The following is a 72,089-nucleotide window of genomic DNA, read 5'->3' on the forward strand; positions in this document are numbered from 1 at the left end:
GGTGAGGGTGATGTTGACTGATTCTCGCAGTCCTGAAACTCTCCGTTTGCTCACGGACAGCCCAAAAAGTCTCCTCTCATACAGTACCGCTGAGTCGTTGTCAAATGTCTACAAGTTAAAAAGAAATGAATCGTTTGTCTCAGCATGTCCATTAAAAACTTAAATCAAATTTATTTGATGATGCAATCATTTATTTAGGTATTTTACCGTTTATTTTTTAATCATTGGATTAAAATCATTTGAAGTGTCAGTAGTTCATTCAGGCTATGACATTTGTAACCAACTTAACTTGATAAAACAAACTTTCATGATTTCTGCAACACACAGATGTTTTTTCTAAATGAACAGCATGTTAGTGTTTTCCTAACCTTGTTTGGAACCTGAAGAGTCAGAAAGACGAATGTGTCACTACTAGTGAGAGCCAGTTCTTTGGGCAGCCAAAAGCTCATTTTGGAATGGTTGTGATGGCCATCTATTGATATCTGCAACAAAGATCAATTTATTATCCAATGTGAGATCCACCACTGCCTTGAAGACCCACTCTGATGAAAACTGTGTTCTTGCAGCATTTTTTCATGATTGAGTACATATATTGAAAAAGTAGGCACAAAATAGAATTTCTGAATATTTCTTTATTCAAGAGCAGATGAAATTTTGCTGTGAAAAAAAGGCAAAAATCGCCTGTCCGTCCTGGGGGAGGATAACCCTTCATGTGGACGTCCCCTGAGTTTTCTTTGTTTGTTATGGAATCCGTTTTCTTTTTTTTTGGAGTTTTTCCTTACCGCGAAGGAGGATCTAAGGGCAGGGATGTCCAGTTTAGCTTAGTCAGTTTGTTAGTTCAATTTAGTATTTTCCTATTGAATTCTATGTATTCATGATCCTTTTGATTTTATGTCTTATTTTTTCAATTACAGAAACAAAGCCCATCGAGACAACTGTTGTTACTTTGGGCTGTAGAAATAAAATTGAAGTGAACTGAATTTATGTGATATAGGATGCACAACGGCAAGTCACAAGCGCCCTGTCCCGCTCCAATTCTGATGCAGACAAATAGATCCATCAACGTCTTTGTTTTTCCTCGTCTGAGCTAGAATCTGGATCTAAACTTTACGGCTGGATAGCTCCAATATTCCTCGTCATTTTGTTGCATCGCTATAGTGTTCTGTTGGGGGTGAGCTAGTGGGAGGGCGTGTAAACAAAGGGATGATGGGAAATGGGAAATTCCCCTCTCAGTCCTGCTAACAACTCAGATGTGATTTTCTGATGACCTATTGCCGCTCTGCAGACACTATGTCCATAAAGACAACAAGTTTTTTTATTTGGGCTAAAAATGGCCTAATAATTAAAAGAGCACAGGAACGCTTTGACAAAAGCTCAAAAGATTATTGGTGTGGGACTTCTAATATTTGTCCCCCATCATCAGAAAAATGCAAATGTTGAAAACACCTTTTTCGTTGGAGTGGGTCTTTGAGAAATAGATATTTATGTTATAAAATCTAACCCAAAAGCTTGTCATTTTCGGTTAATTTTTCATTAATTTAAAAAATTACTTGAATTTTTTTTACCTTTTTTGCCCCACCTTTTGATTTTAATCGTTCAGACATTTAAATCTACAACATTCTAGTTTATCAAGATTTCTGCCCTAAATATTACACTATATCCAAATATGATATCTAAACAGATATACTCAACTCAACCCTTTTATCATAAATTGATTTACATTCCCTGAGGCAGCTCAAAGCGCCGTACATAAAAAAAAAATAGAGACAAAAATAGAGACGTATAATACAATGAATATAATATTTAAAAAAAATAATTAAATATAAATATAAAGTTATTTAAATAAACCAGCAATGGTTTCCCGATTTGGCGTTCATTACTCGGAAAGAAGGTCCATTTTATTACACCCTGACCAACCCCCCCCCCCCTCCCCAATACACACACACACACACACACCCACACCCACACCCACACCCACACCCACACCCACACCCACACCCACACCCACACACACACACACACACACACACACACACACACACACACACACACACACCCACACCCACACCCACACACACACACACACACACACACACACACACACACACACACAAAGCAGAACCTTATTCCCAGCCTGCTATCAAACAAAAGTAACTTTACCTGACTTTCATTTGCATGAAACTCCATCCCGCTGAAGTTACCGGTGTGTTTGTACAGCATCGCCATGTAACTGCTTTCATAAATTACCTCCGTCGTCTCCACCTCTATCTGCTGCAGAAGGCTCTCAATGTCATCAAGGTCTCTGAGGGTAAATCCCAAAATAGGGGAATAAACATTTCTTCATCTTCGTCTCAATGACGCTGATGTGCTGATGTAGACAAAAATGTTTACTTTAAAAAATTAGATTTTCCAGTGTACCAACGTTGGATGACACATTCCACCAAACGTGCGATCTCTTGAAGACCTGTGAAGTTTTAGATATATTCTGTAAAATCATTTCAAAACAACCCTGACATGCCAAGTTTCATTTAAAATATTAGCAGGTGTCAGCACCTTTGATAAACGGTCTAGTAAACCAGAAAATGTCAAGAAACGAGTACAAATCAAAAAATAACTTACTCCAATTTTCGTTCACAGACTCACAAATTGCACATGAATTTGTGGCGTTTTTCCCCAGCATTTCATTGTAAAAAGGAAGACAATCAAACAAACCTGCAGAGAGCACAACCACGTGTGAAACATGAAACCAGAATATTATTGACAGATTACATACAGAATCGGTTTGAATGTTCACAGTAAATAAAGAAAAAAATAATCAAACACTGCTTTCAGATATGGGTTAAAACAAAAGCGCAGTGTACCTGAAAGACTTACCAGGTAGAATTTGGAATTCAGTACCATTGACCAAATCGCATAGGTCCTTCGCAGGGTTGTGCGTTGGCTCTGGGTTAGAAATGTTTTCCGATGTGTTTGCAATGCTGACATTACAACAAAGAGACCACGTGTCGCTGCAGCCTTTGTCCGTGAGTTTTCTTAGAATGAAAAAAAAGGGTAAATGTTATCTACAACCTCAGGTCTAAAGCATTGGTTTGCATCCCTTGGACCCATAGTCTAATCAAAAAAATAAAACTCTGGCCATCACAAAAATTAAACTCAGGTCATGGTATTGATGTTTTTGGTCATGATGCAACAGATAAACAACATTTTAAACTTTTCTGAAGATAAATACATCAATATATAGGAAACGCAATGTATACCTGGTTTATACCTACTAAATGGTTGTAATTTTATTCCAAACTACACACAGACTAAGATTAACATCAACTGTTAGACTCCTTAATCTGTGTTTATAAACAGGTCAGACCGCCTGGGCCCGTTGTATATGGGCGGTCAGAGTGGACTGAGAACAGTTGCGCCGGTCCAGGTGGCCCTGCAGATGGGAAAGAGGCGGCATCTCGACCTATCCAATGTGGCGTCCAACTTTACATACACAAGCTGGCAAAGCGACTGTAGCCTATATAACTCATAGGAGGAAATGCTTGGTTTGTGTCCAGCTGTTCGGTTCTAACACGCTCTCCGAGAGTCCTGTTATCCTTTTATCGGTGAATACTAAATTATTTCATATTTGACAAATAAAGGGACATACGGGTCTAAACAATATGTATTTATTGTCAAACAGATTAAATTATATAATGCATCACAAGCATTAATCCGAGACTATTCAGTACATTTTATCCTTCATTTAAAGAATATAGGCACCTCTCTAAATAATCATCTGACATGATGGCTGTCTGCCAGAGCAAAGGTATGATAAAAATCTTTTTATCATGTCTAGTAAAAAAAATATTAAATTTAAAAGAAATGAAAGCAGAATAGCATCATCTAGGACATCCCTTTCTAATTTAGAAATTTTCAGAGCCTAATAAAAGTATCCTAAAAGAGTACATATCTATACTCTGAGAAAAAACTTCAGTAAGAATTTCCAGAAAAAAAGAAAAAAAAATAATTTTAGTTCCGAGGTAAGCATCATGCTGCTGCTGGATGTTTTCTTCCAAAATCCTGACATAGACCTTTCACTTCTCCACACTGAACGATAAAAAAAAAAAAAATCTAAAGGTAACAGGTTGGCAAAGAAAACATGAAATCAGCCATAACGGAACACTGCAAGCAGGAAAGCCACATCATGTACTGGAAAAAGGCCAAAGTCCTCCGTACTGAAGACGACAGACACCGCAGATGGATCATGGAGGTGGTGGAGATCCGAAAGCAAGCCCACTCTTCCATGAACCGGGATAAGGAGGCCTTCATGCTCTCTCATACCTGGAGTATCATCCTCCAGCAGAAAACGGACATCAAGGGGTGGAGTCGCTTGTCACAGTTTGACAGGTGACTCCGCCTCAGTCACAAGTATCTGTTTTTACATACATCACATCACCACCACCTGATGATGACCCTGATGAAGGCGAAAGTGTTTGCGCCGAAACATGTCAGGTATGTGAAACACAACCGTGTCTGACACAAAGTAACCTAAGAAATCATTTGATTGGGTGTGGCTTTGCTGTAAATCTGAAAACTAACGTTTTAAAAACAGGCCTCAAGTAGAGTTTAAATATCCCACCTGTTTTTCAGTAATAATCCCGTTTGTTATTTTTTCAAGTAGAGATGAAAAGATTTACCTCTTTTTTGGTGCAGTGATGGGTTGAGGTAGTGTTACTTGAACGTTCCGCTTCCAAACTGCTGAAAAGTTGTACGAAATGACAATCCTCAGCTTTATGTTACAACATTGTTGGAGAAATAATTAATAAAAAGCCTGGTTAAGGGTCTAGATTTAAAAATAGACCAAACTGTAAATACTTTCAGGTTTTAAAACAATCAGACCACAAACAACAAAATGACTTACTTTTAATAGTAGTGTTCCGAGTTATACACTTATTCACAAATGATTGCTTATCACACTGAGAAGTTGATCCTTTTGCCTTGTCTGGAGTGAAAACAGACAGCATCACTCCTGCAATGATCCAGAACTTCATCCTGATACAAAAAAAGTAAAATTAAAAACAGATCTATTAGGATGCAGGATTTGCTAATCAATCACAAAGACTTGAGGCATATTGAAATTGTAAGAGCTAATGAGGAGAAGGGTATAAGGGCAGGGATGCTAGTTTAGATTAGTCGGCAAAGTTCAATTTAGCCATTACCTTTTGAATTCTATGACTGGTTTCATGTTCTTATACAATTACTGGTATGAAGCCCATTGAGACGACTATTGTAATATTGGGCTATATAAATACAATTGAACTGACTTGAATATATGATAATAACTGACTGGTTTTAAAAAGTGTGTTGAGGACTCCCAAACCCAGAGATGATCTGATTATCTGACCAAGAACTGGAACCAAAGTCAATTATAACTCTGGATGTGTTTCCATCGACTATGAAATTGTGCAAATTGAATTTGCGATAAATATAATTATTAGAAAAACGACAATTTAAAAAACAAATTGCAATTATTGAAAAAAAAGTCTTGCACTTGGAGCAGGTGGTTTTTGAGGCGTATCGAAATTCGACATGGTTCGCAAAATTGTAACGAAAACACTTTAAAAAATTAAAAGAGTTACATGACCAACGACCAGATACCGCGCCACAAGAGGTCCCACAGCATCACACAGCTTATCAAAAGTTGAGCGTGTCATGTGGAACTGTTGGATCCACAGCTCATCTGTATAATCACCAACCACCATTTCCCAAAATGGCTTCATCCGTAGCTCCTCCCATGCGTAAGGAGCTCGCCGCTCCATGGCCTGAAGAAGACACCGACGTCTCCTTTGATAGATGATGATGAGCGCTAGAGCCGTGGCAGAAATTTGAATGTATCTGCTGTAAATCTAAGTATTGTTCATGAAATGAAAACAGTGTTATTGCGAAATTGTGTTTTTTGGACATTTGTAGAATTTTGATAAAGTTTTGTGCATATGTGTGATGAAAACATAGCTTCTGATGGGTCCACAGGGCCTCATGTTGTATTTCTAGTCCTTTTTTCACCTCATGTGTTTATGCAAACACGTGGAACTGTTAGCATTGGAGGGGTGATAATTATGTTGGAAAAGGAGCTGTTGGCATTTACAGAATTCTTTATTTTAATTTATTTTTTACTTTGCAAAAACGTTTTACTCTGGTTGTAACTCTTACTTTCTGTTTTCTCCCCAAATGAGATTCTCAATAGTGATACTTTCACTTTAATATACACTCACCTCATATAAAGTTGAAAATTGTAATAATTAAAATATCAGCTACCAGTATCAAATCCAGCATCTTAACGTGCACATTAGAAAAACCAGCAGCTGATACAAACCAACGTAGGAGCAGAACAACAGCTTAAAATGATCATGTATCACAGTCTGGTTTGTCTAAACTGTTCAACCAAATCCTGAATCTGTTTCTTCACTTCATTTGTTCTCCTGAAATTTTTCTGCAAAACAACACTCTGTGATGAAATAATAGTCAAGAGTAAAGGAACGAGACTTTGACATTCACCAAGTATCAGTGCAGTGAGGGAATTATTCTAGGGTTAAGCCACAAGAATTCTGTTGATCAAATATCTCAAATGTCATCCTAGTGCTCTGCATCTGTTAATCTTTAGTGACATGCCCATGTACTAGGGGGCTGAACCATTTAGGTGCTGTGGGTTTTTTGGTCGTTTGATCCCGTGAAGGGTTGTAGAGAGGAATGGCCACATTTTGAGGTGAACGAAGGTGTGTCATGCGGTTCCCTTGATGCTTGTATGGCCACCTCAAGGGAAGTCATGAGAATGGAATGTACCATTGTTGTTTGTATGGAAAGTGTATCGTGAAGTATTTGTAAGTATAATGTAAGTTAAACCACTTATGGGTACAGGTGATGCAGTCAAATGGTGCCCTTATGTCAGCTGCTAGTAAAAACTAAACTCAGGCTGTGTGATAGTAGTGCACACACATGAACAACACTAATGGGGCAAAGGGTCCTGGATTTAAGGGAGATTCATAAGATGAAAAATCTGCGTGTCATGTAAGTGTTCACTACGACCTGTCACCTTCAGCACGCTTTTAGGAAAAAAATGTACATTCTCTCTACAGGTTTACTGGGCCGTCTTTGACCCTGATGTTTCCTATGGGCCGCCTATGTCCCCGTACAGGTTTGGCCATACATCACCTGCAGACAGCCCGTATCGCAATCCAACTGTTCGTTTTCACTGCCGTTTCTTTCTGATTGATTGTTCTGGTTCTCTGTTGTCATCTATTCTTTGTATGTTTGTATCTTGAGCCTAACGCCGACGCTGCAACAACCCAATTTCCCAAGCTGGGATCAATAAAGTATCTTTATCTTATCTTATCTCTTATCTATCCACTCATGAGAACAGTTGTGACTAGAGCCTTAGACAGGCTGTCGCCTTTGGCGCCATAGTTTGTTTCCTGCATGTTTTTGAATAATCAAATCAAGAGCTAGTCACAAAACTCCCAGATGATGTAGGTGACAAAACACAATCAGGAACAGTTTTCATGTTATATTTTCTGTCTGAATAAAATATATTTTTGGGGCTTTTTTTTTTTTTTACAGTCCTGTAGACCAGCTGTCTTAATGTGACAAAAAAAACAAGAGGTAAATTAAACAACAGGAAAGACAGAAATTAAATGAATCGTCAACCACAAATTGTGAATCGAATTGTTAAAATAAAATGTTACACCCCTAAAAATAAGTTTAACCCGTCCATGATCTGTTCTAGAAGCATACATTTAGATTTGGACCCTATGTTGGGGTGGCTGTGGGGCAAAGGAGTAGTATCAGTACCAGTATACACTATACAAGTGTACACCACTTCACCGTCTCTGTTTCTGCTTTTTTGAGCAAAGACCCAATTAAATATTATCTCTGACCTTAAATAAATCCACAAACAACAGTTAATGTCTATCTAATAAAAAGGAATGGGGATAATATCCTCAACTGATCTTTGGTAAACAAAAATCACAGACATATTTAGCTATTTCAGTGAACAATAACAAAAGATATTGCAGTTGCTATACGGACAAAAAAGTAGAAACAAAACTTACCTTATGCTTTTGTTTTTCTGTTATCCGTTTGTGAAAGAGGAACACAGATGATGCTCCAGCCTCAGGTGGAAATGAACTGAAAACAGGAAAAACATGTAAATGCTTTTTGAGATGAAAGAGAGAGAGAGAGCCAATGGCTGCTGTGTTTGCAAATGCGTTGGCCACCAGAATGGGGCCGCAGGGATATAAAGAAGGGTTCTGCACATTTCTCTTTAAATAAATCATCAGTCAGGCCCCATCTCTTCACTCAGACATATCAATTTTCTAACAAAAGAGGACAACAGAAGAAATTATCTGTTAGAGGTCTGCAAAAACTTTTTTGGTCAGTTTGTGAAGAAAAATTCCTCCCAATCTTACGTAGTACAAAAATATGTCAGAAAAAATAAAGCAAAGGTTTTTTTCTTGTTTCCAGAGTTGATTTCAAAGCCTGGTTCATCGCGTCGGTAAGGCCAGCGGCTGCAAGGTGCACATTAGGATTAAAAAATATTTCTATTTCTATTTTTAATATTCTCTTTGACTTGATGAGAACCAGGAGAGTTCTCCCTGTCAGTGCTCCAGAGATGTGGGCGTGGCTTAGCATTAAAGTTCTTTTAATGAGTGCAATTGAATTAAGATATTTTCCACACATATTTTTTACATTTAACATCGGAGTTTGTAATATACATTTCAGTTACAGAAGTCTTGTTGTCTGACCCTTTAACTCATTGATATTCAGCATTACGGGCTGAAACCAATTAGTGGTTCCTCATTGAATTTGAAATAGACAGCAGCTCTCTGTCTTCAGGTAAAATATGGAAAACACAGCCAGGTGTGTTTTCCATGTTTCCCTAAAAGGAAAATATAAGGTATATTGTAAATCCTAAAAAGAAAGGATTTTCTTTTTTTTTTTCTTTACATTTAAATTTAGATTGTTTTGGTAAGATTTGGTTTATAAAATATGCTTTCAAAGCAAACAACTACTTTTCTAATTCAGATTTAACATTTCAGTGCATAATCTCTGTACAAATGAAGTTATAATTAATGTTTTGATTTGGATTTGCTATTTAACATCTTAAATTGATGTGTATGATTACCATTTATACATATTTTTAACTTTTTGATTTACTATTTTAATGTAGGTTTTAAATTATCAAAATTTAAAATGACTACCTTCTCTGTAATCAGGCTGACATAAATGCAAAGAACAAACAAAAAAAATGCAGCAAATGAGAGAAATTCAGACAAATATTCCATTAAACTTCTTTTTTTCTACATACAAAGGGCTCACTATGGAAGAGATATTCTGAAAAACCTGTTGACGTTATGTAGCAACAGGAACATATACATGTTTCCAAGCAAATTCAGAGACTTTTCTGTTCATAACTGCTGGTGATGTCACTAACTTTAAATCCAGCACATGTAAAATAAAACACATTCATCTTTCATAACTGAAAACCATTTATATTGTCTGAGATTATTACCATGACATTTTTAGCTAAAACAAACCTTCATTCTGATAAGACATTAACAGCATTAGATTTAGAGCTTGTAGCTCCAATTTTGTCATTTCTCAGGTTTTCTTCTGATTTTTAGGATAAAATGATTGCCAAACCAGGATTTTGAACTGTGAACCAACTAATCATCAAATATTTGCTTAACCCACTGACCTGGAATCCCCCTATGAAGAGTCTGCAGGACATAGTCAGTGGATGGATGAAGCAACAAAAGAATCAGAATGTTTCCAAAAATGCAGGAAAACAGCCTGGTGGTGGTGGGGGGTAGGGGGTAACTTTAATGATCTTAAACCGTGATAAACTTACTGACAAAGAAGACAACCACAAACAAAGGGCAACAAAACTGATGATCAGATAATAAATACTGGGAAATGATTGTCTTAACTGAAAACAGCTGTGGATAATTATCAAATGTGACAAAAGGAAACACACACAAAAAGAAAACCAACTGAAAACACAGCATGAATTTAAGAAAATACAGCAGAAATTAAACAAAGTAAACCAAACCAAATAAAGTCATACAATTATAAATCCTGTGACAAAAACAGCTGTAAAATAAATGTAATTTCTGCAGATCTGCACAACTGATGGCTCATCAAACATTGTATTCATACTGGGAATTCTTCATAAACAGAACTTCAAATACTTTGGAAAAAAAAGAACAACCACAAATCTTTTTATTAACTAATGCAGCAACAGGTTATAAACCATCCTCTCAACCTTTTACAGAGGAGAAAATAACCCAGAAAAGTATGGGTTAAACATGAGAGGCACATCTATACTCTCTTGGCCCACAAGGTGTCAGCAGAGTCAAGGATAAAAAACGTTGTTGGCCCACCAAGAACTTAAATTTGATAAATGCATTTTGTGGGATATTTTATTTCATTGATGCAGCTTTATGTAAAGTTTGTTTAATTGATTTCTGTGTTTAGAAAAAAAAAATCTGTGGCACTGCCATTTACCAATATATCCACCTAGGGAAACTCTCTAAAAACAAGACATTTTCTTTTTAATTTCCGCAGGGATGTCAACAAAAGTATTGAAATATTTTTTAATGGTCCATTTTCCTTGAAACTTACTTTTTTGCTCTTGTGACTTCCTAAAAAAATATGTTTAAAGAATCAAATCTTTTTTCCAAGAAGATACATGAATACAATATGATTTGTTTGTCTTTAAATTCTTGTGCTACACAATATTGTCATCATTTTCTTTGTTGAGTTCTTGCTAGTAAAAAAGCCAAAGATGAACTGAACTAAACCTGATGAGAAAAATCATGCAAAAAATGTCAGAACTTCACTGGAAGCTGAAAAAGCTGATGCAAAAGAAAGGAATCATCTGGAAAATAAGAAGAATGTTTCAAAAACTGCAGAATTACCTAAACGTTTTCTCCAAGTTTTATTGCAGGTGAATCTTAATTGTAATTCCACTAAATACGCAACACAAAACTTTTTATTGGGATGATTTTATTTTTAATAAACTTCCACAAAAATAAAGCAAAACAACACAAAAATGGCCCCCGTTGGAGCTCAGCACATAACTGAGGTGTCCAATTTGCATTTATTTTTTAATTTTTGTCCTGTGTTAACCCTAAAAGTATAAATAAATTTAAAGAAAGCCTTCTAAAACGTCTTAATTTTAACTCATGATTTGTATTTTTTTTGTGTAAGATTGTTGGAAAAGCAAGCAAGCAAAATCTTTAATAAATGTTCATTACTTTCTTTTGCCTTTTTCTTCTTTTGCTGTGTTGGTAATTGAAACCTGGTTCAACTGTTACTGGGCTCTGAGTCACCGGTCAATATTCGGAAGCACCTGCAGCTTGTGATGCTCTGCAAGCATGCAGCAGCTGTCTGTGTGGGTGCGCCGCCTTGAATACTTTTTCCATCAGCTGGTGTACTGGCTGAGCATGTGGTGGCCTTTGGGCCATGTGGTCCAAACAGCCAAACCAGGAGCGCCGGTGACGTTAATCAGCTGGTTGGAAGCTGAATCAATTTTAGAAATGAATCATTTCTTTGTCGATTTGTAGAAAAATGGATGCCTGCGCTTGAAACCTCCCATTTTACTTCCCATTAATTAACTAAAATAGCATAATTATTGAATTTATTGATAACAACAGGACAGAAGATTTCCACTTACAGCATTTTCTGCTGGACAGATGATTGTAGATCTTTATCCATCCTTTATCTGATGCTTTGTGGGACAGTTTAACCAAAGTAACTTGGATCATTTCCACAGTGAAGACACCAAGGTGTTCCTTAGCTGGCAACAATTTAATCTCTTCAGAGTATCTGGGTTTAATGACATTTCTTCCAGTGGAGCATGAAACACCTCAGCAGAAGGGCATCCACTGGCATACTTTGCAGATTTCTAAACCTCGTTGATTGGCTGCTCCAGGATTGGTTAATTCTACACCAAACTGGTCCTGGTGTAGAGCCTATCTCTGATAGAGACACCATCTATGTACCCATCAGAAGATGGTTCTTCCAATCACATTAAACCAAAATATAATAGGGTCCTTTCAACTGAAGGCCCTTATAAAATCAGATTTTGGCCACATGGAACATACTGTGAGTATAAATGGGTAAAGGTGAGGCAAGGAGCAAACCAGCCCAACGGTAGAAATGTGAGGTGTTGCCCATAGACAGGCTCACAATAACCATCCAGAAACTTGTTGCTTTTTGCTGCTTCATGGTTTTACACCCCCTTTCTATAATCACCCTCCTATCTCCCCCCCTCTCTCTAACATCCCTCTCTCTTCTTCCCTCCTTTCCTTTTCCGTCCAGTCCAACACAAAAGATTTTCAAACATGATTGAAATTAATAAAGTTTGGCCTCGATAACAGAAGGGGTTTATTCAGACATACCTCGGGTTTGTCAGAAGACTCATAACCGCTGTTGTTAAAATAAAATATGTCCAACATAAGAGGCCTTCAGCTCTTATCTGTTTGCCCAGCTGTTGGACAGGACAAGTCTCTGCAGCTAAATTAATCCATTATAAGGCCATCTGGATTATAAGGGGGCATTTAAGGCTTTTAAGTGCCCCTTTTCGTGCGGATGATATATCTAGCAAATAATCATATTTTAATTTTACTTGTTTTAGAAGACACAGCTCTGCTAAAATATAGTGGAAAAAACAATTTTGTCCCAATCTTAATGTGCTGCAAAAGTGTGCAAGTCTGTATGTTTTTGCTTACATGCTTTTGTCACCGTCTCCATTTTTCCATAAATTATGTCCATTGATCATGATATCCAATGGAATGTGGGACTCAGAAAAGGCCTTTTTTCTAACCTCAGGCAGGAGGCAGATTTATCTTCAAACAGAATTGAATGGAAAATGTATGTAAAACAACAAGGTGGTGTTGAGAGACTGGCGTTAAGCTGGTGGCCATCTTGTCTGATCTGTGCTGTTCAGATGTTTGTTTACATTTGTCTATGCTCACCGAAGGGAACCGGAGTTTAGTTTAAACACCAAAGTTTTGAAAACAGGATCATATTACAGTTAATTGGAAAATCTAACTTAGACTCTCATGCTGACATCTGATCACCTAAAGTTTCCCATTAACCTTTTGAATCATGCTCAGCATTGAGTTTTACTGCACATCCTGTTTTGTTTAATGTTTGATATCTGATCATCCCCGGTTTGCATTGTGGGAGTGAAATATGACTAGGACTTTATGGAGGCATAAAAGGATGAGGGAGGGTGGTTCCATCCAGGGTTGCCAGTTTTAGCAGTGTTGGATGTACCCTCCATTAGCCCATTTGGATAGGTCTGAGATAATTGTGTCCAATGCTAATGGATACGCTGCTAATTATAAAATAAGCGTGACAATTACAGCCACCTGAAGGTTTTAATTTGTTTTGTTTATTATACAGTTTTACACAGAATCATCAAAGTGGTTCACATTAACATAAAACAGACTTTAAGCAAAGATCCAATGTGTGTTTTCCACCAAACAGAATAGGCTTAAATAGAAAAAACAAACATTTTGAATGTAGAAAATAGGTTTTTGGCCAGTATGGCAGACTAGAGAGATTTCAACACACTGCCCTTCTCACTGTTATCACATGTTATAACACATGGATGAAAGAACATGTTTTAAATTTACCAGTCACATTGACAGATGTTCTCTTTTAATCATAAATTGCCTTCTTGCTAGTCAATCTTATTAGTTATCTACCCCAAATATTGTTTTTTGTTAGGTTAGGCACACTTAATTATTTTATTATAGCAAATATTAAACAAATAAAACCACTGTGTTTACAATTTTTTTTAGAAAATTAAATATTATTACATTCAGAAATACTTATTTTTATTTAAAAGTCCAATAACACCAAAGGGATTGCAAAAAAATCAACATTTAGTTGAGTTAGAGTTTTACCAAAAATTGTAATGGTTTACATTCCAATTATTTTATTTTTTTTTTCTGTGAAGAGTAAATTCAATATTGGATGTAGTGAAGTGCTGGAAGCAGCTCCCATCCTGACCCTTATTTTGAAAGTCATGACGTCACTGGCATTGTTTGCCTTGCCGTTGGAGGAGTCACGCTGGTTCCTCGCTGGCAGAGTCCAGCAGCCGGCTCTGGAGGAGCGGAGCCAGTCTCAGGCGGGACTCGGAGCAGCTGTTGCGGTGTCCGCTCAGGCTCAGCTCAGGGCAGGGCAGGGAAAGGGAAAGCTGGACTCCAGGGGCAGCGGGGCTGTTAGTTCACGTGCTCCAGCAGCAGGAGAAGGTCACATGTGGCCAAATTTGGTCTGCCACTTCTGTATTTTGTTTTCAACTTCAGGCATTATTTCAAGACCTTTCCCTTGACTGGATTGGTGGACGCTGTGGGGTAAAGTTGGGAAAAATTTTGCGCCTAAACGCAAATGAGGCTGTGTTTGCAAACAGTCGCGCAAAGACAAACAAGCGAGGCGGCGATTAAGTGTCAGAATTGGAGGGAGGAACGCTGCGCGGACTCGTGATTATGGAGACAACTCACTGAAATGTCATAAAAGCTGTGATGCAACTCTTTCTCAGGACGCAAGTGCACTTTTAAGCTGCTGCACGGCTCCCTCCAGTTTTACGCAGGGCGTAGACCGCACAACCCCGCAACTCAGCGCGGAAAAGCCTCGCGCTGGAAGACGCAGGAACAACAACGGTGGTTTCCCAGACCATGGCCGCCACCTCCCGGGACAGTTGCCTCTGGTTGCCCTGGAGACGGATCCTCATTGCGCTCTGGCTGTGCGCGCTCGGGACGCGTGGAGCCGAGGATGGCAGCCCTTTTAACGCAGAGGTAAAACAGAAAGGAGTCATCATGCAAATCCAACAGTTCCACTTAGAAACTAATTAACTCAGAAGCTAAGTTCTTAGTTAGAAGTCCTTCTGATATATGGATAAATGTAACTCTCTATTTTGTAATCTCAGGGAACTGAATGCCTAAAAGACAGGATAACTGGAAATTGAAACATTTAATCAAAAGTTAAATAAGGTTGAACTTCAGCTTTGCATTATTCTTTTTTATTCTGATGTTGCAATACTTTTAAGGTATAACATTTTCTCATTTTAAAAGTATAGGCACTTTATAAAATACCTATTTTCTGAGAACTCTAACCCTGGAGAACAAAGACATCAATTTTCTTTTGGGCTTCGAAATTTAGTTTGATCATTTATTTTTTCTGTTTTTTCATTTTGGGTAGCAGTTATAAAGTTCTAATAGAAAATGTGAAATTTAAAATAAGGAATGTTTAAAAATAACAGGGATAAATTTGAACCTGCCCTCCAGGGTTAACTTTTGAAATTTGTTGAGATAATTCTCTTTCTCTGTTCTGTGTCTTTGCCTATTTTTTTGTTTTAGTTGCTTCATATTTTTAACTTCACCTCAGGTTCACCTCCGGTAAAATAGTTGGATGCTTGCTCTGGAGTTTTTCTGTGGTTTTCATCAATCAGGGATTCCAAATTGGCCATCAACACAGGCGTGTGTGTGTGTGTGTGTGTGTGTGTGTGTGTGTGTGTGTGTGTGTGTGTGTGTGTGTTCTCCTGAGTCATCACACAAAGTGTTTCCTCACAGTGTGACCAGAAATGAAATGTTGTTTTTTTGACACAGATTAAAAAACAAATGCAATAGGAATTATTCGAGTTCTGGTTAATTTTTTTAACTTAACTAAGTTAGAACTTTCATCTTCCTGCAGATGATTCAAATGTTGTTGCAAAAAGCAGTCCTTCCCATTCTTTTACAAGAGAAAAAGTACATGTATTGACAAAAATACAGACTTTTGACTGGTAAAATAAAGAGCCATCTCTCGACAACCTGCAATTTTAAAGGGGTAATATGTGAGTAGAAAACTGCACAAACAGGAAGTGAAACCTGAACATCCAAACTGATCTTTCATGGAGTTTTTCATTCACCATCTAGATTTGAATCCTGTGTCTTTGTGGGAGTCTTTTCAGCTGGAGAATGCCCCTCTTTCAGCTTTTTAACACAAACTTACATGTTTCAACACGAACACTCCTGGCTCTATGACATAAGACAAACCATGTAAGGAACTTTCCCATCAACACATTGCTGTTAAGTTGCATTAATTATAGATTTTTGTTGTTGTATTAATGTTTTCTTTAAGAATATACTTGTCAGAAAAGAACAAAAATAGTCCTCAAGTGAAAAAGAGAGTTTTGTGTTGTTGCGTGTCTTCATTTCTGACCTTCTTCACAGACTTTGCTTCAGATCTTTGAAAGTTTCAGGGATTTTTATCTTTTTTTTGTTGGCTGTTTCAGTTTTCTGTTGAAAAGTTATTGCCCATGAAGTAATTTAGTGGAACCTGAAAAGTCATCTAGATTTTTTTTTTTTTTCATTTACAAAGGGTTGTTATTGATTTTATGACTGGAGGTTTTTCTGGGCCACAGTTCAAATTATGATCTCTCCACCTCCGTGCCTGACAATTGCAGCTGGGATATGTTGTCAACGTTCTAAATGTTTTTATGGATGGTTGATGTTTTCTACACTAGACCCAACTGCCCGTACGGGTGGATCCGGGCTGTCTGAAGTTAAAAATGGGAAAATTTGTGCGGGGCACTCAGACTGCCTGCATGAAATATCAAGGACATGGAGCTCTGAGATACAAATCTGTTGTTTTCTGATCATTTCTTAAAGCATTACACATGCTAATCTGGGATGAACCTGTTGTGAAAATCTTTATTCCATAGGGGTAGCTTTGTCTGACCCCAGCAAACCTGTAGATTTGGAGCCACAAACAAACAAGGTGCACCTGTTTCTCCTCTTATCCCATTGGAGTTTAAAAATTAGCCACGTACCAACGATCCAGCAAACGGTGGGAAATATTTGTCAAGGCTGAGTGTGAAATCCCCTTCTGACACTGGACAGAGAAGCTGACTGACATCCTCCAGCATGTTTCTTTGGAATGGTGTGAAACTGTTGGGGTAATTTTGGAAAGAGTAACCTCCTTCCCCCCTCTCATCTTCAGGAAGTAAAGGCGAATGATCCTCTGATGTTTAGTGAAAAAGATCTAAACGCTGAGCTTAAAGACCCACTCCGATTATTTTTTTGCTGTTTTGAAACCATTCCCAGTTGTTTTGTAATCATGATTATGCCTTTTTCAGCCAAAACTCCAAAAAAGTTGTGTTGAGAAAGGGTGGAGCAACCCCACCCTCCTTTCCACTCCCTTGCCTTTTGCTGAGAGCTTGAAGCAGGGAGCTTGTGGCCCGCCCATTGTAGTTTCTACAAAACAAATAGGATTTTTTTCAGACAGCATTTTTGCGTCTGATCCTGATTCTGATCATTTGAATAAAGGAATACTCAGATAGGCTATTTTATTCTGAATTTTCTAAAAAAATATGTTCGCCATCATCAGAAAAGTTCTACAAGAACTTGTTAAAAACCCTAAAAATCCAATTTTCATAAGTCTCTCCTTAAAAATCTCAAACTTTTTCTATTAAACATGCTGCATGATACAGTTTCAATCATAATAGGAGAACTGTTAAACCTTTGGAAACATAAAACATTTAATAAAGTATTAGAAATATAAGTGTGTATTTTAAAAGTAGCCTGTATTTTCTAAATAAACCAGGATTAGTTGGGTTGAGTTACAGTTACATTAAACAGGCAGCATGGAGTTTATTCATCTGGGCAGCAGTCCTCAGTTCACATTTGGGCTGAAGGCTTTACTCCTACTCTGTCTGGACAAATAAAGAGGCAGTGGGAGGCTTAAAGAACAGAAGACACAGAAAGCAGCTATCACACAGTGACCAGAATGTGCGATTATCTGGTGGAGAGGTCAAAAGAGACACCTGTAATTCCTATTTTTAAGAGAAATGACCCAGATGAAGGTGTGGAAAGTGGGTGGAGGAGGTCAATCTCAGCTGTGCAGCATGTGACGGCTCAATGTGGCAGCTGTTCTCTAACTGTGTGCGACTCCAAGGCATCTTTGGAAGGACAATGGAGCCTCTTGTCTGGAGAAAAAGAGCCGTGATAGAAAAATCATGCATGAGAGAGAAACGGGATGTGGACGGAAATGCTGATGTGATCGGACAGGATGGGGAGAGTGTGGATCAGCAGGCTGGAGCGCCTAACAAAGTGGGAACCGGAGTAATTGGTGATTTATTTCCACTTCCTGTTCGTGCGCTCTTTGAGTCCACGTAATGTGGTGTTTGTGCTCTGGCCACACCCCTCCAACTCCCAGGCTTTTAGCTGTGCCTATCACAAAGATTCATGTTCCTGCAGGAATTGGCTGAGGTACTTCATTCATTCATTAGACCCTGCATTCATTTGTTTACATTATTCCTGTTTTTTCCTTTTTTTTAGAACACCTTTTATGCCACATTATTGTTATTATTATTAAACCTATTTTGCTGAATAATTCAGTTGTAAATGTTTTAGATAATCAACAGTTTCAGGTTTGTCTTTTTTTATTTATATTTTTGCTCAAGGAAACACCATCAGCAGCACGGCCGCAACAGGAAATACTTTGTACTTTCAGAATAAAGCATTTTGATAGATAAAGACGATTTTATTTTATTGTAAAGACCACATAGCTCTTTATGAACTTTTATTGCTATTGGGATTGAAGTAGCTTCAGTAGAGGTCACTATGGCTTCATTTGACACCTTACTTGGTTGGACTAAACCCTCTGAATCTTTTTGGGTAAAATTAGAAGAAAAGCCTCAAGGCGATGTGAGGCTTTATCTTCCCATCTCTGTTTGGATTCCCGTTCCTTAGGGACCACTCACACCAGACACTCCACATCCAGCCTGAGTACCTTTGTCCCAAAGAGCACTTCATTTAGCTGTTGTGAGTGCTTCGTTGTGCGCTTGGCCAGGATTATGTGACCCATGACGAGTCACTTTGTAGAGGTGGCTCAGAGAACAGTCCTGTGGAGTTTACGGCTGTCTACAGACTCGATGGGATCAGTGAGCGTTGACCATAAAGTAAGGCCCTGAACAGCAAAAACCGTAACCATTAAGGTGCTCTAAAAGACACAACATAGTGGAAAGAGGAATGCACTTACACTGTCTCTAAGCCTCAAAACCCTTCTTTATCTATGATGGAAAACCAATGTAAAAGTACATACTGCCACCTACTGGACAGGAAGTGAAACAGTCGTAGCTATTGTTATCTATGTACCCTTTATTCTCAAAGGCATGGATTGCCTTGCGTGTCTTGGTCTTTTCCGTGTATCTGCTGCCCTAATTTGCTTTTTCTATGGTGTTTTCTGTTCCTCTTCTTCTTTTCTGTGCAAATCATTAGTCAGACACTACCTGTAGCAAGTATGCCAATGTTTGTGCCATTTATTTCCATTTCTGTAGATGAAATTAAATTGTCAATAAAATTCTTTGTGTCTTTAACATATTGTACTTTAAAATGGTGTCATAACTAAAATCAGGAAACTACTTTAACGCCGGAGCTTTAGCTCCAGTGTGGAAAGTCTTTTGACTAGCGTAACTTTATGCGTTACGCAACACAAATCCAGCAGATTCCCAGCAGAGAAAACTGGCCTTACAGTGATATGCAACACTTTAGTAGGTAAGTGCCTATGCAATCCATGTAAAAGTGAAAAGTGTGGCATAATGGTGCAAAGCCATTAGTCAAAGCTGCTTTACTGGAGTGGAATCGGCCGATTCATGTTGATCGTGTAAACGGTCAAAGCGTTGCTGTATGTCAAAGCGTTTGTGTTATTTAAGTGTTGCTTGCGACATTTTATGTCTTTGAGGGTTAAATGACTGCGACCTGCCAAAGTCATCTGTGATTTACAAACAGCAGCCGTTTTTAATCTCAATCCAAGAACGTTTGGGGGCGGAGTTTGAAATCAGACAAATTCAATTGTCTCCAGGCTCTTTGTCTGCGTCTATTTTCCGTCCCAGTCCTGCGCTTAGTTATCCGTCCTCTCGTGGGATTTTGGCGTCTGAGACATGGCAGCTGACCAAGACTTAGAATAAAAGCTCTGTGAGTGTCTTGGCTGACATTGCATTGAACACACAAACGTAGACGCACACACTCCCACACTGGCAGGTTTTACAACTCCTTGTATATTGCCCAGCCTGGTTTTTTGGCAGGTAAGCTCAAGGACTCTCTGAGAGGTCATTTAACAGACGAGGCCCAGCTCGCACACACGCACTCATGCACACAAGTCGGCCATTCCTCGTGTTGTTTTGTTCCCCACCTGATGGATGAAGGAAGGTTAGTGATCGGGCTCAAGTGCTTTACTGTTTTAGTTGAAGGTGTGGGGGGTTCATGTTCTTCCATAGATCTTATCAACAGCTTTGAAAGCTTGGCCTTGCGCCGATGGATGGAACAAGAAGAATATGTGAGGATTCACCTTCAAACACCCCATAAAGACACAAACATCAAAAGACATTTAACCTTCTGATCGAATTGCTGCAGCACATCGGTGAGGAGATCTGATGTTGTGGAAATGCTCCTGCCGGTTCCTCCTAGAGGAGGCTGGTTAGTTCTCTTCTTCTCAGTATCTGCTGAAGCTGTTATGTTACATCTATCCTTCATAAACGACACGTTTTGAATTATTAGTAAGAGTTAACAGAAATCAATAGTATTAACGGAATAAGCAGCTTTTTAAGGATTCCTATGCTTTTAAGAGATCTTTTTTCAACAGATAAAACTATCTTCTCTATTGCAGACTAAGCATGAAATCCAGTGAGTCCTTGACTTACACCTGGATTAGGAACCACTGCAGCTTTCTGGCAGCACAAACCAAACACTCAGATCTGAGTTGGTGTTGAATAGATTTTTTATTTTTTTTGACATGATCCAATCAAATATTCATCAAAATCTTGAGACAGATAAACGTCTAACAACGATGCTGCACGTTCATGTTGTATCGGCCCCGTCTGTTTATGCATTTCCGTGTTTTTTTTGTGTTTTTATCATGTTCCTGTGGGATTTTTCTCATGATGGAGGACATATATGAAGAAAATTAAGGTCAAAATTGCATTTCTGGGTATTATTTTATTCAAATAATTGGGAATCAGGAGCAGACATAAAAAAATGCAGTTTGAAAAAAAGCTCATTTGAGACAGAAAAAATGCTGGGTGGGCCACAATGCAACAGACAGAGGACGGGGGGCGGCACTGCTGTCACTCTGCAGAAACTCTTTTCTAGACACAGGATTGTGGATTTTGTATAAAAATGGTATACTGATAACTACAAGACCACTGGGTCTTTTAAAACAGATCAAGAGACGATTGGAGTTGAATGTTTTGAGGGTTTATCGATCATTGGTTGGGGGACGTGTTCACAATTTGTTTTAAACTGAAATCAGGACATTTTTCAGCTCCTCTTCAGATTCTACCATTTTTATGGCCAAATATAGTTCAGAACTAAATGTCATATCTTTTTTCAACTTACCAAGCAACATCCCAGTAGACTTATCAAATAAAAAGACCACACTCCTTTTAAAACAAAGTTTGAATTATGATTCTGTTGTAAAGTTGGACGGTTTTAAACATTCAGAAATAGGGCTTGACTTTACTATGTTTTAATATCCCCTTTTAGCTGTTACTATGGAAACTGAACTCCATTGAGTTACTTTTAGTTTGCAACTCAGAGTTTAAAGTAAAATGAATTTGACTTGGATGAAACTCTCCAAAGATTGTAGGGTTAAAAACCGCCATGTTACTCAAGATGACAGATCCCTGACAGACCTTTGCTGCTTTTTCATGTCTTCTCAGACTCTGAAATGATCAAATTGTTGTACCATTCCATTCTGACAAGACCTGATTGACCATCTTTAGCTAAATCATACTGAATGTGCTGTCAAAGGTTTGGTCACAGATTAGTTGTCCTAATCCCCCCACCAAATTCACGATTGGTCCCAATGTGTGAAAGTGGTGTGTTTGAGGCACTTGAGTATTTTCAACCAAGTGAAGCATTCCTTCTCCTGGCTGATTCATCCAAAAACACAAAAGCAGAAATCCTCCTCATTTTGATCTTTTCTTGAAACAGAGCTAACTGAAGGTGAAGTTTAAACCGATGATTTGGTCTATTTATACAGGCTAATTACAGTGGATGAAGTCAGCAAATGACAGTCAGCTGAACCAGCGACAGGACAGATCCCATTCAGGAATTAAGGATTAGCAGCTGGGAAAGGTACAATTAGAAGCTCTTGTGCAGTTTTTCTTCATCCATCCATCTGTTTTCTGAACCCGCTTAATCCCTTCCGACGTCAAGGGGTTGCTGGAGCCTATCCAAGCAGCGTTTAGGTGAAGGCAGGGTACCCCCAAGACAGGTCACAGGTCTTTCTTTAAATGAATGACAAAAAAAGATACATGGCCCCCTAAGTTTGCCCCCTCTCAGGGTAACTTTTGGCCCCTGTATTATCACCTCAGTGATCAATGCCCATCCTGCCCCCAGCTATAGCTGGAGTGTAAACAGATAGCTCAGTTATGGATTTTTGTTTTTTTTCCAGTTTGGCTAAAGATGGCATAACAATAATGAAAAGACCACTGGGAATGCTTTTACAATTGATCAAAAGATGATTTGAAAAAAGAAAACGATTTGAAAAAAGAAAACGATAGTAAATCCTGCTGTTAATGTAGATTTTTTTTAATAATATCAGCACAATGACAATGCAAATTGCATTGTTTTAGAAATAGAAGTTAGTCAGAAGCTAGCTTAAGCATTATTTCAAACCTTCATAAAAAAACAGAAGTTCTGTTTTTACGCCCCTGCAGGTGTTGGTTGGAGTTTCTCCGTTTTAAGCAGCAGAAACTGCTGTGCTCAGAGACTCCCAGGAAAACTTATATAATGTCATCTAAATTTAGAAATCTCATTTCATTCAAATGTTGCTGCTGAACATGTGGAGACGTTGCCTCCATCCTGGCATGAATTATTCATGTTTGGTGAAACTCCAAAGCATACAGAGGATTAAACCTGGTTCTGGTTTGAACACAGAGAACACGCTACTGGAGTTTGGGGGCAGTCACCCATCGAGTCGCTCATTTCTCCGGCCGGGAATGCGCACATGTTTGTGTGAGTAGAAGTAGTTGCGTTGCGTTACAGGATGTGCACACACATATTTGGGTGTGTAAAAGTGCATCAGCATGTTTTAAGCTTCCTTATCTGAAGACAAAGGTGAGCTGGGGTCACTTCCAGTTCAGACCTTACTACATCCCTTCCTGCCCCCTGCATTCCCCCTACACACAGACACACCCCACACACACATGCCTCACTCCACTGCTGAGAGTTGTGCTGCAACACAAAGAAGTTGTCTTGTTACTAAAATAAATTCCTCCTTAAGCTCTTTTTTTTGCAAACAGGTTTGTGAAAGTTTGATTTAAACTTTGGGGAGAAAACAGGCTCCCGTTTCATTGATATCCAACAATAAAATACCTTGTGGAGTCTTCATCTCAAGCGTCTTTTACTTCAGATGTTCGGACTTCCTGTTGATGAGCACGTAAACTACAAACATGCTGAGTTCAGTTGAAGCTTGACAGACTTTTCCTTTTATTTTTTTAAAGATGCTCCTGATTTTGATGCTGAAAGCATTGGTTGGATGTCTCCAGCTGCGTATTTGATCAAATGTTATTAGGAATGTGAATATTTTGGAATCTGAATATAGGAAAAAGTAAACGGCGTATACTTTTTCTATACCTTCCTCGAAGGCCCAAAGCACTTAAACTCATTCTCATACATTCACACACTGATGGCGGCTCCGCTGCCAAACACTGGCGCCAACCTTCCACCAGAGGCAAGGGGTTCAGTATCTTGCCCAGGGACACTTTGATATATGGGCAGGCAAGGTGGGAATCGAACCTGCAACCTTCCGACCAGAGGTCGACCGCCCTATCGCTGCACCAAGGTGAAATGAAATGGGAATATCTCAATGCTAGCCCAGATTAGGACTGTCTAAATTCATCAAATTGCAAAGGAAACACATTTTCTTTGTTTCTTCTGTTATCTATGTCAGGATGGGAGACACTGGAGAATCCTTTGCAAAAGCAAAGGAAGTAATTCAGTCACAAAGATGTTTGTTTTCACGTTTAAAACAACACATTAACTTATTTTTCAGCAGATCCTTATGAAAGCTGCACAGCTTGTGGGCTCAGTAGACTTTATTTTCTTGACGTTATTGATGCAATCAATACATGAAAGTGCAATAAGGATTTAAAAGAAGTGAGGAAAGTCAGTGTTTACTTTTCTTTTTCATTTCTCTGCCTGGCGTTCTATAATATTTCACATCATCATCGGCTGCATGATAAAAACGTACAACACTTTGGTCCTGATGAAAGAAAATATCCAGGTTTTGCTGTTTGACAAGCAGCCTGAAGTTACGTGCATGTAATACGGGTGCGCACGTGATTACAACTGAAACAATTCAGGTTTTTTGAACTGTTAAACCAATTTTTTCACTTAGGAAGGAATGCAAAGTCACTCAAGTTCCTCTGATCCAAGCAGGAACTTCAGCAAATAGTCCCTAAGAAAAAAAACAGAAACACAATAAGAATTTAGCTGACTTGTGCTGCAGCGACATAAAACTTCCTGCAGTGACTTTCTGCCCCAGCTTCATCTTCGTCAGGGTCACAGGGAGTCTGTCCCAGCTGTCAACAGGCGAGAGGCGGGTCGGTCCATCATGGGATTACACTTAGGCAGACGTGCAGGCAGATGTTCCCTCCTGCCAACATTTTTCTGTGGGAGAAAGATAGATTATCCAGAAAAAAAACTTCTGTTCCGTGTACCCTTGCTGATGATTTCAAAAACACATTTCTATTCATGCAAGTCTTTAACCCTAGAGCGCCATCGCCAGTTGTTTTCACCCAAACAAAACTATTGACTTTAATTTCAATGTCAGGTGTCAAGGAGTTTGTGTCTTCACCAGAGAAGTCTCACATGTACCAGGAATGGGAGGACCAAAGACCAAGTTTCTAGTATTATTATATTCATTTTTTTAGTAATTTCTCAAATTCCTATTTTTTCAGTAATTTTTGAGAATGTTTTTAGGGAACTTCCTGTTTTTCTTTTTCATTTTGCTACACATACCACAGTTGAAAATAAACGAAAACCGATCTAATTTATCATGTGTTGTCATGTTTGATCTATTTTTTATGGTATTTACTTTTTGTTAAGTATATTGTATATCGGTGCCGTTGATGGTGTAACTTTTTATAGTGTAATGGCTTAATCTAGCCTTTTTCTGGTCTGAACATTTCATGTTTCTTTGTGTTGCTTTTTGTCTTTTTGTTATAATTTTATCTACTGGATATTTGCATTATAACATAAAACCTCAAATGAAATTTTCACTTTTCTAAACTCCTCTCATTTTGGTTCACATGAGTTATAATAGGCATGAAAAAGGTTTAAAAAGGTTGTATGAGTCTAGAATGTCATGCAGTATTTGTACGACAAAAGGACAAACTTAAGGAAGTCAAAAAAGTGGAGGGAATCAAACGAAATTAAACTGCTTTTTAAGATAATTACAATTAAAACCCTTTTTGCTTTTCCTCTCTTCCTTTTGTCTCCTATCAGTCATAATGAAGTGCATTCAAGCAAAACAAACTTCAGACACAAATGAAAATGTCAGCATTTACCACACACTATGTGTTTATTGCACAGCTACTTGGTAAAAAAATACATTAAAGATGAACAAGAAACAGTAACTCTTAGCCTGACCATTAGTTGAGGAACCTGAGATAGTCAAAATAAGTTTTATTGTTTTTTTTCAGCTGAGATCACAGAAATGTTATTTCTTTTGTCAGGACTCTGCCTTAGAAGAAACAAAGAGAAGCTGCTGTTTTACAAAAGCCATTTGTTTAATGGATGAGAGCGCTTATCTAGCAGTGAAGACGCTATCAGGGCCTGTCAGACTCAGCTCAGCTATTGGTATCAATCACGGCTGAAGTATTGATCGGGGCAGACATTAGAGGAAAATGAAGGAAAATGATCGCTGTTGTTTGATGGAAAAGGAAATCTTCGGTCTGACTTGACAAGTTTTGGGTTTTGGCCACACAAGAGCTGATAATCCCTTATTTTTTTATCTTTGAAAACAGACACACACATTTGACCTTCGACCTTATCTTTATACTGAACCACCAGGAAATAAACAGAGGAAATCAAAGGATTTCTTTGAACTCAGGGGGTGGGGGGGTTGGGGGGTTATGTGAAAGATTCACTGGGTGGTTTGTTTTTCTCACTAACCAGTTAGCTAAACACAAAGACACGTGGACTTGTGGTGCAGAGTTGGTTTTGAAGTTCAAAGGTGCAGGGTCTTTGTCAGGGACTCGTCTCTCTTATGAAATATGGGTGTGATCACTAGTCTTACACGATAGTCAGTCTTTTTTTTGTTTAAACTGGGAGTGTGTGCTTGTGTGGAAGTATCGGGTGTCCCAGACTTCAGCATGAGAGGGCTGCTCTGTGTGGGAGTCGGTGCGTGCACACGCCTGCAGGATTGGGTTTCGATAAAACAGGTGGGATGGACTTTGCATGATGTGGGATTGGATCAAGTATCTCGGTTTCTCCCTCCATCTGTCATTAACCTCCAAGCCCCCCAGGCCCACCCGCTCACATGCAGTCAATGGAGATCGTCCCCCTCTGCACCCAGGAGTTCAGGAGAGCAACTAAACGCTGGTGTTAACTGAAATAACAAAGTCCAAAATCCACCGTGACAGGAACATGATTAAAACTGGGAAACCTCAAACAAAGTCAGTAACAAGGACAAATATGGCCTGCAGGTGTGTCTATGTACACTTCGGGTTAATGTGTAATGCCAGTGCATGTTGGTGGGCAACTGAAACCCTGTCTAGAGAAGGACACGAAGCCAAAGTCAACAGAAAAACTGTAACTTGTTTTCTTTAGGTTAAACATTAAATGAAAGGTTGTTTGCTATTCACAGACATTCCATAAAACCACAATTTTTATCAAGATGTCACTTTGAAGTGAGTGCAAAATACAGCTAACTCTGCTTGATAAATCACTTCAAATAAGGCCTTAGTCACAACCGTCCTTACAGGTGGATGATGGCAGACTGCGGGTGAAAAATGTGCGAGAAACGCAGGTGGCCCCCACAAAACAGGTTTTTTCTATGCAGGCAACCGGTAGTGGTCAACACTTCAGTGAGACGCATGTGGCATTTCATGCTGCCTAACTGTTAGAGCGTGGCTTAAGGGCAACGTATGACAGCCATGATTGTAAGATTGCAGGTTCGATTCCCGCCTTGCACGCCCATGAGTCGAAGTGTCTTTGGGCAAGACACTGAACCCCACCTTGCCTCTGGTGGTAGGCGGGCGCCTGTGTTTGGCAGCGGAACAGCCACCAGTGTGTGAATGGGTCGTGACTGTAAAGCGCTTTGTCCTTGTAGGAATAAAGGTGCTAAAGAAGTATACGCCGTTTACCATTTACCATAACTCACATTAAACATAACCAGGGCTCGACATAGCCATTTGTCCGCTGGCCCGGTCCTGTTTTTCGAGCAGTGCGGACCACAAGACTTTACTTTTCACTTGTCCGCTCGGGCCACTAAAATATCTAACGGTTTATATATTCTTCACCTTTTTCAATAAAGTAAATTTTGCGAAAACGTGTAGATTTACCTTGTCTTCATAATTTAGTTTTTCTGCTAGTCCTGTGTTCAGACTTCAAGGGTTTCTATGGGAAACCTTTGATCACTTCTCCTTCTCTCCCGCCTGCGCGCGCGCGGCTTTCACTGCCGAGCACCACGCGGCACGCGCTCACTACTTTTTTTTTTCAAACTTTATTGAATGTAACAATTCAATACAAAACAATGTTAAACAGCAACAACAAAGGCACAAGCCAGTGGGTTATTATTACATTTGATTATAAATCCGACACCGTCACTGAAGAGAGACTGAAGCATGTCAGAGATGTGGAAGACATGGCAGGAATAGAAAGGAATATGTTAGATGGAGTAATGGGTATAATTAGTAGTATGGACAGCAAGATATTTAATGAATGCATTGAAGGTGAAACTGTATCCACTAAGCTTTAAGCTGAATGTCAAAGAATCAAAGGCAACTCCAAATACCTGAATCTCAGACTCAAATGCAGTAGAATGTTAAACTACTTAATTTAGTTTTTCTTTACAACACTGTAAGCAGTAAGTATTTCTTGTTAGCTGAATGATCTCAGTTAGACCTGCACAATATGAGGAAAACTCGCGATATGCGATATCAGAGATTAAAATTGCGATAACGATATAATTTGCGGTATATAAACAAACAGCAAAATAACCAAATAACCATTCCCAGTTTAAAAATTATACTCCAAATGACCCACGTTGACATAGGTTACAAACATCTAACACAGGGGTCGGGAACCTTTTTGGCCAAGAGAGCCATAAATGCCACATATTTTGAAATGTAATTTCGAAAGAGCCATACAATAATGTAGTGTCCCTTCCCCACACTGAGGCACGGAGACTTAACCTCTTTTAAAGTTCTTTATTCCGATTACTGTAGACCGCAACAAACGCCGTTCAATTAATTCAGCAACTCCTGAATCTCTCCCGCCGACACGAGAGCGCTTCTCCCAACTTTATATTCCCCTGCTCCCGCTGCAGCCCTCCCATTTCCCTTATTCGACCCATAGCTGAACCCCATTGGTCCAAACTACCTAACAACAGGCTGAGCGACAGAACTGAGGGCCAATCAGATCTCTGCTTGACGCGTTCAATGAACTCCAGAACTTTTAACGCGGCCCAACAGCCATCCAACTCAGTCCGCGACAATTTGTTTAAAACTAAATATACAAATGAATGTGTGCATTTGATGTAATTTCAACATTTTTAAAGTACAATAAGTCTGTGGATTCTTTTTAATAACATTGTTATTCTATTGCTAATAAATGATGAGTATTTCTCGTGGTAGTTTTGCTGATGGTCTAGTCTGGTTGATACGTGGTGAGTTTCTGCTTCATGCAGACGTTGAGACTTTAAACGTGATCGTAGGTCTGAATGTTCAGTAGATGTGAGGCAGACGCTCACATGCAGACGGGGAGCCAAACACACACTCACACGCTGCAGTGAGTGACGGGCAGCGGGTTTTACGTTTTTACAATCCCTGCGCGATTCACCTGCTGCCGGTCCCCACAACACCTCAGCCCCACCCTCTGCTTTCTCCCTCACACATCCCGTCCCCGCATCTGCGCGCTCTTTCTCAGAGACGGGAGCGCGCAGTTTTAGGCACGGCAATTCACAGGTTTCCAGCTGGTACAAACTCTGTGAAATAATAGATAATAGTAAACTGATAGCGCTGGCGCAGATTTCTCTCTCTAAGCACTGCTACTACTGCGCGCCTCTGGCATCGCATCGCGCCCGAGAAGGACTGGTCTAATGAAAAAAAAAAAACTATAATTAAAGATTTGTCTGCGAGCCACATGTGACCATCAAAAGAGCCATATATGGCTCGCGAGCCATAGGTTCCCGACCCCTGATCTAACATAACAGGGCTCCATCTGATTGGTCAACAATGTGAAGGCGTCCATCCGATTGGTCAAATGCATTAAGGGATTTATTTGATTCGTTAAATGGTTCAAGCTGCCATTAGATTGTTTTAACACATTTAAGGTTTATGATTTATTGCGATATTTGCCGTTAGAAGCACCATGAAAACTTCTGAACTAGTGTTACCTACTACACTGCAGTGCTCTCTTCAAAACATCTGAAACAGACTAGAGCAGATTTAAGTTTGATATGTTCTATTTTCAGTCATTGAAAAGTGTAGAAATAAGTGATGTCACCAGAATGCACCAAATTGCACCATATTAAAAGTTTCCGGGGGGGCATGCCCCCGGACCCCCCTAAAGATGCAAGCACCTGCGGAGCGGCGGGTCCCGCTATGCGCGGTGTCGGGCCAGTAACTTTCAGGCAGGGCCAGTAAGTTTCAAAAACTACTGGCCCTGTGGGCCAGTGCAAATTTCTGGGCTATGTCAACCCCTGATAACCCTTGTGCTATCTTTGGCACGTTAACATTGGCAGTTGGGTCATCTAGACCCACTAGACAGTGCTCTGAACCTTCTTTCTTCAATGATTTGTGATCTTATCGCTTAACAAACTGGTTAGGAGGGCCGGCTCTGTCCTGGGCTGCACACTTGAGTCCATCGAGGAGGTGGCGGACAGGAGGATGTTAGCTAAGCTGACATCCATCATGGATAACCCCTCCCACCCCCTGCACAAAACTGTAGAGGCGCTGACCAGCTCCTTCAGCACAAGACTGTTGCACCCTCAGTGTAAGAAGGAGCGCTACCGCAGGTCATTCCTCCCCACAGCCATCAGACTGTACAACACCGTGTCAAAGTGACACTCCACAGTCCCAGGGGTGTTTTTCTGTTTAGTTTAGTCATTGATTCATTTACTTTTGTTGTAGTTGTTTTTCAATTTTAAATTGTTTTTTGTTCCTGAACAGTTGTTTGTTTTTGTTCTTGGTGTGAACTTCATTAGTTATTTCTGTATTTTGAAAAAATTTGTAATGTTTTTTTTACAGTTTACATGTTTTGCAGACCGCATGTTTTTTTACACTTTTGCAGCTGTATTTATTTAATATTTATTTCTTTATTTAATAAGAATCTCATTTTTGATAATAATTTTTCATAATAATTTTAGTAATATTTTTAATTATCTAATATAAATGTAATTTGTGATGTCCTTTATTGATGTTATATTATATAGATTATTTCTGAATGTCGTGTTGCTGCCACAGATAAATGAAATTTCCCCATTGTGGGATTAATAAAGTCATCTATCTATCTATCTTCCCTGGTGTCCATGGATTACATGAAATCTTTCCACCTTTATCCACCTTTGTCATGGTAGAAAGAACACGTCAATGTAAGGGTGGGGTCATCTAAGATGGCACAAGGGTTAAAAATACACTTACCACTCACACAAAAAGGTACGTTCCATTTTTGATGGTCTCCCTTGAAGTGGCTGTACGAGCCTCAAAAGAACTGCAAGATACACCTGAGCTCCCCTTAAGATGCAGTCGCTCCTCTCTATGACCCTCCACAGGCCTGGACAACCCAAAAACCTGCAGCGCCCGTGCAGGTCATCCCCTGTCCAGATGCATGTGACTAAAGCTTAGCAACTATCGTTGGTGTCAGAAGTTTCCTAGTTTAGCCTCTAGACTTCATTCAACGATCACCAACCTTTAAAATGTTTTTGTTATTTACTGATCTTGTCAGCAGTGAAGTAAACTATCAAAATATCATTTGAAAAAAGCTGCAATGTCCAAAAATTGCATCTTATTTTGGTTTTGATTTAAATTGAGGAAGCTGATGTCTTTACATGCTGTTTATGTCTTTGTCAGTGTGTTCCTATTGGATCCTCTACAGTTTTGTGAATGAATGTCAGGAGGAATAGAGGCCATGAAGGTGGTGCATCAGTCTCTTACATATCTCTTACATATATATATTTCTAATCCCAGGTGGGAGTTCAGTTTTTTTTCCTTTGTGGCTGCAGGCAAACTGCCTTAAACAAATCTACACCCTGCATTGGATGACATGAATATTTATGAGATATTTCAAACCAAAATCAAAGTTTTGTGCATATTTGGATCAATATGACACTTGATTTCACAAACATGAGTAAATGTGGAGTCCAATTGAAGGCTGATTGTGTGTGTGTTAATATCCACTCTAACTCTGCACAACGATCATTTGATTCCTTGCTGTTTTCTCCCCATGTCTCCAGTCGTGGTTGAGGATGTACGGTTACCTGCCTCAGGCCAGCAGACAGATGTCGACCATGCGATCCTCTCAGATTCTGTCCGACGCCGTCAGCGACATGCAGCGCTTCTACGGCCTGCAGGTCACCGGGCAGATGGACCCTCAAACCATCAGGTCAGTTGTTAAAAATGTGAGCAGACCACTGCAAACTTTCACCAAATTAATATTTTATAGCTTATAGAAAGGCAGTGAAGTGTGAAAAGACGAGTAGATCTAAAAGCAAAGATTGAGTTTGGTCGGACTTTTCTTCCAAAAGGAATGCTTGGAAGAATTTCTCTAGCTCGGCTTCACGGGACATAGCAGCACTTGTAACATCATCCCCCTCCCCTCGTCTTCTCTTCTCCTGGGGGGCTTCACCCTCTCAAACAGACACTAGCTAACTCCTCACTTCTTTCAACTCTTTCAGCGCCATGAAGAGACCTCGCTGTGGTGTGCCTGACAAGTTTGGAGGGCAGATCAAAACCAATGTTCGGCGGAAACGCTACGCACTCACTGGACATAAATGGACTAAGAGCCATCTCACTTACAGGTAACAAAAATAGAAAAAGCCCCCTGCAGCAGACCTGCAGAGCACCAAGAAGCTCACACTTTGTTCTGGATGAAAACTACTATTTATGTTTATAAAAAACAACCATATCATGTGAAGAATGTCAATGAACTTTTGTCTCAAGTTTCAAACAGCTTGAAAATGAAAAATAGTTGCCTCTTACTGATAAGTGTCGCTGGCCTTTGATGTTTCTTCTCCCCTTTGTTCCCTCAGCATTCAGAACTACACTCCCAAAATTGGGGAGTATGAATCTTTCGAGGCCATCCGGCGGGCCTTCAAAGTCTGGGAGAGGGTCACGCCACTCACCTTTGATGAAATCCCCTACCAGGAAATCAAATATGGACGCCGCAAGGAGCCCGACATCATGATCTTCTTTGCGTCAGGGTTTCATGGAGACAGCTCCCCGTTTGATGGGGAGGGGGGCTTCCTAGCTCACGCCTACTTTCCTGGACCTGGGATGGGTGGGGACACACATTTTGACTCGGATGAGCCGTGGACCATAGGGAACCAGAATGTACAAGGTAAACACAAACACGTTTTTCTTGTAATGATGGGATGGTCAATGTGTCACCAGAGCGTTTGTTACCGCCCAATGCACACCAAAGCAGCAGCAGCAGCTCAGAACAGCAGTGTCAGTCTAACAATTCATGCTAAAGACGCCAAACAAGCCAAAGGCTGGTGTGACTCAATGCTCACATTTGGTTTGAGTTCTAATTTTCCATTATCTCCACATCGACCTGGCAAGCCATAGCTGGAGATACACAGGAAACAAGTTCCAGCCATCAATATAACCTTCCACTACGCTTTCAAAATAAAAGTTTTTTTTTTTAAATGATGGTGGCGTAAACGTTGTGGTTTTGCACCAAAAACTTTAGTGAATGTTTCACCAAGGACAACTACAGGACCATTTCTGAAGCATAGAAATTGAATGAACTCCAACACTGATTTGATAGAGAAAGGAAGTGGACAAACAAAGGGTAAAGATGTGTGCGTTTGAATCGATGTGCATTACACATTCTGCTGCTGCAAAGCCACAACCGTAACATTTTCAGCCAGAATTCCGATTATGCGTCATTCACACTGAGGGTCATAGTGCACAATAACAGCCTGTTGGTCAGAATAATTTTCTTGTTTATTTACTTTTTTTTTTTTTTTTATGGAGCCCGAGACCTGACATGTGTAAAAAAAAATTTGTTTCTAAGAAATAATGAATTCCTTGCATGCAGCCTGAATGTTAGAAATGAGGAAATTAGAGTGTAGTATAAGTGGATCTCCTACGGGGAACTCACTCACCTGAACACCTCGTGTGTACGGCATTTGTATGCAGTCAATAAATAATACTGCCCTATACTCTGCAACCTTTAAGATGCGTCTCGTCTCTACAGTCCTCCACAGACCAAGACAACCAAAAAAACCCGTACGGGTCAGTCCCTGTATGGTAGACTTGACTAAGGCATCAATTATGGAAATGTGTCTGCCTTTACACGTCTGATGTGTTTCTCCTTCACACATTTCTTGTGTTTTTCTTAATAAACTATAACAATTATATTTTATTGAAAACATACAGATACCTCTTCAAAAACAAACAAATGTACATTTTAATAGTTAAACTTGGTCTTGTTGTCTGGTTTAAAGATCCTAAATTAAGAATTCTTGCTAAGACAAGTGAGCAGTTTTTTTGATCGTATATTGTTGTCTTTTACCCAACCCTCCTCTAACTTCTAATGATCCTGCTGTGTTTGTGCACAAACACAGAAGCCCCTGCTCCTCTAAAGACTTAAATCTCTGCCAGGACTCATTTATTCATGCTCAACTTTCATGCTTTCTTTTATATGAAGCTAAATCCTGTTTCCAGTCCCGACACGAATGTTTTAAATGAAATGAATCTCAAACACAAGTGACAAAGATTTCTTCCAGTGCTCTCATTAATCCCTCTGACAAAATGAGGATTTTTTTTTGCAGCGGCGGGCTTTCCTGCCCTGTTATCTACGCTCACATCACAGAGCCACACAGCTAAGTGGGGTGTGTGGGATGTGTTTGAGGACAGATCACAGGGAATGCCTCAGTAAGTGGGAGAATGTTCCCACTTACTGGAGCTCTAGACTGGTCCTCTTTTTCCTCCATGCTACTTAAACAGCTTTAAAGCAATGTGCAAGTAAATTACAGCCTAATCCCAGTTTGGGTTCGTCCGAAACATGTCTTATTAGTCAAACTTCATATAACTGCTATCAGGGGATTTGCAACTTCTTTGAAGATTCTGATGACATTTTGTCAGGACGCACGTGCTTCTTGATCCACTGCTCGTTTGTAGAAATAGTTTTTGCAATGTCCAGTTTGCAAATGTTTTTTTTTTTTTTTTAAAATGACTCTGTGGTGCAGCCAGCACCCGTAACTGGCAGGAAAACAGTTCTTGAGAAGTTTTCTAGTCATGAATATAAGTTAAAGTTACGATGTTCATGACTTTCTTTGTCCTTGAAGCTAAATGAGCTTCAGCCAATTTAATGCAAGTGAAAACCCATTTAGTGATATGTTGAAAAAACCACAGAAAGACAAAGTCCGTCTCGGTTTGAGACAGTCCCCCAGATCAAACATTGTTTAATTTTGTGAGACATAATGTGATGAATCTGCTTTTCTGGTTTAGAGGAGATTTTCTAATTTAGTCTGAGCCCTCAGGGAAATTTTTTCTGGATAAAAACCTGCAAAAAAATTACTTTTTTTGTGCTCAGATGACACTAAAGCCATTTTTTTTTTTTTTTTTTTTTTTACTGGCAATGCACCAAGCAAATTCTCTAAAGGATGTTTGGTTGTCTAGGTGCCATTTCTTTTCTGGGATTGTCGTTATTAAAGGTGAATAAAGTGTTTTGTTACAGAGAAAGACAAAGCTAGACAACAAGTTGGCTGAACTAACTGTACTAACTTGCACATTTTTCCTGCTTTTCTTTGTCTCACCAAGCGGTTGTCACGGTTACATCACAAAGACCTCTTTATCTGCTCATCCTTTCTTCATGCATCTTTGGCAAACTTGCTGTGCTCTCTTGAGTTCGAGCTGCGGCTCAGCATGTCACCGATGGGGATAAAGTTACAAGGAAATGGACAAATCCTTGTTTGAGTGAGGAAATGAAGAGATGGACGAAGACAGACATGCCAAGCATTTCACCTTTGTCTGCATGCACAGCAGTGACGTCACTGCAACCCCCCAAAACATGATGTCATCGGCACAAATTCTGACCAATCAGCATGTCTCATTAGGGAAAATGGCTTGCTAGGTCACAGTTCACTGAGGCCGCATTCTGGGTGAAAGACAACAAAGAAGTATTGATGGAGGGGAAATGCCCCTCTGCTTGATGGCTTCACTCCAGAGGCTAAACTGCAGGAACTCCTGAGGAAACGTTAACCTGCTGTTCTGTGGTTGGTGCCAAGAGGAAGGAAGCTGGTGCAATGGTCACAACTTTTTCATTGACCAATGAAAGCTCAATTTGTTTGTGTCAGATGTAATGAATGTGATTTTGTGTGATTTTTTTATGTAATTCTTTTTTTTAAGTCTTTCAAAAAATAAACAGAAGCATTATTTCCTGTCGCCTGGGACAGCCCTGATTTTAAGGATTAATTTGTTAAAGTCATTACCAATTTCTTTTGCGAAATTGAGCAACAACGAAAAACTGCCTTAGTTTAGTTTTTTACATTGAATCTTAATTTCATGTATTCATTTTTGAAAATAAAGTTCTTCAACCACTGATAACCCCCCAACACACACACTTGTTTATCTGTTTCACCAGGTAATGACCTCTTCTTGGTGGCCGTGCATGAGCTGGGCCATGCCCTTGGTTTGGAGCACTCCAACAACCCCTTGGCCATCATGGCCCCTTTCTACCAGTGGATGGAGACTGAGAACTTCCAGCTTCCTGATGATGACCTGCAAGGCATACAACGGATTTATGGTATTAGTTTTGTCCTGAAAGCTCTTGCTCCTTTTTTTCTTGAGTGTCTGTCTCTGCCTTAATTCAAACCGTTAGGGGCTTGTGAGGTAAGAACACATTCACACCCTTAAAAGTTGTTTTCTTCTTCTGTTTTTTGATGCAAGAATTCAGTATTACCAGCTTTTTCTGCTTCATTGTTTGTTAATATATTTATTTGTTACCATATTTAGGTGTTTTATACATATTTAGCCTGACTGCATTTGTTGCTTATTTTTGGAGATTTTGTGCCATTTCTTATCAAGATTTATTTAGCATATAGTAGTAGTTTTAGCATTTAAAGTAGGTTTTCTTGCACCATTTCTCACCTACATATTGTAAAAAAAAGATTTCAGTTTAGCTTTGCATTACAGTACTTTCTTAAAGTTTTTGTGAATATTTGACAATTACGGCTACTTTGTGTTAGGTATGTTTTCATCATTGTTTCTGTATTGCACGTTATACAATTTATGAACTTGAATAACTAACAAAAGTAGGTGGAGCCTGCTGAGCTCCTCATCCAACATTCAAAACATTTGATTGACAGATTCCGTGTTGCAGACTTTAGCTAAGAGCGCCTCCATCTGGAAATCATCATCCTGCCTGTCAGATAAAGAGATGACAGCTGCCTCTTCTACACTCACACAACCTCTTCTGCTTCTCTGAAGGTCCACGAGGCGGTGGTCCCACCAAGGCCCTGCCAACAGTGACACCCCGCCGTCCAGATCACAGGCCTTTTCCACCAACCCCTCGCCACCCTGACCGCCCTAGGACCACCGACAGACCAGACACTTACGGGCCCAATATCTGTGAAGGCAACTTTGACACAGTTGCTGTGCTGCGGGGAGAGATGTTTGTCTTCAAGGTAAGCATGTGGACCAGAAAGAAGAGATGGTTCTCCCTTTAGTCATACTCCTAGACTTTAGCCATGTAGCTTCTTCAGTGCTTGAAATTCAGTCAACTGGATCTATAAGTCATTTGTAATGAATCAGTTTAAGACAAAAGGCGTGTGTGGCAAGAAAATGGTCTGTTTTCAATTAGGAACCTGTGGATTGTTAACCAAAGGAGCCGGTGTTCCTTTATGAGTTTGAAGGCTATTAAAAGGGGGAAAGAATCAGGCAGGTGTGTCTCTTAAAAAGCCCCTGGACTCACACAAAACATTCAAAAGACACTAAGTAGCAGTGAGCTGTTATCTTAGCCTCTAGCTTTAAGAGATTTGTCCAAGAAACCTGTCAGAATATAAACCACTCATTTTTTCCAAAGCTGGGTTTTATTCTTTCTAGAAAATTGAGGTATTTTAGATGTTATGGAATCCAAACTTTCCCCTATTGGTCATTAAACATCTGCTTTGTGTTTTCAATAATTGGTTTAACAACATTTTACCTGTCAGTGTACGTATTGCAAGGGAGCTTTCAGATAGGACCTTAAGACTTTGGACATTTTGTTCAGTGTTTTTGTGTGTGTGCTCGTTTATCTTGGAGATAGTCCATGTAGTATTCAGAGGTGAATAATGATGTGTATAGTGAGTGGATTTGTAAAGCTGGAATGTCCAGGAGCAAAGTAGGTGTTTTCTTCTTTTGCACTCGTATCTTGGAGTGTAGGTGTTTGTAACGCCCAGCAGCACTTACAGGACTCGACATCCAGCTGCCTGGAAATGAGCCACAGGGTTTCATCTCTGTCAGTACCTCCCAGACTCCATCCCAAGTTAAGAAACATTTCTAGTTTGCATCAATGTGTTCAAACATCAGAGTCACCGCAGCAACAGGAAGCCAACAACAAACAAAGCAGTTTCCTTTTGCATGCATTAGGGTAGACCTTCATTTACACAGAATCTACAATGTCCAGCCAAGTTTGTAACTAAGTTTGTAAGAGATTGACCACAAAAAGTAAGAAAATGAAGATGTTAATAAACGAGCCAAGACATGAAGATGAACTTAAATTAAGGGGGATCTTTAGGTAATCTTAAAGACCCACTCCAATTTTCTTTCGATTAATTGTAAAATCCCTAGTGGTCTTATTAAGACTATGCCGTTTTTAGGCAAAATTAAAAAAACGTGTTATTTTCTACAACATAGTTTCTGCAGTGCGACAGTAGTTCATTAAAAAGTTGCCTCTGAGTTGTGGGCTGTTGGTATGGAAGTAAGCCTCCACTGATTTCCCATGATCATTTTGTTTACACTACCTCCTGCTAGCTTACAGCCCCAACCTAACATTACCAGTGCAGCAAAAATTGATTTGAATAAAGCAATACTCACAGTTTTAAGCTTAAACTGTTGTATTTATGTCCTCCATCATGAGAAAAATTTTACCGGAACATGGTAAAAACACATTTTTCATTGGGGTGGGTCTTTTAACTGACCTCCAAAGTTGTCAGTTGAATTGGGAAAAATGAAAATAAAAAAGTTCCAAATGAAAAACAAAGTAGATGTTGCCAGAAATTACCTTGCAGCAATCATGAGTTACCAAGCACAAAAAAGGCAACTCCACAATACAAACTATTTCAGCTAATGTGGCTCATTGAAACACAGAGTCAATGTATCCATAGAAATGATTACAAATCATCCCCAAAAAGACAAGTAACATATCCATATCCCCAGAGGCCAAAAAGTCCACTCAACTCATTTACAAGCATTCACAAAAACATATACAAAACCCAGACAGCTGAAACACTGAAGGCATAATTCATACTGAAGTTCTGACTGGACAGCCAATTATTTATTCTTTGCACTTTGATGACAACAAACTGCTAAGATGATTTTGTTTATTCTAAGTGCAGTTGCAGTTGAAACCTAACATTTCTGATATGTCCCGGACAAGCCCCCGGACAAACCCCCTATTAATAATGTGGTTCATACTTTTTGTTCTTAACAAAAACTATAATTTATGTTTATAAAAACAACCATATCATGTAAAGAATCAAAATGTCTCCATAAATGGCAGACTCGAAAAAAAAAGATAAAAGTTGCATACTTTATTTAAAATCTCAAAACAATTATAACCTCATGACAGGACTTAAAGTAAATTCTGGCAGATGTTGCTCTAATATTTTGCAGAGTAAAACTATTTTAGGTGTGTGAAGTTTGTTAGTGCAGTCCTGTCTATCAAAAGAATAAAGAAGTTGTCATCTTGAAGAAAGCTTCCTGACTCTTTTTTTTGTGTTTTGCAAGAGAGACGAGTGAATAAAAAAATCAAAGCTGCTTTTAAAAGTCAGACTCTCACTCTCAGATCTGCTGCGGTCTGGTCAGGACAAATATGGACAATTCAGCTCTCATTCACTTTGCTCATGTCAGACCACATAAACTCAGTCCCCTTGCTTTGCTCTCTGCTCTGAACATTTCCACACCGGTCCGCTTTGCAGCGCCGTTCTGTCTGCCAGCATGTCCTGCGTGAAGGACGAAACAAGATGTGCTCTTCAGAAATAAGCAGCACTGGCCATTTTACTGTTACATTATCCAGCGCACAAAAAGCTCCCCTGACTCACCACTTACAAATTACTTCAAGGGCTTCCGGTGCAAGCGTACCTGCCTGTGCAGACAAGGTTTAACTTTTCACAATCCGCCATCTAGTATTTAAGTGGTGGTGGTGCAGAGGTTGAGTGGTCAACCTCTGATCAGAGGATGTGCTGCCCATGTGTCAAAGTGTCCTTGGGTAGGAAGACACTGAATCCCACATAGCTCCTGGTAGTCACAGATTTGCACCTTGTGGCACCATCAGTGTGCTAATGTACTAAGTACTAATACACCTTTTATCAAATAAAGATATGTCTTTTTCCTTTGCTGTGTTCTCTTTACAGAGCAATCCCAGCTTAGTATTGCAAATGGACTTGAAAACTTTAATGTTCTTTGCTTAGGGCCGATGGTTCTGGAGGGTACGCAGGAACAGGGTTCTCGATAACTACCCCATGCCCATCAGTCACTTTTGGAGGGGTCTGCCCGGTGACATCGACGCTGCATATGAAAGGCATGACGGCAGGTTCGTCTTCTTTAAAGGTAAGCTCAACGCATGTATCCTCCTTTTTAACGTGATCGTGTCTGGAGCTTTAGCTCCAGTCTTTACATTCTTTCGACTACCATAACTCTTCAACCATTGGTGCAATTGATGCAATTTCAGCAGATTCTACAGCAGAGAAAGGCAGCTTTGCACTGATATTCCAACCTTTACAGTAGTGAAGTGTTTACACATAATGCAGCGGATTCTGTTGCATAGAAAAGCGGCTTTGTGCCATCATTGCAAAGGTTAAAGGGTTAAACCTTGATGTTGACCGTATCTTGACGCAGCCATTGTATACCACTCATTCCAGTAAAGTCATCTATAGTAGTAGAAGTAGTGTGTTTCCAAAGTGGTGACCAGTTTCTATAGAATTAAATGAAGCCATCTTAGGATAAAATGTTTTACTTTTTTTTCTTACTTTCAGTGTATTCCCCCTTTTATAAATTTATAGACCATAAAAACCTATATATCCTATGCTCTGCCACTAAGTTATTCACCAACTGGATTTTTTTGTGCAAAAAATCTATACTGAGCAATATTTCTTTATTGCAATTTCCTAACCTCATGTCTAAATGCTATCATACTGCACTATTGAGACCAATTGTGGGTCTCTTTTCATCTTTTGTAGATAATATTAAAGATATACGTAACCCCGCATGTATAGGATGCAGAGGCACCTAATAAAATCTGCAAGCGGGGAATAAATCTTTTTTAGCACAGCCCATTATTTCTGCAGAGAGTCACGGAGAGCACCTTTGTCTTTTACAGCGTGAGATGAAGTTGTTGAATGAAAAAGCAAAAGCTCAGCCTTTTGGCTCCATGAGCTCGGGACAGCTGTTGATAATGAGAATGATGTCATTGGTATAGGCACGCCACTCAGCGTGACACTTGGCAAGAAGCCATTAGTGAATAACCGGCCAAACCAAATGAGAAGGAAAGAAGGAAGGATTATATAGAGAAGGAAACTAAACATGAAGTGGGATTTTAGATGAGGCTGTCAGCTTTGTTTTACCCGTCAGTCACAGTAGTCATTTTCTTGTTTCATGTAGATAAATGCTGGCTTTTTGGCACATCGGAGTGAACCCTAATATTCCCCTTTGGCATGTCTTTAAATTTGAAAAGTAGGGGTTTAGATGGAAGGGGAAGAGCTGTTCGACCCTTCAAAAGAAGTACTTTGACATTTAAAAGACCACACCACCAATGACTTTAATAAGGAAAATAAGATATTTTTCTTAATTCGAAAATCGTCCAAAATTCATACAGGTTAATCATCGAGTCGGTATGTAAAGGAAACAGATAGGTATCGAAAAATGGATCAAGGACTGAGAGTAACAGCAGTGTCTGTTGAAAACCACATATACAAACAAGATTACATTAAAAGTAAATACCGTATTTTCCGGACTATAAGTCGCCCTTTTTTCATAGTTTGGCAAGGGGTGCGACTTATACTCCGCAGCGACTTATATTAGAACTAAATTGAAATAAATACATTGTTAACGCTCCTGTTATGTTCATTTGTGAGGAACAGAGATGATGTTCCTGGGTCAATTTGATGTATGAGGTATGTTAAGTGTTAAGAGTATGTTAAGTGACTCAGAGAATCAGCAAACTTTTTTTTACAGTAAGATCTTGAAGGCTAACAACATAATATTCTATTTTCCAATGATTTCATAGATTCAGAAATGCTATAAAAATGACAACTGCTTCTACAAATACAGGATGAAAACAGAGTATTAGATAGCCAATGATGCTTCATGAAAGGAATAAATAAATAAGTATGAGAAAGAATTACTGTGAAATTATGAGATAAACAGTCTGCCATGATTGTGTCATATGAGTTTGTGCAAGTTATTAGTTGTTGGTCTCAGATTTTGTCAAATAAATTTCCCGTCAAAATGCGACTTGTAGTCCAGTGCGACTTATATGTGTTTTTTTCTACTTTATAATGCATTTTTGGGCTGGTGCGATTTATACTCCGCAGCGACTTATAGTCCAGAAAATACGGTAAATTGGTTGGGAAGTAAACTGATTTCTGACAAACTGTCAGTTTCTCTTCCTGTTGTGCTCTCCTGTCTTTGGCTATTTATGTCCATGTGATGAAACAAAAAGAAGTCCTTTCACAAGCTTGCTTCTACCAAGGTGGGTCAGCTACAATTGGCTAATGGTGACTACAGCAGTATCCTCATCCCTCGAGCCAGAGATTAACAGAGTGTAAAAGTAAGCATGTAATGTTAAATTATCTGTAGGAATGCATTTCATTGTGTGTGCAGGTATCATTTAATGGAGATCTAGGAAAACTAAAGGTGTATGGAATAAAGGAATCAGATCTTTGGGTCAAAGATATTTTTTATTGCTTTGGAGAGCAGTATAGAATGAGTCATTTAATTCTCCATCGGGGTTGTGTAGCTGAAGAACCCTGGGAAGCAAAGTGTTAACCTTAGCTCTCTCCGGATGCTGAGTGTAGGGCTTTCATTTCAAACATGGAGTGAGGGGCCGGGGGTGGGTGGATGGGTGGGAGGCTGGAAGGAAGCTGATAGCAGCCAAAAGGAGACGTAATGGAGGAATGAAGTCCCTTCATCTGACACTGTAAAACACTAAAACCTTCCCTTCAGCTGTCCCAGCCTGACACCAGAACCACCGCTTCTAATGGCTAATTACAAGCCAAACCCCAAATCCTTACTCAATGATGTCGTATGAGAGCCTGCCAACAAATCATTACAGCATTCTCATAATTTACAAGTGTGCAAAGGAGGCAGGTTTGGTTGCTGCGTTTGTTCTTATGTAGAGGTGCCAAATAACACAAAATGTACAGTCACAGTCTTTTCCTTGCCAGTCAGAATGTGAACATCTGTCTGAATTTGCATAACGCTTTTGCCGTCATTTCTAACAGATTGTATTTGATCCTTTAAGGTCTTTTAGTGGATGAGACAGTGGAAAAACCTGGTTTGTGGATCAGCAGTCATCCTTATTCTTATTTCTTTTCTCTTCAGGAAACAGGTTTTGGATTTTCAGGGAGGCTAACCTTGAACCTGGCTATCCACTGGAGTTGGTTGATTTTGGTCGTGATATTCCTTATGACCGAATAGATACAGCTGTCTGGTGGGAGCCATCCGGCTACACTTACCTCTTTCAAGGAGACCGGTAAGACTTTTAAAAGCATTGAAAAGAAAGCGAATCTCAGTGAGTTTTACTACCTTCAACACCAGAGATGTCTCGGTCAAAAGCTACAACATCACATTAAAAGGGATGGTGGATTAAGTTTAAGCTTTAGGCCAGTCTTCTTCTTTCTTCCTTTTAGTCATGTCGTAACTTTTATTAATTTTAATTTATATTTACTGGTTAATAACCCAATTACAAATAGTGTTTGCAAAGATTTGGGCTCAGATAGATTCAAGAAAAAGTGGATTCCCACATTTATAATGTGAATTCCAGGTTGATATGATACGTTTAGTTTGAGTGAGAAGGTCATTAGGTCCCTTGAACTGTGGAATTCTACAGAACAAACAGAACTTACAGAGTAATGTCCACACTCCAGGTCTGTAGGGACAATCAGAACGTCTATGGTGTCCCTACTCAGCAAATTTCTCTGTTGTTCAGACAGTAATGATGTTCTGCTGCCGGCAGGTACTGGCGCTTCAATGAGCAGTCCCGCTCAGCAGATGTGGGATACCCAAAGCTGATCAGTGTCTGGGGATCCTCGGTGCCCTCTACTCCTAAGGGAGCCTTTCTCAGTGACGATGGAGGTGAGCTGAAACACAGAATGCTTTCTAACTGAGGGTGTGCTTGAATCTATTACCAAGTGTGATCGTCCATTGATCATCTCACCTTATTTTGTGTTTTAGCGTACACTTTTTTCTACAAGGGTTCCAAATACTGGAAGTTTGATAACCACCGTATGAAGAGCGAACCCGGCTACCCCAAGTCCATCCTCAGAGACTTCATGGGATGCAGTGTGGACTTGAATCCAGACAAAGACACCGACTCGGGACGTAAATACCCAGATGTTAACCGGCCGCCATTCAACCCAGACGCAGGTAAAGACAGTGACAAAGGCAAAGATCGGCATGAAGTGGATCGCGAAGGGGAGGACAGAAAACCAGGCAAAGGCTCCGACAAGGACAAAGATGAAGACTATCGTGAAGGTCGTGAAGAGGACACGAACGAAGTGGACGTGGTGCTGAAGGTGGATGACAGCGAGGAACGGACCATGAACATTCTGATGGTGACCATCCCGCTGGTCCTGGTGCTGTGCATCCTGGGGCTGATCTACGCCATCATCAACACGCTGCAGAGCAAAGGGGCACCCCGCCTGCTGGTGCACTGCAAGCGCTCGCTGCAGGACTGGGTCTGACACCTGACTAAAGGATCCACTGGACTCTGAACTTGAACTGGACTTTGGATACCTCCTCTTCTTGAATCCGGATCTCTTTCCAGTTATCCATCCATCCATCTCAAGGCTCTGTGCTCTTGCAGCTTGTAGTGGTAGTAGATCCCTGCAGATCCTGTACTGAAACACAGCCACACGCATCAACCATGTCCACATTCACACACAGGCACACACCACAGAAACCTCTCTTGCCTCCCATGGTGCTCTACAACAGGGTGACTGCAGTCTATTTATGAGAGAACTTTGCACATTGTTTTTTTTTTCATGTTTTTGTTTCGGTTCATTCTGTGTGACTTTGTTTTGCTGTTATTATTATCTTTTCTAAACCTGGAAGCGTTTTCTATTCTCACTCTTGTTTCTCCACCTTCCTCTGGTCTCAGTGGGGGGGTTTTCCAGTCTGAGAAATTTCACATCTGCTCATGTCATTTCACATAGAAAAGCAATTTATAGATGGACCGCCATGCTTCAGGTATGGGCTCCTCTCTTCACAGAACATTATATCAGAGACGGGGAGGAGGCCTAAAACCTGAAAAGGATTGGTTGACTCCTAAAACATGACGGATCCTTTAATGATCTGCCAAACTCAAAGATCTTGAAAGGAATCTTCTGACCATTACAGATCAATTAAGTGTTTTTTTTTCCCAAGAACACTCTTAAAATCTTACAGTGTTGAGGATTTTAGTATTTTGAACTGGGTATATCTCATCAACGTATAGAAGCAGATTTGACCCTTCCTTGTATTCAGAGCTGAAGCATTGAAACAGATTTATAGTTTTGAAACTTCTCCAAATTTTGCTTGCGATGCATTACATCGCCTGGGAAACCTGGCCTCTGAGGGGAACCTGTTCATCATCTGCTTACGATTTTACACTTTCAAGAGTCGACTGTCAAAAGCAACTATCTTGTTGACGGCATGTTTTCAATTGAAAACCTAACAAACAAATACTGAAACTTTGGCTCCAACTATTGCTCTCACTGCTGCAGCTCGAATTCCAATCGGACATATTCTTATGTTGGAGTGAGTTTTTGCAACATCACAATTTAATCAAATGTTTAGAATTTTAATGGGTTTGGTCGTCTGATATCTAAATATCTGAGATGGAAAAATGGCTTCAGTGAGCATTTCTGACAGCCTCGGAATGCCAACTTTCAGGAAGGAAGAGATTTAAATGGCGACATTACATAATAACAGGGTCTATACTCATATGAACCAGGCTCACCTGGTTTTCACACCTGTACCTCTTTAAATATGAACCATCTCATCCTTCATGCTCTGCAATACTCCACAGATAAGACTTCTAGGTTTTTGCTCTTGAAGAAAAGTTATTTGTCCGACAGAAACCCTGAAAACCTTTTAGGTTTTTGTTATCCGCTACACTAATAACCAAACAGCTTTCAGGCTTCTTTAATGTTTATAACTTGCAGAACTCACTTTTGCAGAAAGTGATGTGTTTTTACCACAAGAAGTTTGGGGTCTCAGCTTCTCAGCTAGTTCAGTTTCCACCAGGTTTAGATAAACAAGTGATAGGCGCTGAAGTTCTAATAAAGATGTGCATTTCCTCCTTATCTTCTGCTCCCCTCTGCCACCGTAGATCTACCTGCCGCATTTCTAGAACACAAACTATTTTAGGACCTTCCTGGCTGAAGGGGTAAACACTTTTCTTCCAGTTGACAGGAAGCAGTTTTCCTTTTTTCCCATCAGCAGCAAGACATTTTCTTTGTGTTGCAGAGGAGATGAACTAATGCGGAAAGTCAGCTGACTGTGAAATTACACAGGAGATGAGCGCCGACATAAACCGAGAAAGTAAAAGGCAAAGCGTGGCGTGAAACTTGAGCTGCAGGAGGGGGCAACTAATGTCCCATGCAATTCTTAACAGGCATCTTGCTTTTTTTATTGTAAAGAAAGCCCTTGTGATGACCTATAGTCTTAGTAGGATGGGGTAACTATAAGGACCAGGGTGGGCTCAAACCCATGAAACCCAGCATGAGCACAGACTAATCCTCTTTATCAAAAACAGCAGGTGTGTGCAAATGCTGTTAACCCATGAGACCTCTAACCCAAACCTTTGACTCCCACTCTGAAAACATTCACTGCTCCCTTTTCATCCTCCAAGAACAAAGGAAGAACAGGCGGAAACATTTTTATTAACCATTTAGCCGACGTGTCAGAAAGCATTTGAGACAATATCATTTTTTGCAAAGCCGCTGCTTTGTTTAAATGCACACCTGACAGCTTCTTCTTGATAAAGAACGTTTGATTTCTGAAATGTTTTACTGAGTCTGATCCAAAAATTCATTTAGCCATTTAAAGTCCCACTCTGATCATCTTTTGATCTATTTTCAAAGCTTTCCCAGTGGTCTTTTGGCAATACCATTTTTAGCCTAAATCAAAAACCTGTGTAGTTTTTTAAGGGCATAGTTTCTGTCAGAAGTAGTTCATTAGAAATTTGCCTCCGAGTTGCAGGCAGGACTGTTGGCATGGAGTAACACCCCCCCCCCCCCCCCCACACACACACACACACACACACACACACACTACCCTTACACCCCCAAACTAACATTAGCCTTGGGAAAAAAAATGGCGAGAAATATTGGAGCTATCTAGTCATAGTTTTAAGCCAGATGGCGGCTCACACAAGGAAAATCAAGACGTACACGGATCTATCGGATGTATCAGCATGGAGTGGAACAGGGAGCTTGTGGCGTATTTTTTTACATCAAAAACAAGGTCCTAGGAACCAAACTGCCTTCTGTTTTTGCAGATTTTTCCCAAGCAGTGTGCAGTTTTTGTTCAAAGGATGGTCTCTTTTGAGCTGTATCTGTGTCTCAACTAAACTTTTTTTGAATTCAAAGATGTTGTTCTCTTCAAGCAGCTTTTTAGATAAACGCCTTAAAGTGAAATTGAGGATCAAAACCAAATAGAAGTTCGACTTCAAACTAAAAACCTGAATGGGCGGAAGGCTTATCTCGGCCAGCGCTGGGGGTGCAGCTGAGATGGTCAAGCTCAGGTTACACAGCAGTGGACGGGGAGGGTGGAAGGAGTTTCCAGCTGAAATGAGGGGGGGCTGGGGGGCGGAAGCTGACCCCGTCTCCCTGAGCTTGCAGAGTTTGGATCTCAGGAATTAGGAGGGGTGGGAAGAAGAACAGAGAGAGCTCGTGTGACCCAAATTCTTCTGCTGGCTCAACATCATGCCGACCAGGCAGGAAACTAGCAAGCAGTAGCGGACAGGCTCTTTTAGGGTGGGTTTGGTTGAGAAATGTGAACATTTGTTAGTAACATCTTATTGGTTTGGTTGAATTAGGAAACTTTTATTCAGAATGTCGCATTTCTGGTTGAGATTTAAAGCATGAAAATGACATTGTACCCAAAGACGATCTGTCACCAGACATCTTTCGATTAATCAGATGTCGGTCTCTGCATGTTGCTAAGAAACAGTGTGTCACTCACTGCTCTGTCATTGAGACGTTTGTGGATGGAGATAGGAAGCCGGAGCTAATCAGTGTTAAAAGCACTCGCTTCTACTCCACTGTGGACTGTCCTCCCCCATCCTGCTCCCCATTGGCCCATCGATGAGACAGCCGAGTGTCTGGACAAGCTCAGAAACTGCAGACTCACTGCAGAAGACGGGAAGCAGTAAATGAAGATCTTATTTGTCAAGCTGTGTCTTCTGGACAAACAACACAGAGTAACCACTACAAAAGGCTGAATGTGCTTGAGTCCACCCCACTTTGAGATAGATCCTCTGTGATTCAGCAGATTTTTTCGGTTGGTACCGCTCATTCTCTCCGGACATCGAGCGGAGGAGAAGTGCTGAGAGGTCAGGAAAGAAATCCGTCAGGGTTGATTGATGAACGCAGAGTTAATCAGTGCGGCTCTCCATCAGCGAGGCCTCTTCTCCCACTGTAAATCTCCCAGCCTTTCTCCATCTCCACCCATCTGCATGCTCAGCCCAACCCTTAAAGCTCGGGGGGGGGGGGGGGGGGGGGGGGGTCGTAACAGCAACAACAATGGCCTCCTGTCTTCCACTCCCTTCATTTTCTCCCTCAGTACCCCATTAGGAAAGAGAACAGACTAGACAGAGGACTTTAGAAAAACAAAACTCCTTTCTTCTTCTCTTGAGGCTTGGAAACAAGACTCGACAGTCACATTTCATGCTGGATAGCGTGACGTATCTTCATTGTCATTGTGAGGTACGGATCAGTGATGCAAGTGTTGGTGAGGCTCAGATGTGCTGAGCTTGTCTCAGCTTTCATCTCTCTCAGGATGTGTCTCTGTAAACGATGCACGCAGAGCGTTTCCGCCTGCCGTCTTTCCCTTTGTTGTCTTTTTAAATGAGGACTTCTCCCAACATCTCTACACTCGTTCAGAAGGTGGAGATTCTTACCCGGTTGCTAAAGTTTCTATCATTTTGCCTCCTGCTGTTTCCATGCACTAATAACCATGAGTGTCCATCCAATCAAAACTCTTCCAAGAAGACTGAATCGACTCATTACAGACCGAAAACAATTAAAAATGTATAACTCATGAACAGGACAAGTGTGCTTCAGTTGACAGACATAAAGGACTGTCGATGTACAGTTGCTCCTCTCCTCCCAGAATGCATCAGCCAGCACACTCTGAAACCACTCATCTCAAACCAGCACTCTGCCAAGTTGAGCGCTCACCGCGGGGACGGACTCCGAAGACATCTGACAAACGGCTTTCACTATCTTTGTGCAGCAGATCAGCACTTATTGTGCCTCAGACACTGAAACTGTTGAGCCAGCTACTTAAAAAAATGTCTTTGTTCACTGTTTGCAGCTACAGTTTGGTTCAATGACTGTGTGGGGAAACACATATCCTTAATTACAAGATGAAAGAGCAAATAGGCCTGATTACAGTAAATGAGGTTACTGCTTGTCTTGATGATTTTTCTGAAATTGATTTTATTGTTACGCATTTTTCCTTAAAACTTGATGCAAATTTTTGTTAACATTCCAATAAATTTTGGGATTGGTTTTAGTGTTTCTTATTCTGTAGGAAATGTAAGATTTTATACATTTGTTGTGTGTTCACCTCTAGTTGAGTGTGTTAACAAGCCATGCTGGACATGTACACATTAAAATTGCTCAGAGTAATCTTCCTGGTTGTGTTTTTTGTGTGGTTAAAGCAACAAAAATATGATTTCTGAGAGTTTGACGCTACAACTCTACACCCACCCACAGTTCTTCCTGGGGTGAGGTCACTGTCAACTGGGCCTAGTTTCCTGTCTCACACGGGACAGGAAGCAGAACGGCCGTATGGGCTGGGGGAGGTGGAAGGGGACTGGCAGGAAGCGCTGAGGAAGTTACCCGACCACTGGAACAGCCTATAAGAAACCACACAGGCAATGGTGTCACACTGGGAGGAAATTCATTGTTCACTTCAGTGATCTGATATTTAAAAAGTCGGCTGACCAAAACAAAACGTGCCTGCAAAACCAGATCTCACTGCCTAAATAATCACTCAATCTAAAGCTTAAACCTAATGCAGTTTTATTCTAATCAATGAGTGTCAAAAGATTCCCAAACCTATTTAAACTAAAACTGTTCCAGACTGCCTGTAAGGGACAGGGGCAGATGATTTTGTTGCTGTGGACGAGTGGAATTGGGGCTTAGAATGAGATGTAGACCTGATACGCCTTTAAGTGACAGTCTGAGGGCCAGGCTAGTGTTTGCATGTGTGAGGACAAGCCAGAGCTGCAGAGCATCAGGGGCTGGCTCCTTGATGACAGCTTGCTTTGTGGAAGGCTGACTGTCCACAACTCCAGAGGCAAACACGGATTTTCTTGGGTAACTAAAGCTGCTGTTAAAAACTATATGAGGCTGGAATATACTGACTATTGGATGACACACTTGTGTTGCATTGTGGACAATCTATCCCAATTATCCATTAAGATCTTCACATAGTTCCTTTGTTGCACGTTGGATCTTAAATTCAGTCAAACTTTTTTGCTACATAAAGGCCCCGATTACATTTTTCCTTTTGATTACTTTTCATTTGAATGTGAAATTCTTGCACATAAGACACACAACACTTTCCATTGTATGCCATTGCGCTTGTAATTGCAGTGAAGAGGTTTTCCTCTTATTGATGGTAGAAAAACTGACAAAAAGAATGCATTCTGCCACGTACTATATGGAGAGTGAAGCATTCACATCTGTGGCCAGGCTCTATTTGTTTTGGGCAGCGAGAGTCCAGAACAGGAAGAAGATGAACTAGAACCGGGGTCTGCAACCTCCTGTTCTGGTGACACATGCAGCTCTTTTATCCCTCCTAAGGTGGCTCTTTTGCCTTAAAGACAAATGCCAACAATTTGAAAAAGGAAAAAAAAATAGCAGGTGAATAGCAGTGAATAAACATTTTTTATTTATTTTGAGATGTTTAACAAGTCAAATAACTGGGCAAAATGATGGTAAAAGGTTTATTGCACAATCAGAGAGGTTTATTATTAGAATAACCTCTGAATCAGAATCAACTTTATTGCCCAAGTATAGTGCATGTACAAGGTATTTAGCTTCGGTGTCTTGGGCTCTTGTGCAAACCAGCAAGGTATAAAAAGGTGTAAAGACAAAAAGGGTCTGGGACTGGTCAAGAGTTCATCAGAGTGACGGCTCGGGGGAAGAATCTCTCTTTGTGATGACTGGTTTTGGTGCACATTGTCCTAAAATGCTGCCCTGACAGGACGAGGCTGAAAAGATAGTGTCCAGGATGAGAGGGGTCTTTTGCGATTCTGCCAGCCTGTTTCCTGACCCTGGACTGGTACAGGTCCTGAATTGAGGGAAGGCTGGAACCAATAATCCTCTCAGCAGATCTGATGTTTCTCTGCAGTCTGTTCCTGTCGTGTTTAGTTGCTGTTCCAAACCAGACCGTGATGGATGGATGGATGTGGTCAGGACAGACTAAATCATTCTTGCCTTCTGCTGCACAAAAGTACTTAGTTGCTGTTAAGAGATGTCCTTAAAGTACGTAATTTACATGAATACATAAAAAAAAGAGTTTCTACACCACTGTTGCCATGTTTATATTTGATAGTAAAAATAAAAAATAAAATCATGATGAAGGTGCCTGAATGTCATATTGATAGAAAACACCATGTGTGACTTTTTTGTCTTTTTCTTAATGAAAGTAAACCTGTTGGATCAGGAGAATCATATTTGACATAGGGTGTATTTTATTTTGAAAGGAAATTGTACGTGCTGCTTCAAAAAATAAAAATGTATAATGGTCATCTGAATGCGCATCTGTGGGTTTTCTCCAGGGACTCTGGCTTCCTCCCACCGTCCAAAAAAACATGCTTCATAGGTTAATTGGTTACTCTAAATTGCCCCTAGGTGTGAATGGGTGTATGATTTGTGGCCCTGCAACAGACTGGCGACCTGTCCAGGATGTCCCCTGCTGGGATAGGCTACGGCAGCCCTGTGACCCAAAACGGGTTTAGAAGATTAATGAATGAATATATATGGAAAACTATCACACTTTTAAAATGTTTGTTGTAAATACTTAAACACCAAATTTGATAAATTTAGTGGCCAGAAAAAACAAAATAAGTATATTTTTTCTAATTGGTAAAATGGGTAGAGTTGTGGTCAGAGAAACTGGCCCAAATGGATGCGTCTCCATCCTTTAGCGTTAAAGGATGCAGACGCATGAACTAGAAGAACGATTGGTTTCAGTGCAGTCAACACATTGCACTGTGTTAACAGACCCTAAGTAAATCCAACTGCAGAGAACAGAAAACCAGATACAAACAACACCAAGTCCCACAGTGGATGAGCGATAGCTTTACCATTAAACACCCATTCAGATAAAAATTTTGTTTTGGTTTTTTTTAACATGTTCTTAGGGCATTTATCTGATGATGGAAGACATTTATAAAGAAAATTCAGCTTAAAATTGTGTAATTGGGATGTGGAAAATACGCTTAGCAGGCCACAAGCTCTGCTCCATTCTGATGCATCCGCTTGTAGACAAAAAAAATCTATTTACGCGTCTGTTTTCCCTGTCTGAGCTGGAATCTGGATCAAAACTGTACGGCTGGACAGTTCCAATATTGCTTGCCGTTTTGGCTGCACTTGTTATGTTAGGTTGGTGGTCTGAGGGGCTGTAAACGGAGAGCTCTCATTAACAAAGGGGGTGGGGTTGCTCAATGCCAACAGTCCCACTCACATCTCAGAGGTGAATTTCTAATGAACTCATGCCGCTCTTGCAGAAAATATGTCCTAGAAAACAACACAGGTTTTTGTATTTTGGCTAAAAATGTCATAAATACTTATAAAAGACCACAATAGATTAAAAAATGATCAGTGGGTCTTTGATGAAATGTACAGTCTTTTTGTAGAATATGAGGATGTTAGGATGCTAAGCAGCTTCCTTTGCCATGACCTCGTCTTGGTTTTCCAAAACTGCCAAGACGTTACATTTTATTAAGCATACCTCTGCTCTTTTGTAAACAAACAACTTTAATGGTGCATGTCTTGTGAGTACTTAGTACTCGAGTGTGGCCTGCTGTTACCCTTTGTTTACATGCCTGTAATGTCTTCCTGCTGAGAACGTGCGTGCATGTAGAGTTAGAGTCTGCTTGTTATTCCGTCGGCCTGCTGTAGTTATCCCCACGTTCACCCTGTTCAGTGTTGAACTTGTTTGCCGTCATCTCATTGCCTTTGGAAGAAAATTAACTCATACTTAGCCCCACGACACACACATTTACACTTCATCTGAGCCGCCGCACACATACGAGGGAGAAAATGTTAATTGCTAGCAGCTCCAGTTATTGACCCAGCTGTGGATGTCAGAATGAGGTGCAGCTGAATCTCATGAAACAGAGTATTTTTACAGATACCCACCTGTTGAGTTTGATCCAAACAGGATGTTTTAATGGAACTTTGTTGAAAAGTGTTGAAGGTAGACACTGCCTCATGCTAAAAGTGCATTCAGACTACCGGTGTTCTTTTATAAAGTGAAGATTTTATTTTTATACTATTTTTTTTTTGTTCAATACTTTTTTCAAATGTTTAACTAGCACTACATTGTTTGAAGTAATAACACACAGCAGAGTCGAACCACGCAGGATTACCCCAGGATATTCATGGAGTCCCAACTTTGTTACGTATTGCATTAGAACATCGTCCTACAGTACATGATTTTGAACACTTTGTCCCAACAAAGTAGAGCTACTACCTGTAAAAGCACACCAGTTAGGCCATGCCAACAGCACCAAAGGAGGTTAATTGTTCTAGGCACGCCTGACACATTCTCAAGTGGAGCTGTGGCACACCTTCCAGTGGCGTGCTCAAATGTCCAGAACCCAGGGGCAGCACCTGGGGGACTCATTGCTGCCAAAAGGGCCATGCATTGGGGCCAAATTAACTCAACCCAACTGGTGTGTGTGGTGTGAGTCGGCCGTTAATGCTCTCCTGATTGACTTCTCATTGAAAAGAAAAGTCAGAACTTCCATTAAAAAGGTAAAGTGCCACCAAAATCCAACCCAATTGTGCCTAGAAGCTCTCAGGAATATGTAGTTGTAGAAAAAGAAAAAGAATGATAATTTTTGTTTCATTTAAATACCCACCCAATGAAAATCGTGTTTTTGATATTTTTAACATGTTCTTGTAGTATTCTTCTCATAATGGAGGACATATATAAAGGAATTTAAGATTAAAACTGTTTCTGACTATTTTTTCCAATCATGTTGGATCAGAGGCAAATGAAAACCAGATGTTTCAAAAAGTACAAACTTAGAATGGAACTACTGATGTGGGGGGCCTAACTATCATTTTCTCTGCTCCAATTCCAAATCCTCCACTTGCAGACAAATAAATTTATGTACATTTTCATTTCCTTGTCTGAGCTGCTATCTGATTCTAAACTGTGCCTATAGATACCTCTGATATTGTTCGCCTTTTTCTTTCTACGCTAATGTTAGCTTTGGATTGTGGTTAGCGGAAAAGAGTGTAGGCAAAGGCATTCTGGGAAATTAACCGTTGCCAACTCCTGCACCAACAGTCCCACCCACAACCCAAAAGCGAGTTTCCAACGAGCTTTTGCCGATGTGCAGAATATATGTCTTAAAAATGACAGGATTTTTGATTTTACAGAAAAACTGCATAATTATAATTAAAAGACCACTGGGAACGACTTTATAATAGAAAATAATATAATTGGAGTGGGACACAGGACATTTTCTGTTGTCAAAAAATGTGATTATGAAGTATAAAATGTATAGTGTGTAAAAACACTGATTTAGTTTGCTGGGACCTGCAGGGTCAATCACACCTGGTCATGTAACCATGTGATGAGCCACATGACTGTTGTTCTGGTTTTGTGTCTTTTCATGTGTTTGAAGTTTAAACATTGAACTATGGTCAACTCTGTATTAGAAAAAGTACAGAGAAGTGTTTTATTTAGCTATTTCACAATGTCATGTATCATGGAGGCACTTTCAGACAGAAATTGAAGTAAATGATCCAATTCATTCCTATTATGGGATGTACTCAATGGTCAACAGCCAGGAGGCAAAAGAGCTTAAAGCCCAAATGTTTACAGCACTGAATTTCGCTTTTTGTTATTTTTAATTCAGCAACTTTTTGACAAGTTAATTTAGAATGAAGACTTTATCAGAGTGTTTCACCACCCTAGTCCAGCTATGCCAGTGTATTCAAACACATCCTGTTTTTAGATCCTGTTGCATCATAATAAAAAAAAGGGTCATAGAAGGACATGTGCCAAAAAATGAAAAGAATAAGAGCAATTCATCCACAAAGTTCATGATAACTTAGGCAAAAATGATAACAATAAAAAGGGGGGGGGGGGGGTACCATTGACTGTATATGACAACTGGAATGAGTGAGTGAGGTCACCTGTAAAAATTAGTCTTACTTTTCGCCTCAACGAAATAAAATCAATTTAGACCCCGTTTTTTCGCATTATGGACGTTGCCATGTTGGAGCCAGGTGAAATCAGTAAGTAGTGATTGGTCCAAATTGGTCTGAGTCATCATTTCTATGGCAATCACTCTGGCCAATCAAGAGTGTGTTTGTTGGAAAGTCACACCCGTACCACTTGAGGGCGGGCTACAGAAAATCTGTCAAACATTTTTAATGTTGAACAGGTGAGGGCCAGCAGGCTCCACCTACTTTTATTAAAGCATCTGATTGGCCAGTTTATAACTAGAATAACTCGCGCTCTAAAAAGAATTCTTGTAAAAAATTAGAATGCTTATTCTGACAGATAGACTGGCTGAGTAACAGCTGTTTAAGTCTCTGTAGAAGTCTATGGGATTTTGGCTGTTTGGAACCAGCGAGCACTTCCTGTTTAGAACGTCAAAGGGGAGGGGGGGGGGCACTCAGTCCAGTTCTCATATACCCTCAATGGTTTACCTGCCTTCACCCTTCAGTATCTGGGTAGGCCTCTGCAACCCCGTGACCCAATTTGAAAAATTATGATAAGCAAATGTTAAATTGGAGGCTAACTCGATGTGGCTCCCATCCATATGAATCTGTGTTTCCCAACTAGCAGGTTTATAAACAGTCCACTTCCCTTTACTTTCCCCCCTGCCCTCCTTCTTATACTCAGTGAGGTAATCCTCAAGCAACATCTGGAGCTCTGTTCCAGAATGTTTTTGTCTGCTTTAATGCCAGCTTTGGCCTGTTTCAACATAGCAGGAGGGGGAATGAAACGCTGGATTTCAGTCTTTCAATCACTGCAGAGACACTTCAGATATGCCCCCTTCCCCCTAGACCGCTGATTAGATCAGTCAGCTGCAAATGAAAGTACACCATCTGTTAGTTTAAGACTTTTACATCTAAATATAAAAATATGTTTTTATTTTCACTAGATGTAAAGATTGTATAAAAAAATACAAGTTTTATCCTTTCACACAATAAAAGGCCTGAATGAAAAAGAAACTAAAACACTTCACACCCCGTGCATGCAACATTTGTGCAAGATCAGTAAGGAGCCAGTGGGAGCACCTCACTAATGACCGGAGTGCGGCTTTAGGGCACCGTACAACAGCATCAGCCCTCAAGTTATAAATGCATGCCTCTCACAATATTCTTACAAATACTTCATGATACTCTTACCACACGTATGACAATGGTACATTCTATTTTCATGTTTGAGTGTTTCAGGGCGGCCGTGGTGCAGTGGTAAGGCGGTCGACCTCTGATCGAAAGATTTCATTTTCGACTCGTCCACGTGTCGAAGTGTCCTTGGGCAAGATACTGAACCCCACCTTGCCTCTGGTGGAAGATTGGTGCCAGTGTTTGTAAACGCTATATATGTATATAAGTATGAGGTGGCCATGCAAGCCTTAAGGAAAACTGACAGAAATACCTGTGCTTCCTTTAAAGGCCATGTAACACAGCCACTATGTACATTTTGCACATTTGCCACGAATGAAATTTCAGTGTTTTGTGTGTCTAACAGACTTTTCAACAAACTTTTGTATCGCAAATATGGCGCAAATATCAGAAAGAATTACATATTCGACACTAGGGTTGTGCCGATGGACGATATCATCGTCCATCGTGATGGGTGACTGACATCCCGATGGAGAGACCACCATCGTGATGCCACGCCCCCGCCACGTTGCGCGTCGACACCATAAGCCGCGGTTACATGTACAAAATATCTTGATGGGATCGATGGTCGGATTAGAATCCAACCGTGTACATGGGCCCAGAAAAATGTTTTCAGAATATAAAAACGTTCACTAAGGTCACACTTTCCGTCGGAATAAATCATTCGCACATGCGCAGTAGGGTTTGAAAACCGGAAGGATATAAATTCCGCCGAGAGGTTTTTTTCCCCAAACTTTATTGAATGTAACAATTCAATACAAAACAATGTTAAACAGCGCCGAGCGGCTATATACATTGACATGTCAGCTCGGTACAATACGAGATGATCTTCTAAACGTGCTTTTAATAATGTTACGGTTATTATGAAACACCTGTTCGCTCATCATTTGAATTTTAATCCGTGTGGTCAGTGCTTTTTCTGAACGAAGCCAGGATTAGCAGTATGCTAACACGGGCTAACAACATTAGCTTTGGGTGGTGCTGCTTGCTGGCTGCACGTAAACATGTAACAATAACATCAGCCTTTATTTAGTCGGGACACGACTGGAAACACAAATCCGCGTGATTGTTTGAATGTTTTCTAAGGACTGAGCGACATTTCTGCTTTGAAGCTCAAACCGCTGTGTGTGTGCTGACGATCCGAGCTGTGCTCAGACACACACTTTTAGACCCGGTTCTGAGTTCGGTTGCATGTACCCCTAGAGCTGCGGGACGGATCGCAGTCTTAAATCTCCCACATATACCGCTCATGTAACCCCCCCCCCCCCTTCCCATCAAACACAAAACTGTAAATCCGCGCTCCGCCGGTCCACTTCACTAGTGAAGTGCGGGAGCGGACTACTTCTTTTCTATTTTGTTTGTTACTTTTTTTGTTAAAGTCACTTCCCTCAGTTTATACTGGATCATCGCGGATTAGTCATTAGTTGGGAAATAAAATGAAAAAAGCAAAAAAAACGAATAGCAGTTATATAAGAACTGTAAGAAATGTAAAAATACCCCCCCCCCCCCCCCCCGACGATGTCATCGTGCATCCCGATGGTTGACAGCAAACATCGTCAACGGCCAATTTAAGGGACATCGCCCAACCCTAGTCGACACCCAAATCACTAATGAATTGCATATAAACAGCGCAATGACCACGCTTAAGTTGATTTACGTGTTCTTTGTGTGGTTTATTCCAACTTCTTCAGTGGTTTTTAAAGTGGTTGATTTATGATACATCTGTGAAAATTTCAAGTAAAGAACCACAACTTTACTCACTTTTTCCATGTGTTCTCACGCATGAACATGTTTCATCCTTGCAATATGTGCAAACTGTACATATTGGCTGTGTGACATTGCCATCAGATGCAGCTACTCCTCTGTGCGACCCTCCACAGGCCAGACAATCCAAAAAAACATCACAGCACTAAGGTTTAAAGCTTTTGAAGAACAGGTAGCAAAGTGATAGTTTGTGTCAGATGAGTTCTGCAGATATCAATCGCTCAACTTTCAAAAGCACCATGAGTGAGCCAAGATTCTGTTGGTCTAATAATGACAAACCCTTTGAATGAAAAAAAAAGTGTTAAATCCTGTTTAATGTAATGCAATTGCATTTTTGTGTACAGGCTAAACAGTTTGTCAACTGTCAAACAGAGATTGATTTAGTGGGTATTGGGAACGCAACAAGAAAAAATCTTGCTGGAAACGCAATTCTTACAGCTGAACAACCAGTTTTCCTCATAAGTCATGTGTTCTTGTAATCACACAGCAGTTGTTAATAAAGATTGTGTTTATTTAAGAGTGTGTGGTTGGTGTGTTTATGGCAAACTGCCCAGCTGTTCTTGCAAAAAAAGAAATAGAAAAACCCCCTTTTACAAGCAGAGAAACACTGAGCATCTGGATGTAAGATCAGACCCACACTCCAACACCTGGGAAGGTTTCACCTGGACTAACGCACAAACACAGCAAACAATGGCACACACTCTGCCACCCGAGGAGCCATCTGGTCTGGAGTTGATGGAGGGCTGTAAGAAGCAGCGTTAGCAGCCAGTGCCTGGTTGTGCATATGCTGTCATGTTTTCCAGGCAGTTGGACCTGGAAGGTTGACAAGCTTAGAATAAACAGATACCAAAATGGAAAACAAATGAAACATGGACCTTTAGAAAAAAGAAAAAAAAGGGAACGTTTTTGGAGCATCTGATTTCTCAGATCCAGATGCCTTTAACATGCTCATAGGTATTCACTTCCAGCCACTGATGGATATTGATGAAGCACTTTCAGCTTTGAGGCAATTAAACAAGAAACTGAAATGTGAAAATCCTTGAAAGGTTAAACCAATGTTACACATCGACATCTGTATTTATTACTTTCATCAAAATAAAAAGTATATATATATTTTTAACAATTTTAGTTGAAGAGTTTGCGATGAAGCCGTCAAACTACCTGTGGGTGCTACATTTAACTTTTTGACAGTTCCACCCGGTGAATCCAAAGAGACGTGTGCTCCAGAAACTAAAGATAACCCGGGGGAGCTCAGTGTGCCATCAAGGGCTGCCTCTGTCGTCTGACGCAGCGCATTACTGTGCATCTTCTGCTGCACAGTGTACGGCAAGATTGCTCGAAGGCATAAAAAGGAAGACGTACTGCTCCTTCAGCAGAAATAGATCAGAAGGACCAACATTCTCTTTATAACGAGGAGCAGTTGCTTTTGAGGGAGAGGAGAAATGTTTGGAAGTGTGCCACAGTTCTCAGCGACGGAGCAATTATTTGGCCAAACTTTTGTTTGGGATGATCCACCCTAATTAATCTGGAAAGTTTACCAGCACATGCAGTTAATTATAAATAGCTTGTAATCTCTTTAGTTTCTTCCTTCCTCATGCGTCATAATTCGGATAGATAAAAAGGAAACTCCTCTTTTTTGCTCCCATCTCCTTCCTATTTTCATCATTTTCATTGCAGAAACACTCCCATCGCCACTGCACCCCCCACCGTCTCTCATACTCATTCATCGCTCTGCTGAGGCGGGCGACTTCAATCTGAAGTTACAGCTTCTCAATCAGATCCTGCCTCTGGCCAGAAGAATTACTGTGATTGCATCCTCGGCGTGAGGATACGCCCGCTCGCTGATGCTCACGCGGAGAGGCTGCAGCTTCCCCGCGCCTCTAAAAGTCTCATTTAAGCGAAGCTATTACCTTTAAGTGAAAGTTACCAAAGATTGGAAATGAAATGCACGAACAGTGTGGCAGAATTGTTTTGTGTTTCAGTTACACAAAAAAAGTAAAGGCTGCCAGTGTTAATTGCAGCTTTTAAACGTTTCCTGCAGAAGCTTTAAACTGCTTTAACTTTGACCCCATATCACGTCTCCATGCCACAGCCTCCGATTGCACTCCTGAGTGGCTGAAGAAGTGGCTCCTCATCTATTTCCAGTCTGCCTGTGTGGCCGTTTGTGCCATTGTAATTGTGGGCACACACCTCAACTGACATGCTGCCCCGCGGGGGTCAGAGCAGAGTCTGACCTCTGGGAAATGTAGACAGGAGGTCAAGGCAGAAAAATCAAAGAACTGTCTGAAGGAGGTTGGGGTGTGATGAATTCATGTTTATATTCCGGCTAATTAACCAACTTTTTAAAATTATCTGTTGCCGTTGCATCATGGAAAATGCATCAGAGCATCCAGATGCACAAAACTGATGGATGGAAATTTGGAGAATTTATCAAACTTAAAAGAAAAAAACTGAACTTAGAATGTAATATAATCAGAAACATGAAAGAACAAAAAGGTAACAAGAAAGGAAGTCTGCAATAAAGCACCTTTAAGCCCATCATACCTAAGTACATTTACAGTTTTATAAAAAAAAATGTTCTTTAAAGTTTTTTCATTTAAGGTGGTGTTAAATAAAGTGCATTTAATAGTATGTTGCAAATTAGTGCCATATAGCATGAACCCTAAATACACACAATTGTTTTACCATGGAGAACCCACAGTGGCAAATTTGACAAAAAAGAATGTTTTAGAAATTTATTTAAGTTGGCATTTTCTGATTTTCATTTTTTATTTTTTTTTACTTTTTTGGCCATTCTTAATTGTTGCTACTTAAAATGAACAAACAAGATGTCAAATTAATTTTAAAAACCTAAAATAAAAGTGTTCTTAGATTCTCCAGGGTCAAAATGAAACCGCTTTAAAGATCAGAGAACTGAACTTGACTGAGCAGAGAACAGAAACAAACGGCACAAGAAAAATCAAAGTAAACTTCCCTTTTTCTTTTGATTCTTCTGTTGTTCTGAAAATGGACAATTGGACAGGACATTGTGAGGTCAGAGTTCTATTGAAAAAAATTTGGAGAAATAAAACAAGAAGGTTGCTGTGAAAAACCAAGCAGTGAGAGTTTCTTCTTCTTCTTTGTGACATTTTCTAGCGGGACAAGCAGTGGCAGTTTAAGAGCAGACTAAGAAAATGACTTGACAAGAGATGGGTGTGGCTCTCTAACTAGGTATGATCAGGTGTGAGCAGTTAAATAAGGGCCAACAGTATTTTAAAGAGCTCCCAGTGGTCTTTTAATCCTTATTATGCAGTTTTTAGGCAAAAATAAAAAACTAGGATCTAGTTTCTGTAAGCGGCAGAAGTTGTTGGCAGGACTTTTGGTGAGGACCATTTGGCCCCTATTTCCCAACATTCCTCTGTTTACACACTCTCCCTCTGTCTTACAGACCCTTACAACCCCAACCTAAGTTAGCAATGCAACAAAAATGGAGAGCAATATTGGAGCTATCCATCTGTACGGTTTTGAGCCAGATGCCGGCTCAGACAAGGAAAACAAAGATGCTTTTTTGTTTTCTCCGTATTTTTTTTAATAAAAAAACACTCAGGTGTGCAATTTTAAGCTTAATTTACTTTATACATCTACCATCTTTAAAAAAGAAAACGCCACAAGAACAAGACAACAACACCATAAACATGATTTTCATCAGAATGGGTCTTTACAAGACACTCTGCAGCCCATCAATTGAGTATTCACCCAGACCATGGTTATAATCAGAGCTGTATTTTTAAGGCCGCCTGATTTCTGACACATAGGAATACAAGATGAGTGTAAATAAGAGAAGACGCCACTGAAAGTAGATATGTAGCCCACCCCCTCAGTTAATCTGTATGTTTTAGAGCGTGTTTGGATTCATACTGCATTGTCTTTTTGTTTTGCCATGCTAAGGAATGCAGACAGATAGTAGGGTAGCAACCGCCCTCTGTTTGGACCACTAACTCAAATCACTGGGGTGATGGACAGACAAACACACAGCGGCATTCGAGCATGCAGGCACAGGGCAGGGTGGCAGATTTATGGGGCTATTTATCGTGCCAGTCAGACGACCGTCCGGTCCTTATCTATTCCTGTCATGCAGCTGCGTCAGTATGGATTTAACCTCTTTCCTGGATAATGCGCATCTCTTAATGAGAGCAGATGTTATTCAAGTGCAACTTGAAGATTGAAATGGAGTTCTCTTCTGCAGCTGGACAAACTATGCATGGGAAATTGTCTTTGCTGGGCTCCCTGGGGGCACAGCTGGTTACAAGAAGCATACTGCTCTGTCTGCTCTGTGACCTTTTCTACTTTTTTTTTCTCTTTACCACTGTACTTTTTCATTTTGATTTGGTGAACTGAGGCTGATGCAGCAGGTGTAGCTGGTTTGACGATTCCCGATAGAGAAAAGGGGAATGGAAATTGTCTCAGAACAATATCCTCCTGTTAATCCCCCACCAGCCCTTGAGCAGACGACACCTGAGGTTCAAAATAACTTCTTAAAGAAAAGTCATTTCAAATATCTGTACTAAGTAGGGTAGAGCCTTGTAATAAATTCAAGCCTCAAGGGTTGGGGTTCTGGTGGGGGCAAACTGTTGGTCTCTCCTCTCATCAGAGCAGTTAGGGTGAAGCCAATGCTTCCAAGGACATGAGATATTACTGTGGTTTGTGTTTGCGCAGTCTCTGTGTTTGCAGAGTCTATTTGTGTTCCTCTGAACGCCTGTGAGATTTTCCTGCTGTATGTGAGTCAGACATGTCACACAGTGGCAGACACTTTCTGTTCACAGGAGAAAGCTCAACATAACGACCCGTTGGTGAAAAGGGACTTTCTGAAAGACATGCATAAATATTTCTTTTTGATTCTTTTTGCTGTCTTGGTGAAACAACCTGCTTTGACAAACAGAGGTCTCCGGATTTTCCCCCTTCTCTCTGTGAGGTCCACCCTTACTTTCTAAGACGTCCTAAGGAATACCACAGAAATACAAAACAACAACATTCATTTACTGTTTGAGTTTGCATCTCAACCTGAAAAACAGGCATCAAAATTACTGCAACACTGGACTACATTTTCAATATTTGTAGTTTTTGTTTGCATGCTAGGATGTGCAAATTTGTTCAGAAAAAAGGAGGTTCTGCGAAAAAAAAACATTTTTCAAAACCTAACCATCCATCCATCCTGTAACCCTTTTGGGGTTCATGGAGCATCTGGAGCCAATCCCAGCCGATGGCAGGGTTCACCCTGGGCAGGTCGCCAGTTTGTCACAGGCCACACAACCACACACACCAACATTCCCACCAAGGAACAATTTATAATCATCAATTAACCTATGACACATGTTTTCAGACTATGGCATGAAACCGAAGTACCCGGGAAAAACCCACACATCAACAAGAAAACATCGAAACATCACACAGAAAGGACCTGACGTGATTCAAACCAGGGTCTTCTCATTGTGAAGCACTGGTACCGACCACTGACTGTATCTGAGAACTGGACTGAGTGAGTGTGACTTGTTTCAGTTCAGTTGCCATTTTTTCATGGTACAGACATGTTGAACGCAGACATTGTCAGCCGGTCTGAATCCTCATTTCTATGGGAACCACTCTTGCCAATCAGGCTTGAGCTTGTTGGAACCCCACACCCCTACCATTTGAACGCAGCCTATACAAAATCTGTCAAACTTTTCGAAGATTCAACTATTTCTTCTGCTTTTTTTTTTGTGACTTGTGCCTCAGAAAAAAATATCATGAAAAAAAAAAAGATTATCAAGAAATGTGAAAGAAAAGAAAAAAGAAGAGGCATCAGAGAAGTAGAATATCTGAGTGCTAGCTGTTTAATTCTCTGTAGAAGTGAAACTTTGACTGCTTGGAGCCAGCAGGTACTTCCTGTATGGAATGAAAGGGGAGGGGTCATTCAGTCCAGTTCTCATCTACAGTCAATGATACCAATTTTTATGGTACTACTGGTATTGTACAACAAAACAATACTCTGGTGCTTCATTTCAGACATGTATATCATTTGTATTCTCATTTGTTTAGTCACTGGAACTGTTTCAAAACGACTGTTTCTTCATTGGCACAGAATAAAACCCAAACAGCAACCATCCCCACTGTTGACCACTTCACTACTATGCAGCCCTTGTGCAAAATCCTCAATTAAAAACTGAAGTTAGACATTTGGGTTTGCTGCGTTTCTTTTTTTTATTTTTTTGTTCTGTAGTTCTTTTTGTTGTTTGGGTTGGATATGGAATAAAAACGAAACCCATGTCATTTCATCACACATTTTTTGCAGTTTGCACCCCTTTTGTTGGGGCAACACAGCCTATGTTTTGTGTATTTTTTTTCCAGAGTGATGGTTGGTCAAACACAGAGGGGCAGAGGTTGGGTCTTCAAAAGCACCAAATACCTGAAAACACTAAAGCAAATGACCCAAACCCCTAAGAGGAGTCAATTTAATGATAATAATAAGAATAATTCCAACAAAGGAAGTGAGCACAAAGGCTGCATTAATGAAAGACAATATAATTCAGGATCCTAAGTATGGACAGGGAAATTCAGAGGCCTGCATGTTCTAATGTTACTCTTCTTTAAAAAGGTCATGAGTCTTTCAAATTACAGTAAATGCACAAATTCATCAGTGGAAGACTTTTACACAAAAACATGTCTTCTGTTGTGTCAAAGTCAGAGTCATCATGTACTGAATGAAGTCAGTGTTTTAGTTAAAAAAGCTTCACAAAGGAAAAAAATAGACATTGGACTGCAGGCACACAATTTAGACACAAAATGTTTTTGGTGACAGTCAGGAAGTTGACGTATTGGTGGAGGCAGGTGAAGCACTGCCTCATAAAACATAATGTGTCCAATGATGAGTCATACATCTGACTTAAATACTGCTTACTGCTTGGAGCATTTCAATAGTTAACACTGAAGAACCCAAACAGATGTCACATGTTGTGTGCCCCCCTCAAAGCACATACCAATGATGCATGGAGGGTTCCATTTCTATTACGCAGCATATAGGGTAATTTTTGCAAGTGCAGACAAGATTTAATTGATGATGAGTTTCTACAGCCTGTTTATACTGTTATCCATGTGTTTAATGTAATTATTTTATTTTTGAGAAAAGCAGCAGATAAAATTCAGTAAGCTAACAGTTTGATGAAGTTGGCTCCCCTTTTTTATTTAAGACATATACAATCCTAAAAAACAGATTTAAGACAACTTTCTCTTTGAGCTGAAACCTCCACAAGACATTTAAGCTAAAATTAAAAAAGGACTTTTACATAGAAAATCACACAGGCTGTTTATAGGGAAAGAAAAACAAAGGTACAATTTAAAAGTTGCTTTTTACTTTAAAAAAAAAAATGAAAAAGATTGTCCAAAATAAAATCGGTAACTTAAAGTAAATTATTTTCTTTGAAAACACTTTGAAGCTCCATTTTGACTATTTTAACAACAAATCATTTTACTTAGTTTATATATACATACACATATTCACATCATCAGCAATGAACACACTCAAATATTAGCCTTTAAACCAAGTTGATCCATCTATGAAATATACATCTACTTTAAATGTATTTCTTTATCATAAACAATATTGAAATATATGATCATAATTGTGTTATGATATTCACTTTTGTACACCACAATAATACCAGTAATATAAGTATTACCAGTGAAATGACTTGACAATCAAAATACCTCCTTTTCCTTTGATGTGACAAAAGCACTTTTTTTTGTTCAGTGACCAAAATTTGTACATATTTTAAGACTGCATGAAAGAAAGTCCCCAACCACACCGCGCACACACACACACACACAAACATGTTGTCTCTGCCTGGTATATAAAGTTCACATCTTCTCATCATATGACCTCTCGTCTGTCCCTGTATTTAAAACTTTTGAATATTTTCTGTTTCTTGGTTTTTTACTTCAGCAATTTACTTAATTGTTAGTTTTTTGGTTTGTTTTTCTGTAGAAATGGTATATTTGTACAATCTAAATTCCCCTGGTATGCTCACATGCGTTTTTGCTAAAATGAGATAATACAACATTATCGTGTTTTTACATTTTCCAACAAATTTAATCTATCAGCAAACGGTTAGCATTTGTTGTTTACTTAAGATGTGTTATTAACTAATGATCCGTGGTTTGTCTAAAAGAGATTTTAGACCAGTGTGTTTTCGTAGCTTAATGGAAGGTGCCATTCCTGGCCATTTCCCCTTGAATCACATAAGTAATACATTTTCTAGATGAGACGGATGGCTTATAGTGCGTCTTCATTGAAAAACGTCATAACCAGAAAGAACCACATAAACATTTACTTTGGTGCTTTAAGTCTAGCCTCCCTGTAAGAAGACATGTAAATCTGTCACTCTTCAAACACCTTCAGACTACAGAGATCCCTTTATACCATGTTCCTGTTTACTCCCTCTTCTCTGTGGTTTAGGATCTTCATCTCAGTCATCTCAGATTCTGTGGTAAACAGATGTTGCAACCAGATGTGATGCTGGATAGAAAAGTCAATACTCTGCCGTGTTGCATTGCATATAGATTTGTCTGTATTCATTTCAAATTGAAATGACTCCTTTGTGCATTTCAGCCCCTGTCTGTGCTCCAGCTCCAGTTGCAGGTCTGTCAGACTCAAACACACAAGTTTCTGTCAAAACTGCATCCGTCAAACACTTTCTGGCTGTCAGCAGAGAGCTTCACAGGATGATGCAGACATTCAAATTTTGCAAGCAGAGTCCCCAGAACCCTGTCCTCAAGATTTCCCTCATTTTCTGTGCTTGCTTCCACATGTTTGTAGCAAAGTTATCTTGGGAAAAGGCAGAAACAAACACCCCTACACACATATACACCTGTTCGTAGGAAAAAGTTTAGAAAAGGATGTGCCTGGTTGTCGTACTTTCAAAAACTTTTATTCAACGATTTCTTTTAGCTTAATCTGGTTTTGGGGTGTTTGGTTCTGGGATTTGCTACCTGATCAGGATATTTGTTTAACAGTGAACCTGGTGAAAGGATTTCTAAAAGAAGAGGAAACTTTCTACAAACAGGTCATAATTCAAGCTGCCAGCCTGCTGTGCGTCTTTTACACAGTCGTTTCAAGATCTCTTTTCATTCCAACTCTTCTAAAATCAGTTTACACTGATTAATGGCCAAGTATTTCTTCCATATTGCTGCTCTTGTTTGCATAATCCTTTAAAACTGTACCATTGTATGTCTAATAAGGGCTAAGCCGATGTTACATCTCATGGTCAAAACACTAAAAAAGTGTGACAAGGCTGTCACACTTCACACACACTATGTATGTATACGTGTGTGTGTACTGTAGTTGTGTCCAGTACATGTTGACATGATCGCATGTGAAGATTTTTGTAGCCAACAGGTATGTTTGTAACATTTGAGTATGTGTGTGAACAGGCCCCGATGGATGTAGCAAACAGATGCTGCAACCAGATGTGATGCTGGGCAGAAAAGTCAATTTTGGTAAAAAAGCCACTTAATAACACCCTTACTAATCTAAGATGTTGTGTAACACCACAAAATTGCTTTTCTGCGTGTCAGAATCAGTAGGATTATGTTGATTGTTGTTCTGTAATTTACTGTACTGAAGTGTTCACACAAAGAACATCAGCAATGGACCTAAAACTCTTGTTAAAGTCCCACTCCAACCATCTTTTGATTTATTTTCAAAGCGTTCCCAGCGTCCTTGATTATGATTATGCAGTTTTTTTAGTCGAAATTTAAACACAAGTGGGTTTTTTTCTAGGACATATAGTTTCTGCAGAGCGGCAGGAGTTCATTTGAAAATTGCACTTTGAGTTGTAGATGGGACGATTGGCATGTGATAAGCTTGCCCCCCCCCCCCCCCCCCCCCCCCCATTTTCCATCATTCCTTTATTTACGCTCTTGTTATCTTACAGCCCCTCACAAGTCCAACGTAGCATTACATGTGCAACAATAATGGCGAGAAATATTGGAGCCATCCAGCCATTCAGTTGAGCCAGATTCCAGCTCAGACGAGAAAAACAAAGACGTTCATGAATCTATTTGTCCACAAATGGATGAATCACAATGGAGCGGAGCGGAGAACTTGTGACCCGCTGTTGTTTGTCCTACGTCACACATACACGCTTTCTCCAATGGAGTTCGTTTGTCTACTCTGAATTGGCAATGATTTAGAAATATCTTTATTTGTCATTGTACATGTACAACGAAATTACAGAAATTTTTTTAACAAAAAAAATATTCAGAAACATGACTTTAAGCTTAATTTTCTGTCCTCCATACTGACAAAATGCTAAAAACACATTTTAAAAACACAATTGTCATCAGTGTGGGTCTTTACAGGGTTAAAGAGTTTTTTTTTAGAGAATAAATGCTTAAAATCCTCAGTTTAAATTTTATATTGTAATTGCTACAGAGCCCTAGCTGTTTTAAACAGACCCAGTTTTTAGCAGCTTGAACTTTCCAAAGTGGGGGATTGGTGGGATCAAAAAGGTCACAGAGGTTAAAAAAATGGCTTCAGTGCATTTTAATTCAAACCAGTGAGGTTTATCTCACCTGCCTTCTTGTACAGTCACTTACGGACTTAGCACCTGTCTTTGTAGGACAATGAATCTTTCTGGTAGAACCACTTTGACAAGAATTTCCCGCAATTATAATTACTGACTCTTAGAAGCCAAACTACTGATCAGCAACACCCGATGAGGGTAAATCTGAATCCATGGTTCTCAGTGGGAAAAAATATCCGCTGCTTCATCATTACCGATACCTCCAAGGTCAGAAGGGAACTAAGCCAAGTGACAAACCGCCTGGTCCACCAGTCTTTGGTCAATGAGGCAGTAGAACTAAGCTTTTTCTGGATGTTGGCTGGACTCTTAAAGGAAAGAGTGATTATTTTAATTTTCCACTTGAACTAGAGTCACTTCTCCGTATCTAAAGGAAGCAATTGAGTTGATTAGGGCATCTGGTGAAGATTCTTTGTAGATCCCCACAAAGTAGAGGATTTTTAGACATTTCTTCACAAGAAAAGACCTCAAAGGCAGACATTGGACTTGCTGGAAAGATCATATCTGATCTGGAAATATCTCATTACCCCTCAGGAAGAGCTGGGAGGGGTCACAATGGACAAAATGGTTTAAGGATTTTGAGAAAAAAAATTCAGCAGTTCGCATATTGATTTTTAAACTGCAAACATAAAAACAGATATTTAGTAAGCTAAAAAATTGAGTCACTATGTTTATTGAAAAACCAAACAATGTTTTTTCTAAAGTAATGTCTGTTTGACAAGGACAAAAATATATAAAAAATAGTCACATAAGACGTACAACTTTATTTTAACGAATTGCTTCAATTATGCTTGAGCGCTATTTCAATTTTTTATGTATTGTGGAGTTGGGATTGGTATTTTCTTTCTTTATCTTTATTGGTTTATGTTATTGTTGATGTGTAAATACATTATTTATTTCAAGATGGTGCCATCTGGTGCTTGCACTTATTGTGCCCTCTTCCCCCAGTCTGGTCAGCACCAGACAGCGCTCATTATGAACATCCCAAAGGAAATATTGATGGGTTCACATCATCTGATCACACCATAAGCAGAAACGACTAGAAGTAACCCTGGAGACCAGCTTCAGGCTGCCCTCAATCACGTAGACCAGAATATTCAACAAAAAAATCCCCAAAACAATGAGATTTCCTTACAGTTTTCAAAGAAAAAAATAGTCAATTAACTAGTATTTGATTGAAAATGCTGTATATTAATTAAATCTCTTTCGCTAGTGGAGGGGACAACTTTGTGATAATAATGTGATACCAATAACACCTAAATGATGCACCCCCTCTTACTTTTTCTGGTCTAAAACAATCCTGAGTTAATGATTCTTTACAGATTTTAACTCTTAATTTATTTTTTTCCGTCAGGAACTGGTGTTGTAGGACTCAAAATGCAGGAGACCATCTAATAAACTGATATTTGACAAAACCCATGGAGAAACAAAAAGGTGGCAAGGCAGAGCAGATGAACAGACAAGGCTGAACTGAAAGCCAGACACTGATATAGGCTGAGGGCAATCAACTGAAATGAAGACAGTTGTGGATCATGATTAACCTGAAACTGGTGGAACCGACAAAGGGCAACTCAGAACATGACCAACAACATAAACACCAAACTTAACCCCAGAACTCTTACAATTTCTGAAAGTGTGCATACATTAAGTTTCAGACAATGGGAACAATACATTTCCACCTACAACTTTACACACAAATCATGCCATAAATCCTTCATTCATCCATCCATCTTGAGTTTAATCTCCCAATGTAGGTGTTTGTTCCTGTCATTACTGCCTCCCACTCCATCTGTCTTGTAGAAATCTGACAAACACAAGTCTTTTTGTGTTTTTAAATCCTTTTTATGTAAATTACACGTCTCCATCAGATTAGAAATGCCTACCCTGCTGGACTGTGGTCGGTCTCTTCTGTTACCAGATAAGATGGATAATTATGTTGAGCTAGTCGTCCTACGCGTACAGACGCTGTGGCATGGGTGGCAGACTGACCAAAGATCAGCGTGAGGTCAACAAGTAAACAGCCATATCCAGTTTCCTACAGTGCTGCTTCTGGTTGCATTTGTTGTGGTACAATGTGGTTGTGTCTGTGTGTGGTCATGAAGGATGTGGCTTTGTGTGAAGTCATTCTAACCCACTTTAAAGAGCATTGATCAATTCTCAGGAGGAAAGCCGTAATGCCCTCATCATTAACAGTGGCCTTATCAGTGAATTTGGATTTTGGAAATGGTTTATTTTAAGCAATCAAAACAAACAGCAGAAATATACTTCTACACACAGATATATGAAACTTAGGATAATTAGTCATGACATTGATTTTGAAATGCATACACACATCCACTTGTAAATAATTCAATAGTTACTCTTAATCATAAATGGGCACATGAACTCTTATACATACCGACGATATGACGCTATTAACTAATTCAACAGCTTTTTGTCTGTGAGGATCAACGCTTGTTCAGAGGCTCTTTAGCACTCAGCAGGCGATCCTGGTAAAACAGAAATTAGCAGGAGCTGTGTGTCCGCTTGGTCAACACAGACTCTTTGGATGTTCTCACAATCAGGACAATGCTTCAGGTCAGACTGGATCATGATCTTTCAGCCCTCCTGACACCACGCTTCTCTGAACTCATAGAGCAGCTGCATCTGGTACAATCTATATGTCCGGTTTGTCTGAGGCCACGGCTCTAGTTAAAATGACATTGATTGCTACATAAGGTGGATGAATGAAGTAATCTAGATATTATATAAACACAATGGTATGAGATTGAGAACAATTTCATGCTGACACAGATACCACAAAGACTTTGAGAACTATTCTGAAAAACGTCTGTGAAAATAAAAGAATCAAAAGTTCACGTTCTAGGTTGTAGTCACAACCTTCCACAATTCCATTGTGGAATTATGGAAGAATGCACATTGTCCCTCCCTTTTAAATGCATAACCTGAAGTTGTGCTGAAAAAAGTCTGAGCCAAAGATTGAATGCTTACACACCCAAATACATTAGG

The 72,089-nt window shown here is 39.9% G+C and overlaps 2 protein-coding genes across 3 annotated transcripts in view; one reads left to right on the forward strand and one right to left on the reverse strand.

Moving 5' to 3' along the window:
- Positions 1-9,911, reverse strand: part of LOC101168775 (adhesion G-protein coupled receptor G5) — a 15,672-nt gene extending 5,761 nt beyond the window's left edge. Inside the window, exons 1-10 of one of the 2 annotated variants that reach the window (XM_023953722.1) lie at positions 9,731-9,911; positions 8,085-8,160; positions 4,901-5,031; positions 4,677-4,734; positions 2,875-3,032; positions 2,620-2,712; positions 2,392-2,464; positions 2,161-2,302; positions 369-482; positions 1-108 (exon numbers count right to left, since the gene is read on the reverse strand). The exon at positions 1-108 is cut by the window's left edge and continues 24 nt beyond it. In XM_023953722.1, coding sequence (XP_023809490.1) covers positions 1-108; positions 369-482; positions 2,161-2,302; positions 2,392-2,464; positions 2,620-2,712; positions 2,875-3,032; positions 4,677-4,734; positions 4,901-5,030 — 876 coding nt within the window. In that variant the 5' untranslated portion in view covers position 5,031; positions 8,085-8,160; positions 9,731-9,911. Of the gene's footprint in view, positions 109-368; positions 483-2,160; positions 2,303-2,391; positions 2,465-2,619; positions 2,713-2,874; positions 3,033-4,676; positions 4,738-4,900; positions 5,032-8,084; positions 8,161-9,730 lie in introns of both variants that reach the window. The other variant, XM_023953721.1, reaches the window with a different exon arrangement.
- Positions 9,912-14,168: 4,257 nt separating this feature from the next.
- On the forward strand, positions 14,169-44,955 carry mmp15 (matrix metallopeptidase 15). The gene is given in 10 exon segments (NM_001104883.2): positions 14,169-14,843; positions 31,711-31,859; positions 32,152-32,274; positions 32,506-32,813; positions 36,069-36,230; positions 36,914-37,110; positions 40,096-40,234; positions 43,226-43,376; positions 43,860-43,978; positions 44,078-44,955. Coding segments are annotated over 10 exon segments (1,977 nt in total). The 5' UTR covers positions 14,169-14,723; the 3' UTR covers positions 44,587-44,955.
- Positions 44,956-72,089: the final 27,134 nt, after the last annotated feature.

Source organism: Oryzias latipes, chromosome 3, assembly GCF_002234675.1.
Source record: "Oryzias latipes chromosome 3, ASM223467v1".
Classification (NCBI taxonomy): domain Eukaryota; kingdom Metazoa; phylum Chordata; class Actinopteri; order Beloniformes; family Adrianichthyidae; genus Oryzias; species Oryzias latipes.